Raw genomic sequence first — 60,948 nt, forward strand, 5'->3', positions numbered from 1 at the left:
GAATGGCCCTACGTACACAGCACTGCGGTCACGTTGGTCCTCTACGTAGACGACTTTGCTCTGACGTTGTCAACAGTATACCACGTGACATGGCAAAAATTATTTAACACAACATGTGTAGTTTATGTATTTATTGCTCTAAGAGATGAATAAAACTTGAAATAAATAATGCGACACAATAAAAAATTGTGCACGTTTTTCTTACATCTTTTTCCCGTGAAATGCTACGAGATGCGGGACTAATGTGCCAGCGTTTCACATGCGTTCGGGTTCCCGCGGTCAGCGCATTGAGCAGACGAATGCCGGGGAACGCTCCTATGCGTTCGCACACTCATGGTGCTCATCGACTCTACCGCGTCTAAGCCAGGGTTTCCGAAAAATTCCACAGAAACAGGCAGAAGACCACAAAATAACGCTGGTCAGCAAAGCAACGCCGCTCGCGTGCACGCGGGCTGGGCTTGTTCGGGCACGTCATGCGAACGTTACCTCTTGGTCGGATGCCGAAGAAAGTGGGGAAGAGGTTTGGCTTGCGAAGGCTACGCGGAGGAGCGGCAAGGGTTTCTAACCAACGCCGACTAAATTGTTCTAACTCGTATCCTCTCACCCTCGTTTCGCGTCGCTTCAACAAACCTGTTTTCTCCGCTTGTAATGAACCGATTCGAAAAATTTTTGTGGCAAAACGTTCCTCATCGAACACGCAACAACTTCCACTGTTTAACTAAAATTCGGTGTGGGGCCTGGTGAGTGGCCCTTTAAGGTGTGGGTCTGTTGATCCTCCCTAGTTGTCGTACTTAGCGACCAGGATGCGAAATGGGAGATGGCGGTACTTGGAGTGTTCACTAGATGGACGCACGGATGGACGCACGGACGGACAGACAGACTAGCAGACGGACGGACGGGTGGATGAACGCGCGGGGCGGGTACGTGCCACAGGGGATGCGAGATGCGAGATGGCGGTATTGGAGTGTTCACTAGATGGACGCAGGGACGGACGGACAGATGGATGGACGCGCGGACGCATGGATGGATGGACGCATGGACAGACGGACGGACGCAAGAATGGACGCACGGATGGTCGTGCGGACGGACGGAAGTAACAACGAACGAAAGGACTGAAACATGGACGGGCTCAGAGACGCTTCGCCCCACTCTTCATCGTTCACTCCGTGGATATGCTGTGAATTTTTTTTTTATGGTGAAACCACAAACAGGCGAAATCTTCCACCGGCTTTACCTTGGAGGTCAAGATCCAGGGCCTATTGATACGGGGTGGCCAGTGAACGGCTGTGCAGTGCGAGCAGTCGGTGTTTTCAATTTACTTATTTATTTATTTGATTTGCATACACAGATACACAAGGGCACAGAGGAAAGAGGGAGAGAGCAAGCTGGCCACTGCCACCTGGAGCGGCACAACGCCTGCTCACTCTTTCGGGAGGGCTGATGAAACAAATAAAACAAGCACTAGATGGGAGAAAGATGAAAGGAGATAAGGAAGGGAAAAAAATGACGAAGACTTTGCCGAGTATGGGCAAAAAAATAAAAACAAAAAATTGAAAACTCGCTAAAAGACGGTGTCCTGCGTCGACGTTGGGAGGCGACAGGGAAAAGAAACGTAGAAAACGACATCGACATAGAAGACGAGATCGACGTAGAAGACGAGATCGCATGCGCATGCGCAGTGGAGTGCGGACGCCACCAAATCAAGCTCAATCATAAATGACTTCGCATATAAAAAATTTTACTACACTACTGCATTTGGGAGATGCGGCAAGCCCGCTCGCGTCAGCCTTCCTTTCCAGCGACGAAACAGGAAGTCGCACGACGTCTCAGCGTATCTAGCAGATTGCCACGCATGCTTCTTTTTTTATATATATTCATGCAACTGACCTGTTACACACGAGACCTCCACCTTGAACGTGCTGCTTCGGAACATAAAACATTCTCTGTTTTTTTTATATATATTGATCTGATATGCTTTAGCGTAACATGCGAAGGAACAGTTCAGTTTATTCATGAACTAACCCGACCACCTGGGATAAAGGTGGATTATTTGATGCCAATTGTATAAATAACGACGCGCTTTACCCATGACTAAATCGCCACCGGCCGACGAATCTGATTGCCACTAACAGTGTACAACATGTACTTTTACTGGTAATTTCCATGCCACTAGTTCACCCAATAACGAGTTTTGTATTTAATAGCCGGGCTGTCATCTTCTTCGTTCAGATTACACGGAACTATGGTATTGTGAGTGAGACCTTCAGGAAAAACACGGTGCTTTAGTTGACAATGCGACTGTGCCTATTCGATCGACAGAAGGCTTCTCAGTGTGAATACTGAATGGGGACTTAAGGTGGAGCTATATGTGTGCCACGCATGTTCGGATAAGTGGCAAAATTTCTCGTACACCCGAGGAAGAAGCCACTTGTTGCGAGCGGCAGAGGAATCGCTTCGTGGTTTCGATATTTTTCACTGCGTTTAATTGTCTTGAATTTTCGGGTATTTTTTTCTGTATAACATTTATAAAAGTTTGCGAAGTGATAGGCAACGTTTGTGTTTTTGCAACTATTCACGTGTTAAGCTTCTTTAATTGCTCTGTTAGAAAATTATGTCACCGTACATTAAGGCGTGAGAATATTATTGAAATACTGCATGGACTTTTACGCTTATGCTGGCACAATGTCGTTAAGTATTCTTGGTACTAGATAAAATGCTGCGCGTTCACTCTCCATCTCTTAGTGTTTTCATTCGCTACTAAAACGAGCGCGTTTCACGTGCAAGTATTTTGCTGCACCTGCTAGTCCTACATCAATTTTTAGTGCATAAAAATATGTCTTGCATAAAAATATGTCTGATTTGGTGTAAAAGAGCATGCTGCAGTTTTTATCCTATGTAGCGTTTTTTCCAAGATAGAAAGAATGATAAGTTATCACTGGGTACTGCTTGTGCAGTGAAAAATATTGAATCAGTGACATAATTTAAACAAATGTGCTGTGAAAATATATTATAGGTAGCGCATACTTGTCCTGGTTGCCATACATTCAAAATTGGTAACAATAACAATATGTGAGATTTAGCACCCCCAAAAGACCATATAATTATGAGAAACACCGTACTCGAGGGCTCCAGAAAGTTTGACCACTTGGAGTTCTTTAGCATGAACCCGAATTTGAGCACACGAGCCTAGAGCACTTTCGTCTCCATCAACAATGCAGCCACCACTGCCGGGATTTGATTACGCGACTTGCGGGCTAGACGTTTAGAGCCTTTGTCACCAGACCATCGCGACGAGGCGTTCGATATTAAGGAACAGCACGGGTGTCAAACCAATAAAAAAATTACTAGTGAAGTGGTCTACTTTATTCGACTGACGTGTAGGAACGCTTATGTCAGCCAAACCGGCAGGTCAATAAATGACCGCCTCGGAGAACACCGAAATATTATGCACTATAGGGTACACAAGCATCTTGGCATATATCGCCGGGATTGTGGTTGCACCCCGCTCTTTGATCGGTGCTCTATAATGGCAAGGCATAGGAATCTGCTTACCCGCGAAATTATTGAAGCTAAAAAAGTGCACTTGCTAGGTGATAACTGCTTAAGCATCTAATCTGTCGCTTTATCACAGTTATAGCGTGATTACCTGGCTGGGTTTTGAGGCAATCGAGGACCTGTGACACGTGTTTTGATTCTGACGCATTTATTAGGCTTGTCTGTTATCTTCCTACTCTGTATCGTCCTTTTCGACGCATATATATTTTGCCACTCTGCGAAATAAAGTTGGTTCAGAGTCGGTGCTCTTTCTGTCTACTCTTTTTCTTTTTTTTAATGTTCGCAGGTGGAAAAAACTTGCAATAATAATTATGCGCAAATTACTTTGATGCTAAAACTCGCTGGTGGCGTCTCGTTTTTAGGAACTTTATTCTTCATGTTCCATTAGATAGGTGCAAACGCTGCCCTTTTCTGTACGACTTTAAAAGGCGCACAGTCATCTAAGTTACAAACTCGGATAAAAGAGAAAAAAACACAATGAAAAAGCTCGAGCCCTTGCGCTGCGAGCAACCCAGTCCATAAATAGTGCCGTGGCTGGTCCCCCACCCCCCTTCTCTCTCAGAACATCCGGTCAGAAACCCACGCAGTAGGAGTTCGGAAATCTGCGTGACCGACCAAGGTCACGCGCCCGCAAGCCGCTCAGTTTCGCATGCACACGCCAGGAGCATGCCACAGTGGGCAGCACGACATCGTTCCCTCAAAAAGCCGTATTGGGGTTCCTCATCGATCGCGGGCTTTGGAAACGGGTAAGTAAAAACAGATCGGAATAGTTGACGTAGGGTAGAGCGAGAGCGGTGCGTGCGTAGGTGCATGCGTTGGTGCTTAGTGCATGGAAAGCAGCGAGGAAAAAAGGGCGTGTGCATTCGAAGTGGTCTTTTCCCGGGTGGAGAGGCCGAGAGAGTTGAAATAGTTACAAAGAAAGTTAACGAAGTAGCGTGACGCAGAGTTTTCGTTCCGCCATCGACGCATTCCGGAAGTGGAAGGCTGTTTGAAACGCCTGCGCGTCCTCTCTTCGGGTTCATGGTAACAAAGGCATGGGCCCAAGTAGGAGGATCTTCGGGAACGACCGTAATCTAACACTTTTGCTAATAGCAAAGCAGTTCTGAACAACAGAAGTCTGCTTTTTTTTATTGTGGAGCATTTTTTTGGTCGCACGATGTCACGCTTTGGCGTCAGCGCCGTCCACACCCCCACAGCGCATGCTCGCGTCCCGTGCCGGTTAAGGAATACACCTGCGAAACTGTCGCTCCAGGAGCCGTTAAAGGATCAGACACCACCTGCCGTTCAGCAAGCCGAGCATGCGCAGTGGGACTACGGTCCTCTGCCCCGTGCTCCCCTCCCTCGAAAGCGGTTGGTGTGTATATAAGCGGCGGAGTGCACCTTCAGAATTCAGTCAAGGGCGACTTTACTTGACTTTCGCTTGACTTGATGCTCTGTTTGACTCGAGTAGATGCGATGGAAGTAAGATTATTTTCAATCAGTAGTTAGACACAACCCAACATCAGCGTCCCACCACTCTTTAGAGAAACGCTTTTCTTTTATTCGATATATAGGAATAATAAAAACTAAATAACAATTAGGCATTCTCAAACCATACCCAATTGTGAAATATTCACGTGATACCCCCATCACTCTGCAACGGATTTACCCGTGTTTCCCTCATTGGAAGATGCAGGCGGCTTTTCCCCATTATTTAAATTCATGCACAGTTTCCTTTTCCAAGAGTGTGCGTTTATCAAGAGACTGCGAGTGGTTTATGAAACCGAGTACCAAACCTGACACAATTATTATGTAAATCGCACACGGGCTCAGTTAAAGGGGCAGTCAGCGTCTACAGCCAAGCATCACCTTGCAAGAGCGAGTACAATCGGGAATGGTTGAGAGCCGCCGTCGTGTGTTCGTAACAACAAAATAAAATGAACAAAAACCAAGTAAACGCAAGAGTAACGAAATATTTTGCAGCAAGTGTAAAGGAAAAAGTAATACGGTCCCTTATGTAATAGCTTAGAAGACTGACTGACACTCGTCGGAGAGTTAACCTGCTTCTTTAGAAAAAGTAACGGATGCTTTTATTGTCTGACATGCGAGATCGAATAAAGATGTTGGCATGCGAAAACAACAACAAAATAGCCAATGTTTTGGTTCAAGGTGACCTCTCCTCCTTCTCACACACAGCTTGCGGTCGGAAATCCTGCTTTCTTCCATGTAGTGTGCCGCATCACTCCACTTTCCCAGCCAATCACCAGCGCTTCCTCTCTCTGAGGATGGGAAAGGAGGGAGAGAGAGAGAGAGGAATAACTTTATTGTGTTGAAAAAGAAGGGGTTTAGGAGCTAGATGGATGGGGCCCCATGTCCAAGGCTCCACTGGCTTGCGCCGCCTGCCGGACGTGGTCCAGGAGTGCTAGTTGCAACTCCGGGTCCGAGCTAGCGAGGAATGCCTCCCATTGCTCCAAAGAGTTTTCCATTCTATACATACGCTGTAAGCGATCAAGTTCATTTGGCTGTCTAGCACAACTCCACGAGATATGGTAAACGGTCGGTGGCGAGTCGCGACACCACGGACAGTCACGCTCATACAAAGTTGGATGAATTTTGTGCAGTCGTAATAAATTTGGATAAACTCCCGTTTGAATTTTACGGAGGTCTATGGCGTCTTCCCCTTTAAGAGATTTGTGGGGGGCGTCATATTTCTGCCGCGTGCATCGCTGGTGAGCAAAAAGCTCTCGCGGAGCCATCCGAGCCGGGTCGTTTTCCTCCTCCTCGCGAAAGCCGTCGTTGCTGGGTGGTGGTAACAGCGAGAAAGGCTGCTGCTCCACTCGGTTTGTGAGCGCTCGAGCTAGAGCGTCCACCCTCTCGTTACCCTCTAGGCCTGCATGTCCAGGGCACCAGACCAACCAATAGATGTTGCTCAATTCGCCGCCTAAAAATTTGCAAATGTTTAATGGGGGGCGGCCTTTCGTGAATAGCCGGCACGCATCTTGCGAATCTGAGAGTATGGCGATGTACGTGTGGCCGTCGCTGCGCTCTCGACTTTTAATCGTCAATGCGATGGCGAAACACTCGGCATTGGTGATCGATGTAGTGTACAGTGATGCCCTGGACGCTATGCTTCTCGTGTCACTGCTTACCATTGTGACGACGCAGCAGTTCCAGTTATACTTGGAAGCGTCAACGTATAGCACGTTCTCATTGCCTCTGACTAATTTTCTTATCCATTTCACACGCTCCTCTCGCCTTTCGTGATGCCGCTCCTTGGTCATGTTCCTGGAGATAGGGGCGATCGAAATATGTCGTCAGACTGGGTCTGGTACGTCCACCAGCTCCTCGTCCACGTTTTGGGGTTGCGGTGTTATACCCGCCCTCATCAGTGCCTCTCTTCCTGACTTCGTCTGGCTGACGCAGTCGCGCTGAGAGATCAATGTTGCTGCTTTCAGTTCAGCGCACGTGTTATGCAGGCCGATCTCGAGAAGCCTCTGTGTCGGAGTGCTTATCGGTAAGCCTAATGCTGCCTTGTAAGCACCTCTGATGATAGAATCTACTTGCTCTTCCTCGCTCTTGTTCAGCGTGTGGAAAGGCAAGCTGTATGTCAATTTGCTCATTACAAGCGCCTGCACTAAACGGACACTGACACTTTCTTTCATGCCTTATTTGTGGAAGGTGATCCTCTGAATCATCCTAGCCACTTGTTTAGTTGCCGATTTAAGAAGACCGATAGGGTGATTTGCCCTACCGTTGCTTTGAAGCCAAAAACCCAGAATCCGGGCGACGGTCACTTATTTATTTTCTGCTTTTCGATTTCAATTTCTATTCTTCCGTTACTTTTGTAGGGTTTGCTGTGTATTCTGATCACCTCCGAATTTTCGGGTGCGCAGCTGAGACCACTGGTACTGGCAAAGTTTTCGACAGCCAGTGCCGCCTCTTGCAGAGTCTGCTCTTTGCTGGCCAGAGACCCCCGTGTGGCCAACAGAGTAATGTCGTCCGCGTAGAGGGTATGACCTAGCTGTGGTACACAATCCAAGGCCCGAGTGAGTCGACGCATGGCGATATTAAACAACAGAGCAGATATTATGGCTCCTTGAGGCGTTCCCTTGTTTGGCATTCGGAATGGTTCAGACCTAATGCTTGAGATACGATTTTCGCCTCCCCATCGGTGAGAAAATCTTTTATATAGTTATATATCTTTTCCCCGCAACCAATTATATTTAGCTCTGAGAGTATAGCTTCATGAGAGATATTGTCAAAAGCTGCCTTTCAGTCTAGAGCAAGCAACCAATGCTCTCCACCTTTGGGAACGCCCTTGAGGACCTCTTCTTGTATCAGGAGGAAAGCGTCCTGTGATGAGAGACCACTGTGGAAGCCCAGCATGGTGGCCGGAAACAGCTTCCTGTCCTCTATGAAATTCTGAAGTCTGGTGTGAACGACCCGTTCGAAAAGCTTCCCCATACATGACGTAAGTGATATAGGTCTGAGCGCCTGCAGAGAGGGCTTTTTCCGGGTTTCGGAATGGTTATAATTTTGGCGATTTTCCATTCTGCAGGGACCTTCTCTTTGAGCCAATAGTGTTCATTGAATTGTTTTGTCATGCCTTCGATGGCTTTGTCGGTAAGGTTTCTTATCATCGCATTCGCAATTTGGTCTTCACCGGTGGCTGTGTTCCACTTGGCTGCCTGATCTGCCGCAAAGACCTCCTCCTTTGTTATCGGCTCGTCTAGTTTCTCATTTCTAGCTCCGCTGTAACTCATCTGATTAGCCGAATTACTTGGTGGACTATCGCCAATATATCTCTCCTTGAGGGCTTTCACGAGGTCGTCGTCCGTGCCCGGAAATGTTTCTGCAATTTTCTGCAGTGTTCTGCTTGTCGTGGATTTGGACTTGTCTGGATCAAGAATATTTCTTAGGATGGACCAAGTTTTCGTGGTGCTCAATATGTTCCGAAGCGAACTGCAGAACTTGACCCATCCCTCGGTAGCTAATTTGCTTGCATAGTGGTTTGCTTCCTCTGCAAGAGCAGCAATCCTACGCAGTAGTGTCCCATTCAGGCGTTGACGTTTCCAACGCTTTAGTAGGCTGCGCCTGCTCTTTCATAGGTGTAGCAGACGGCTGTCTACTGCTGGCGTCTCTACGATTCTGGCTATTTTCTTCGTAGTGATGGCGTGAACCGACTTTATGTACTCCGACCATGCCTCTATTGAGTTTGGTACACAGTCGGGTGGAGGATCTCGTTTCCTAAACTCAGTCCAATCTGTGATCGCCGCGTCGCCTATCAATGTGCGCATTTTGGGTGTCGATATAGAGACGCGTATAATGTAATGGTCGCTTCCTAGATTTTCCTCCAGGTTTGTCCAGGATGCGTCTTTGAGGTTGAAGGTGAAAGTGAGGTCCGGGAACGTGTCTCTACATACGCTGTTGCCCACTCTCGTGGGCGCGATTGGGAGAGTTATTAAACTCAGGCCCAGCATATACGCAGCATGTTCTAGACGCGTTCCCTTCGGTGAGTCTTTTGGGTAACCCCACGTGGTGATGGGTGCGTTAGAATCACCCAAAACCAATAGGCGGTCCTTGTTGCCTGTGATTTTAACCATCTCAGCAAGGAGCTCATTGAAGTCTTCGCCTTTGTTTTTTAGAGAACTGTATAGGTTCGCTATTATAATCTTCGCTTTGCCTCTCTTTTGGGGAGAATAAACTGATAATTCGGTGATTGATCTGTAGCGTTCTTATGTACTCATCGGTGGCCGCAATCATCTTGGTCACCAGCGTCGCTGAGTGGGGATAAGTTAGGTTCTGAAAAACATAATAACCCTGACGCTTCACTATGTTGGCACCAATTTTTTGCAAGCATATAACGTCGGGTTTAATTGGTGCCACATTGATATAACTCTGGAGCGCTGTGGCGCGTTTGTGAAAATTGCGGCAATTTCACTGCCAGATCTCTAATTGTTCCACACTTCTCAAGTTATTTTTGGCCATGATGCATGGGTGATTCCTCGTCGTCGCGATTCCCCTTAGATTGTTTGCTATTTCTAGCGGAGGTCGAGCAAGAGCGCTTGTTTATCGCCCTTTGCAAGCTGCTAACAGCGTCATTCACGTACTGCTTTGAGTTTTTAATTCCTCGCCGACGAAATATTTTATCTCATTCATGAAATCGACTAGCAGTTTATTAACGTTAGCTATACCTTCCCTGTTTTTGTTTAACTGCGCCTGTATTTGCTGCGTTATTTGGTCGTGGTTTTTTACTGTCGTGCTTGGGGTAGGGGCCGTTGTACCTGCGTACGCCATCCCTTCCTCAACTTCAGCCGACGCCGCGCTGCAACCCAAAAGTGTGGGTTTTATCAACTGTTGATATGTCGTTTTCTGACTACATCCTCTAGCTATTCCTGTCGGGTTTTGTGGTCGTAGTTTAGCCTCTAGCCGTCTCTCTAATGAAGATATTGCTGCCTCTAAGTTATTTCGCTCTTCGGCCATTTGTTTTTTTTTAGCTGTTTGACCTCGTGAGTCAATCTCTTATTTTTTTTTCAATATTTTCTTGTATTGTGGATTTTCTGTTATAGGAGCATTGGAAGACACTGGCCCCGCAAAGCTCAACTCATTTATGTTAGTCCGGCCGGTGGCTAGGGCATCTTGTGATTCCTCGCAGGAACCCATCTCGGCCGGAGGTCTGCGATGCTTTCGTTAGTTCTTTAAGCTGGATTTCCCAGGGGCCGGAGGTGCCGTGTTAGTGTGATGTTGTCTGTCCCACCTTGAACGAGATCTCGATCGCGATCTTGACTGGGATCTCGATCGGCATCGTGAACTTGACCTTAACTGGCGCTGTTCCATCTGGTCCAAGCTGAATCATTGAGGCATGTTTAGCATTAGTGGAGGGAATTTTTTGGGCGACTTGGCATCGCCGGTACATTCAGGTTAGCAAACCCAGTCTTTTGGCTGATCTGTCCTCAATTTCTTGAGAGGAGCGACATTCTTGAGTTTTTTTTTTTTGCACAGACTATCTCCAATGGGGTGTTCACCGTCGCAGATGACACACTTGGGGATGCAGTCGTGTCCTTGCCTTGGTTCCCTTGCCCCGCACTTGAGGCATACATTAACATTTGGAGTTGGACAGACGTGCGTACGGTGTCCAGTTTGGAGGCATATCTTGCACACCTGTACTGTTGGCTTGTATGGGTAGCATATTAACTCGGCACCCATTATGTATACGCTCCTCGGTAGCACATTGCCCGTGAATGTGATAATCGCCGTTTTAGACGAGCCCAACATTCTTGCTCTCTCAATGTTCACACCTTGAGTCCAAACACGTAGGTTCTCCATTAGTTCATCTTGCGAAGTCCCGGCCGGTATTCCGTGTACAATTCCCCACAAGACGCCTTCGGGGTCGGCCACGTATACATTGAAAGCGTGGATTTGTCCCCTGATCTTTAGTTGACTAATACCTCGCAGCCTACTCGCTACCTCCATGCTTGGCGTAGATAGGATTACAATGTTCGATCCTGGGTGAGCCCACAACCGAAAGTCATTGCCATTGAAACTTCGTTGGCAAGCATCTATCACAGCCCTGGAGAGTTCCAGTCCCAATATGTTTTTAACCCAGAGACCCTTATGCTGCCTCAGAATAATCTTGATGTCCTCTTTCGGTAGGGGACGTGGGCCGCGTCGCTTTCTCCGTCTGAAACACTGCGTGGCTTCACGTTTTTTGTTTTTCGGCGGGCGGATCGCTTTCAAATTTCTCGTTCGCTTTCACAGCCTTCTACATCTGGTATTGCTGCTTTTTTAACTGGTTTTTCTTTTGCCTACGCGATAAAACGGTGTGCCAGGCATCCTCAGTCCATCCATGGCGTTTCGAACAAGTCGCGTCGCCAGTCTTGTTTCCGAGAGTCGCCTCAACAGACGCTGGTTCGTCATCCTTTGCCTGCCGAGACGAGACGCCACTCGCGTCCGTGTCATCGGTGAGTGATTCCGGTGCCTGAGAAGGGCCGGGATAAGCTTCGTCAACTTCCATATGGCGAGAAAAGGCGATCAGCCCCGGCCAGGCATGCTTGGCAGAACAAAGGAAAAGTGACCACCGCTCCTGCCGAGTTAGTTGGAGCGCTTAGGCTGACAGAGCTTTCCCGCCGGCATTTTGTCGTGTCACAAAACAGATCGAGAAAGTGAGGTAAACATCGCTCACCTTCGATCTTTGTCTCGTGGCAGCAAAGAAAGTGTCCAAAGTTTACTATCTACTAGTCCGTGTTTTCACAAACACACAACACCGTCGTGTTCCACACGTCAGAGTGCCTTCCGGGACGCGTGACGCCGGCCATGGTCGTTAAGGTGAGCGTCTCCACAAGGTCATCCAATCTGCCTGTGATAGTTTCTTCTCGTAAAACTGATCCTGGCCCTTTGGAGCTTTTGGTATCCGTGGAATCAGGAGAACTTCACAAAGCAGACTATAAGATTGTTAGATGAGTTTGCGCAAAATTGCGCTTAGAAAAGCTTCGAGAAAGCGGAGCGCAGTGTGAACATGTCTTCACAGCTTTGCGCCTCCTGGCGGTCACGGGAAAGGAGGGTTAGCTAACACTGCGTGTGCCGTTTCTTTCAAGTTCAAGGCTTGTTCTGCCGCGGTGGTCTAGTGGATAATGTACTCGGCTGCTTACTCGCAGGTCACGGAATCGAATCCTGGCTGTGGCGGCTGCATTTTCAACGAAGGCGAAAATGCTGTTAGCCCGTATGCTCAGATTCGGCTGCACGTGAAAGAACCACTGGTGGTCGAAATTTCTGGAGTCCACCACTACGGCGTCTCTTTCATGGTTCTTTTGGGACGTTATACCCCACATATAAATGAAACGAAGTTCAAGGCCAGTGCGGCCGGCAGAAGAATAACATCTTTCAACGACATAGGCAGTGAAGCACATGCGGCAATTTTTTTTCTTGGAGTGTGGCTCACTCACCGTCAATATATCTCCGACATACTGTGCCACTGCTTATCATGTTAAATTTACAAATCATTCGTGCGATGGTTCTTTTTATAGGCTTTCATTTCGTCGTGCCCGTTTCATACTTGCCGCAACGCTAACGAGCGTTAAGTCTTCGTTGTAAAACTTTGCGCCAGCATATGAAGCTCAAAACAAGAGCGAAAAATCTGAATTTATTAGGGTGTAACCGAGAGGGCCTGCTTTCTCTTTTCTTTTAATGCGGAAGTAGGCCATGTTGAAAACTTCCCTTAAACAAGTAAAGGTCAAGTTCCCAACGCACACATCCTCATGGCACTATTTTAGAACTAAAGTTTCTATTGCTTTCATCATGGCTTTACACTTGCTAAAAAAATTATGTTAGAGCTTGATTTATTTTACAGCTTTCAATCTTATTACTAACCAGCTTGGGAAACCTTAAACAACATAGAATATGTTGTCTTCTCTTTGTGCTACCAAGCATAGGAAGAAAAGCAGATAATAAAATACCATAATACACACACTAGAGCACACTTTGCAGCAAGACTGAAAAGAAAGAATATTGAACACGCGCTTGCCAGGAGACGTACAAAAAAGAAAAAATAAAGCTGTCTAGAGAGAATCATATCAAGAGGAATCAAATTTGTGTCCTTTGGGAACACCATTATTTTGACAAGGCGAAAAGTGGGGAAAACAGGGAGGGAGGTTTAACAACATTTCTATGTATGGACGCTAACTGCGTTTCGCCAAAATACATTTTGAAAGCCCACCACGGAGTGCTGACATCTTTTCAAAATAAGAACAATATAAATAAGGCTGCAGAAACAAGGAAAAAACAAAAGACATGGGTGTTGCAGAAACAATAGAATAAATGTCACGTTTGACTTGTCAACAGAAAGCAGTGTGTACGAATGAGAAATTGAATATAAAAGGCCTAGCTGCCGGAGAAGTACGCGAGAAACAGAAACAGGATTGAATCAGAATTCACCATTTCTAACTCTGATGCCGAGGAATTCAAAGCACGTACAAATGCAAGCATGTTCAGTGCTGTACGATAGGGCACAGTGCGGTATAGAGGAGACAAGACCTCTCGTTTTTCGCCTACAGCAGCAACATTGTTTTTCTCGGTGCCTTTACGGTCCTATCGCTGAATTTCCGCTAAGGGCATCAACACCGCCCGGAAGCTCAGAAGTAAACCTTGATCCGTCGTCGGAGAGCGGAGCGATGATACAGTTACAAACGACCATATCAACCAGAAAGCTACACGTACAGCACCTGCTCTGCTTTAGAGGAAGTGAGGGAGATTGAAAAGTCATACACTCACCAGTCTTCAGTATGACAAACGCGTCTTCAAGATGCCATGGGCTCAGGAGAGGCCCTTTTACAGAGCCTGGTTTCAGAAAGCCCAAAAAATGCACGTTCCAAGATTTTATCGGCATCCGTGTGTTTACGTCACCCAGCTGAGATGCCAGCTGTACCTTAGGATCGTATGTAGGTCAACCCGAAACAGAGAAAGAGGAAGAGACAATGAAGAAGTGCGCATTCGCTTCGAGCCACCCTGTGAAGTGTCTGTGAATAAGGTGAATTTGCCCGATACTTTCTGCATTGCTTCGTTCCTGAAAAGCATGAGCCATTTATTTGTGATTTGAAGTACCAATCGCGAATTTTAAGGGACAAAGGGGGGAAAACAAAAGTAGTGAGACCGCAATTTAACAAGAAAATCGTTTAGTCGCAGTGATGTATTCCTGAACGGCGAATAACACATCCCTGTGGCTGTACCCACTGTAGACGCTCCAAGTAAAAGAAGAGCAGGTTCTGATAATTTCAAGCCCAGTTTTTGAAGAGGTGGTGCTAGTATGCTTTTCCTGAATAAATAGAAATGGCGACAACATAATAAAAAATTACTAATTATTTTCTCTTGAGTACAGTAAATGCACATAGGGGAGTTCAATAAACCGTATCTACTTGCATAGGTTCCTTGTACATTCACATTCTGGTAGCCCTGGCTTCTTCGCCGTCGTTCATTTCGAAGGGCCATCTGAAGGGTGAAAAACGACTGTTGTGTGGCGCGTATATGCCATCTGGATGTGTAATATGCATGGGCCATATTGATGGCGCATACTCTCAAAAAACAAGACTGACCGGTCCATCATAGGAACAGGTATAACACGAAAGTTAAATGTGTATTCATAGAAGTAGTGGTTATTGCGTTGTGACAAATGACAGCTTGCACAGTTTTGATTGATGTTTTGTAGCTATATCACCGTTTGACATGGACACGGCCACGTTGACGTGTAGGGACACTTCTCCATGGGAAGCACTATATAACCCATGATCATGATTTTAAATAGGATGGAGCTGAAAATATGTAATATATATCATCTAACCATATGGTGTAGTAGCGCAATTTTCACGGGGACGAAGAGGACAAGAACACACGACACTTGCTACACTCGCAACTAATTTTATTTCAGAAGCAGCACATCATATATAACCCATAACCCTAGCGACACAGAAAAGAACTACGAACATTGAATCATTGCCAACAGAAGCTTTTGCGCAGACTCAAGCGATAGTACACGGCAGTTACGCTTGCACTTTAAGATGACATAACTAAAAACAGCCCTGGGTAACATCAAATAAAAAAACAAATCATTTTGCGGGAATTCACAAGTGTTTGAAACAACATTTTTGAAACGACAAAAAGGAGAGTATGACACATGCAAACACTGATCTCAATTAAGTCCTTCGAGGTAGCTGGCTTCTCGGTCACTTAACGAAACCGATGACTGACTAATGCATCCTTCTTTTCTTTTTTTAATGTGGAAGGCTTCGACAATTTCTCTGGTTAGTTGGTTTCCATGACGGAAGACTACGGTCGTGTCACTGAACAGTGGTGAGCAGCCACACTGGGAACAGTGTCTCTTTATGTGAGAATGAATGTCAGTTCTTAATGATCGCTTGTGTGCTAAAAGTCGGGTGTTCAAACATTGACCCGTCTGGCCGATGTATACCTTTCCACACGTTAGCGGCAAGCAATACACGACTGATAGGCAACACTTACCAAACTTTGTTGTGTGATTTACCGTACAACTACCAGCATTAGTGTTTACTGCTATGGAAACTTTACGGTCTAGTTTGGAACATATTTTACTAAGCTTGTTGGGTGCCGAAAAAACTAGTTCTAGGCCATAGCGATTACCTACGTTTTTTAAGTTATGGGCAATCTTGTGCGCATATGGAACTGACACTATGTTCTTCCTGTTTTCATTACTTGTCATTTTTTTATGAAAGTTGTTGCGTATGTGACTAATCAGCTTGTTAGCCGATCTACACAACACGTGTTTTTCGTACCCAGCATTTTTTAGCCTGATAATTTGTTGGTTGAAGCTTTCGCTAATCTTTTCTGGACATGACTTTGTTAAGGCTGCTCTCAAACATGAAAAGGCTATGCCACTCTTTACAACTTTAGAATGTGCCGATTGGTAGCTAAGTAAGGGTTTTTCCGTTCGCGGATTGTATGACCAGCATACATGTTCTGCTGTGGCATCTAACTCAATATCCAAAAACTGCAGTTTGTGATTGACTGGTAATTCATGAGTAAATTCAAGCCCTCTACTTTTTTTTTGAAGACTTTCAAAACTTCTGCGACCTTTTTATCCCGACCATCCGATTCAATAAAAACCAAAAAGTCATCTACAAACCGAAGCACTTTGAGTGCAAGCCCTTTAAGGTTTAAATCTATTGCCTTGTCCATTTTTGCTAAATAAATTGTGCTTAAAACCGGGGCTATTTTCGAGCCTATTGTGATACCGAATTTTTGTCGGTACATAGCCTTGTTCCACATAATAAATGTCGACCTAAGGTAAAAGGTTAACAATTCAAGAAAGGCATCCACCGATACACCACACTTATTCACAAACTCTAACTCATCGTTTTCTTCTGTTATACATTGCTTTACACTTGACAATAGCGGACCATGCGGGATGTTGTAATACATATCTTGTATGTCTACGCGGAAGAAATAGCATTTTCCTGGGTTATGTGTGCTTAAATACGAAACTAACGCCTCAGAGTTTGGCAGACTGATATCCGATACATTCAATGTCTTAAGGTGGCACTGAAGATATGAAGACAAGCATAGTTGCCACGAGTCCCTTTCGGATACAATGGCTCTGAATGGAACATCAATTTTATGAGTCTTTGCCGCAAAAAACAACTCAAGATGTAAGCTACCTGCGCTTTTTACTGTTGATGCAAGCCGTTCCAAATTACTGTTCTCTAGTAAAGTGAGAGCCATTTGCTTAACCTTGTTTGCCTTTACGTCTACACGGAGAGAGAGAGAGAGAGGAAACTTTATTAGAACTTGGCCAGCAGCTTGGTCTTGGTGGCCTCAGATGGCGGCGCTGAGTCCCTGAACTCGGGCGGCATCTTCAGCCTGCCGGACAGCCCAGAGCTGGTCGTTGAGCTCCGAGCTTCTGAGCGCCGCCTCCCAGCGGCGGCTTCGCCGACGGAGAAGGTCCCCCGCGGCTCCCGCAGACGGGACGGCGGCGGGAACGAGTGAGCTCGAGGCTTCCTGTTGCCTGGTATTGGCAGCCGCCATAGGCGCATCGCGAACGGCGGCCGTTTCTCGACCATTGTTATCGGCGCATTCCCAGAGCATGTGGCGCAGCGTTGCTCTGTGCCCGCATGCTTTACATAGATCGGTAATGTGTAAGTGCGGGTAGCAGTGGCGTAAGACGACCGGGCTGGGGTAAGAGTGGGTTTGTAGTAAGCGATAGCTTACGGCATCGTGTCTGTTTAATTTGTCATGCGGTGGCGGGAACTTTCGCCTTTCCAGTCTGTAGTGTTGCGTAATATCTCGGAACGTGATGAGACGATCACCCCACGACCATTGTGGTCTGTGTTGTCGCTGCGTGTCTGTCAAAGTGTCTCGATCCGGCAGATCAGAAGCCCCGTTCTCGGGAGCGGAGGCGGCGGCCACGGAATGTGCCGCGGCTCGGCGAGTGAGACCTTGAGCCGCGGCGTGGGCCGCCTCGTTGCCCGGAAGCGGGACATCGGTGTGTGCCGGGGTCCAAAGGAGGAAGACTGTTAAATTTTGTTGTGGCGATCGCGACGCTGAGTCACCATCACCGCACCTCTTAAGGATGCGGGCCGCTTCCCGCGAGACGCGGCCGCGCGCGAAGCAGCGGATTGCTGCTTGCGAGTCGCTGATTACGATTGTAGCGTTCGGCACCGTGGCGATTGCTAGGGCTATCGCGGCTTCTTCGGCCGCCTCCGTATGTCCCGTGGTCACCGTGGCGCTCGCGAGGCATTTGCCCGCACGGTCAACGACCGCAGCGGCGTGTGCGTGTCTCCCGTCCCCATATCTCGCGGCATCTACGTACACAACTTCGTCGCTAGTGCCGTTGTCACAGAACGAGCGCTAAAAAAGGGCGCGACGCCAAATTCTTGCGATAACGGGCGGGAAAAACGCCGCGAAGTCAAAAGAAAGAAAAAAAGGAAAGAAAAAGAAAACAAACGACCAAGGCTCCCCGGGCGCGCGCTCTCCCCGCAGAAGCGTGGCTTCATCGACGAACCTCCTCACCCCACAACGGCGGCCCAGCAAGCCCGCGATTTTTCTAGAACGAAGAAGGCGTGGCGACGCCGAGATGAGTCATCCGACGCGGAGGGCAGTCGAACCGTCTCGCACCTCTCCCCAACTTTCGCTGCGCATCGCGCCGACGAAATGAGGAGAACTTTCTGGAAGATGGCGCGGAACGTATTTAATCGAGCAGCCGAGACGAGAAAGCAGGAGGAGACGGAAGTTAACGCCAGAGCGCGTAGGGATTCCGCCGTGTAGTCGGCGAAGGTTTTGGTCCGTAGGGACGAGGCCGGAGATGAAGAGGATTTCCACCTGAGGGGTGACGACTCGAGCTACCGGCAAGAGTGTGTGTTTACCGCTATCGAGCGAAGACGCGGGGCAACAGCTGCGGGTGTGAAGCCGACGTGTTCCGGCGAAGAAGTTGAAGTTTGAAGAGTGGCCAATTGAAGACGGGAGGTTTCCTGGAAGAGAAACTTCGAGGGCTGCGGAACGACAACAACGCTGGACTTTGAGTGAGTGATTCTCGGAAGAGTATCATCTCGACTTTGGTTCCAAGAAGTTTGGACTGAATAGGTTTTCTATCTCTTTAGTCTTTAAGTGTCTTGGTTGTTCAATGCATGCGACTGCATTGTAGCTCGTATTGTTGTCCGAGTCCGTTCTTTCAAGTGTGGCTGATTGTATTGTGTAGTACGTTGATTGATTGGTTTGATTGGTGACATATTGTATGCAACTATTGTGGAGTGTGCATTTTTGTGTATTGTTTCTGATCTGCCATTATTGAGAATACAATTTTGTTTGTTTATCAACTCTCGGCTCTGACTTGTTCTTTGGGCCACAGCCGGCGTCTGCTGGCGCGCCAATAAGGACCACTCCTAAATTGTCCACGCTTTCGTGGTGCGGTTCGGAGGGCCGATACTTCGGCTCTTAGAATTAGCCCGGCGATCGCCTCCCTAATTAACGGGACGGGTGTGACAGCCGTACTTCTTTTGAAGGTCACTAGCTCGCTGGTTACGGCGCCCGACGTGGTGCGTCGGGTGCATATTCTTAGGAAGCGGCGGAACAATTAGGCGGTCGCGAACCGAGGCAGGAACATCCGCTTTTTCTCCCTGCTGAGTGTGGTACCGGATGCCAAGTGACTCGAGGATGTGTCGACCTTTCTTAGACCCCGACAAGCGTTCGTTTTGCGAAACGACATGGGCCTCAATTAACTCGTCGAGTGAGTTGTGCAGTCCAAGTTCTAGTAACTTTTCAGTGCTCGCATTCAGTGGAACTCCAATTGCTCTCTTGAAAGCCTTTCGTATTATACATTCGATCTTGTTTTTTCTTGTCCACACGGACAAAATTTTTTTCTACGGCTGCCAACGCCTTATCTTCAAAGAGGCCTTCCGGTATGACAACCAAACAACCTTCCTTATCTGACGTAAGAAAACGCAAGCTGTTTTCTACACCAAAGTTCACTAAATTCCTTACGTGATGTTGTTTTCTGTCGCTGGTTATTGTCCTGCAAAGCACATCGACGCACTCGGTGATGAATCTTGGACGATCCTTCTCCGACACACGACGCGCCATGGTCTTGACCAGTGTCACTTTTTCCGGTGGAGAGAGCGATGGTTCGAAACAGAACTTCGGACCCAGTCCAAGAATCTTTTTGTACTATTCGGGAACTGAAACGTCCCCCAGAACGATCACTTTTCCTTCTGAAGGTTGTGTCTTTTTTGGTTTTGGCAAGTGCGGTCTCGTGTTGTCCCATAACCATTCCGCCAAATTGTTGGACGTCCTGCGCCATTCCTTGAAGAGTCTGTTAGGCTCCCTGTCGTAACGTACGGCACAAGCTATCCTCAGAGTTTCCTTGAAATGTCTTGCCTGTCTCCATAATTCGGATTTTACAATCCGGCATATTCTTCTTGAGTGTGTCGAGGAAGGTTGAAGAAAACCACACATAATTACGAGTTCCTTGGGGCACACGTTGTACCTGGCATTTCAGGACGCCACCCTTGCCTTGCAAACACAAATAGCCAAGACTGTGGCCAGGGAGATGGGTTCATATAGGATGAAGTTGTTAGAACAAAAAAAAGGGCCCGTTGTAATAGAAATGAAGTTCAGCAGGGTTGAGAGCAGGGCTAGTTGGTGAGACATCATTTAACCATATGGTGTAGTAGCGCAATTTTTACGGGGACGAAGAGGACAAGAACACACGACACTCGCTACACTCGCAACTAATTTTATTTCAGAAGCAGCACATCATATATAACCCATAACCCTAGCGACACAGAAAAGAACTACGAACATTGAATCATTGCCAACAAAAGCTTTTGCGCAGACTCAAGCGATAGTACACGGCAGTTACGCTTACACTTTAAGATGACATAACTAAAAACAGCCCTGGGCAACATCAAATAAAAAAAAACAAAAAATTTTGCGGGAATTCACACGTGTTTAAAACAAAATTTTTGAAACGACAAAAAGGAGAGTATGACACATGCAAACACTGATCTCAATTAAGTCCTTCGAGGTAGCTAGCTTCTCAGTCACTTAACAAAACCGATGACTGACTAATGCATCCTTCTTTTCTTTTTTTAATGTGGAAGGCTTCGACAATTTCTCTGGTTAGTTGGTGTTTACTGCTATGGAAAGTTTCCATAGCAGTAAACACTAATGCTGGTAGTTGTACGGTAAATCACACAACAAAGTTTGTTAAGTGTTGCCTATCAGTCGTGTATTGCTTGCCGCTAACGTGTGGAAAGGTATACATCGGCCAGACGGGTCAATGTTTGAACACCCGACTTTTAGAACACAAGCGATCATTAAGAACTGACATTTATTCTCACATAAAGAGACACTGTTCCCAGTGTGGCTGCTCACCACTGTTCAGTGACACGACCGTAGTCTTCCGTCATGGAAACCAACTAACCAGAGAAATTGTCGAAGCCTTCCACATTAAAAAAAGAAAAGAAGGATGCATTAGTCAGTCATCGGTTTCGTTAAGTGACCGAGAAGCCAGCTACCTCGAAGGACTTAATTGAGATCAGTGTTTGCATGTGTCATACTCTCCTTTTTGTCGTTTCAAAAATGTTGTTTCAAACACTTGTGAATTCCCGCAAAATGATTTGTTTTTTTATTTGATGTTACCCAGGGCTGTTTTTAGTTATGTCATCTTAAAGTGCAAGCGTAACTGCCGTGTACTATCGCTTGAGTCTGCGCAAAAGCTTCTGTTGGCAATGATTCAATGTTCGTAGTTCTTTTCTGTGTCGCTAGGGTTATGGGTTATATATGATGTGCTGCTTCTGAAATAAAATTAGTTGCGAGTGTGGCGAGTGTCGTGTGTTCTTGTCCTCTTCGTCCCCGTGAAAATTGCGCTACTACACCATATGGTTAAATGATGTCTCACCAACTAGCCCAGCTCTCAACCCTAATGTAATATATATGTTTATTGCACTACTTACAATTGGGCGTCAATTCGGAAACGTTCCTTTAGCTATAAGTTATGTGTTACATAAACATTGTTGGTGCTTGTGGAAGCTGCATGACTTCAACAATTAGCTGTCACGTGCTAAATTGAAGAGAAAGGCAAGGAACAGAAGTTCACCGGTGACTCTCGGATGCTTGCTCGGTCAGGGTTTTTCGCCGCTATCGAGAAGCTTTATCCATGGCCTCCAAGACCACGAACCGGCGCAGTCTCGGACGTTATACTTTAACTGCGTCGTGCTGAATTACTTCTCTTAAGCACTCACAGACAGCGGCACCATCCCCGCTTCCCTAACAGAGCACGGAGCGAGAGATCATGTGTGATAGATATAAGGCGCGTTCGTGAAAGCCTAGTACTTGTTTGAATCTCTCAGTAGTAGGTTCCTTTTTAGTTTATCAATGAGTCAGAGCTTCGACACCACACAGGGTAACTGTTTTTTATCGCTTTTTCTTTTTCATTCGGTAACGTTAATTTTAACACGTCATAACCGTGACAGACATACGTCACTGAAGTCTCGGTGTACTGCGTTGTGAAACACTTTCGTGTTGAAAAACGGTCCTCTCTTTAAGGGATTTCTCATTCAATAAATTTTCATTACTCATGACCTATGCTTTTATTTCATCCAACTACACCTATATTAAAATTAGGCTCTGATATCATACGTCTATTGTACTACCCTCAACTTGCATGATTCAGACGTTTATATTGAGGCTCCATTTTTTTATTGTGATTTCGTACAACTTAAACCAACTATCACGCCCCGGTTCGCTTGGGACAAGTTCCATTGCGCTCATTTAGAAGCAAAGTGTGCAACCGGGCTAGTTGTTATTCCATAGTGGTAAAACTGAAGCGGAAAAGATATACGGTTGACAAGAAAACGATGAGGACCGGTTTTAACAATATATCAATAGAAACATGTCACTACCTTCAAAATTGTTGCTGTATTTTTTGAAACATTGTAACCTACCCTAGAAGCTTCGGTAGTTGCAGTAGAATCGAAAGCGTAGAAGCAACACAAAGCTTGAAGTACCCGAGCCGTTAGAATTCATGATTCGATTTAGCTGTAGTACAACTACCGAATCACGTGAGAATTCCGACATCAAGTATGTAATACTTTTACACCTATTACACTATTTCGTATGGTTCATCTATATTTCCCTTAGGCTGCATTGACATAAAGAGCACACATTTTTCACTGGTGACGAATCACAGGCGAATGCTCTTTGATGTTCCCGTGTGGCCCCACGCGAGTAACATTCAATTATGAGGCATCATGATGTAAGTTACTGTGGACAACCACTACATTTGATTTCCTATTGATGTCATAATTATTATACTGCGGATAAAACATAAGATAATAGTATTCCTTTTTATGCATTTCCTGATTTGACTTTCGGAGCTGATACTTAGGTGATGTCCATCAAAAAAGTTGTTCTCTCGTACAATTAGACCCGCCATGACAATATGCCTATCTGCTATCATTGCCGAGAATGGGCCTCTAAGATATTTTACCATTCAACGCAATCCTGAACTTTCTGTGGTCACGTCATCCCAAAAAAACTTCCTAACCTCCTCCACCAATACTTAGCCCACCTATGCAGGACATCTGGCTCGTAATCCAAATAACCGCCAGTCATTATTTGCAACAGGCTGCATTCTAAGAGAAGTCAAGTGCGTGAGGAGAAGACCTAAAGTTCACTGGGAAAAAATATAAATTACATTAGACGTGAAAAAATCTAAGTACAGTTTTACCTGTGCTCAAGGAACCCTTTGTGCAGTTTATCGCTATGAAGAGTTATTTATATCAGATAAACCAAACGGAACAAAGTTTTACTCAACATTTCATCAGTATTTCGCCTGCAGATGTTCAAGCTTGTAGTATGAGAAGTATTCTTGCGAAGGGCTCTACATATTCAAATATTTTACTGGTAATCATGCCAGTGAAATCTGTCAAGTTATGTCTGTGGAACTCCTAAAAATTCTCACTCATCTTACTAATTCCTTACTGAAATAGTTTTAACGAAATCGGGTACTGAATTCAATGGAAAGCCATTCCTATGTAGCGCATTTTCTAAAGGTTCTAGTAAACGAAAAAAAAACTACGCTGGTTTCTATGTAGCCCCATATAAAATAAGGCGATTTTGTAAACATTAGAGCTCGTGATTTTGTTCACGTAATACTATTTACTCGCAAGTACTGTGGTATAAAATCTGCGGCAAGCTCAGGTAAATACACGCCCACAGAAAACATTATATCTGCAAGAGCGGTAATCTCGTTCGGGAATTATGATTCCACTGCTTTACGACGAGAAATTCTTGATGCACCGTATGGAAGTCAAGCAACCTCAGTGACTTCATCCGCCTTCACTGCTGGCGATTCCGGGTTTTTCAGCATACAACAGGACATGAAAGTTCCTTCTCTGTGGGAACTATTATTTTGTTTGCTTTTAGTAGACGGATTTTTGTTTTGCTTTTTATTGTTTGATATGTGGTCTTACGAACACTGGACCCCAGTACATATAATAAGGCATACGATGTTAGGGCGGCCAACCGCAGTAGAGATATCACGAAGAAAAAAAAAACTTACGCGATATGAAACTTACCAAATCATGCAAAGGCCTAGAACTTTCAGCGTTAGTTGGTACGCTATGTACTACCCGGAGTTATCTGATCTCAAGTTTCTTTCATCATAAAACTCTTCTTTCGTTTGGTATCTTTTAGTATCTACTTTCTTACCAGGAAGTCTAGAAAATATCCTAGATTTGAGTACTGTCAACTTTGGAGCAAAGATTTTGGTAGGCTGTCACTTGATCATGGTTAGTGTTTGGGTTCAGGACCTCGATCTACCCTTGCGGCTTCCTATTTCCGCGCTAAACATGCAAATGTCACTAATGTTGAGATCATTCATAATTAGTGTCGTGTGTGTTGCTACTGCACATATTGTGGCGGATGGTGTTGGTAGTATTTGCTTATGCAGCAATGAACTTCACTCATTTGTATGCAACATGTATCATCATCATCACCATCCCCATCTTTATCAGCCTGGCTACGCCCACTGCAGGGCAAAGGCCTCTCCCATATGATGTGTCAATCAACCCTGTTCTGTGCTTTCCGTTGCCACGCTATACCTGCGATCTTTTTCATCTCATCATGCAACATGCATACTACTCCCCAGATGGGAGCGGATGATGTGATGCGAAACAGCGTCGAGAATTTCGAGGCCACTAGATTGGGAGAACACTGTATTATTACCACCGGTTTGTGTATAAGACCAGTTAGTAAGCTATTTTGTTAGCGGATATAATAGCATAGGAGAAAGAACTGGAATAAAAGTACACAGGTTAACCAGAAAAATAATACATTTAAAATACCTAATCAAAGGATGGAGTGATTATCGCCGATTCATAATAAGAGTATTGGGCACAGAAATACATGGTTTCTGATTGTAAATTTAATATAGGAATGACGCAAGGGAAATGAATACATGCAGTATTTTTCCTTATCCCTAAAACCTAAATATTCGGTGTTTATTGCCTGAAAACAAGATATGATTACGAGAGGTGTCGCAGAAACGTGCTTCAAACATTTCGACCATCTACGGCTTTTTTTTTAATGTTCACCTAAGCACATTACCCTCAAGCATTTACACCTCCATTGATAACGCAACCGCCACGGCATCATTAGAAACTTTGAAGGCCGGTTATCGCACATAGAGACTAAACAAATTAGCCGAAGTTATTCTCGATTTCAGGAGCCAGATAAAAATAAAGAACAATGTAATTGCCTTTTTCATTGTCTGTTCCATTGTTTTCATGCGATCAGTGCTACTACGTCTCATCGGTTATGGCCTGATCTCGGTGAGCCTATCTGCAGCTCATAATGTCATGCTTTCATCATGAAACAATATTTTTGCCATCTGCTGCAGAGCTGAGGTTTTAATGGAATGGCTATTGTAGAATCCTACACGTTAAAAAAGAAAACGTGGGTGATCCCAATTTTTAGGAATCGGTATAACACGAAAATTAAACGTGTATTGATAGAGGTAGTTGAACGTTTATTCTGCATTTGCTTCGCCACAAGGGCGAAGGCATCACTGATACAGCAACAAATTGGAATGTCACGCCGATAACGGCAAAACTTGCCGCGCGCACCTCAAAGGGAAGGCACGCATGAAAGGAGCATACACAGGACGACCCTGGACCATCATCACAGCTCGACATTCAAAGCGCGCTGTTCAGACAGTAAGAAATACGCACGATATGAACGCACACGTATACACAAGATGACCGCGAGCTACTGTCCCTCTTCTTCGTGTGTGAGCAGCGTGTCCCTTTCATAAACGCGGCCGTGGCAGCGAGAAAAGTTAACTTCGTGCTTTCTTCGACAACTGTAACTTCAAAGCCAATTTGTGGTCGAAGTGCCTAGATGCTAAGTGCAGGATTCTCGAGATAAGCGCGCGCCTAGTGAGCGGCCAGGCTTTCGCGCGAGCGGATCCCGGCTGCGGCGGCTGCGTTTCCGATGGAGGCGGAAATGTTGTAGGCCCGTGTGCTCAGAATTGGGTGCGCGTTAAAGAACCCGAGGTGTTCTGAATTTCCGGAGCCCTCCACTACGGCGTCTCCCATAACCATATGGTGGTTTTGGGACGTTAAACCCCATATATCAATCAATCAATCAGCGGCCACGCTGCAGAGCGTCTATCATGTACGCACTTTGACCATGCCATGATTGGGCGCGCGCATAGCAGTGAGCGGGACTACAGTGTCTAGAAATATACTACCTAGTGTGCTGAGTGCGCGCATTCCGTACGAGAGTGGGTGGCCGCGTATGTGATGACTGCAATCAGATGCCACAAGCGGCGCTGCGTGTCGAGAGGATGCACAAACGCGCGAAATTTCTCTCGTCTTGTTCCTGCCGGGGCCTGGCCTCGTTTAAAACCAGTGGGTGACAACTGCCATCTCATTTACTGTGAAGTTCGACAGCGCCATATGTACACTGCAACACTCTGAAATTTTAAAAGCTAAGCGGCAATGCAAAGAAAGGATGTGTATTGTGCCGCTGTGTCAAAGAAGTTATCGGTCGAACAAGAAAAAGTTGTCTTGTTCCCCGCACTAACGGATCCAGCATGGTTTCCTGAATGAAAAAGAAGGATCAAGAGGGCAGACAGAAGGCTGAATCCGAAGGCTGTCGGGTGAGAAAAGCATTCTGAGAGTGACTCCACCAAACTATCTTTTCGGACTAGGGTGAATGGTGTCGGGAATGAAATCGCCGTTTAGGCAAAATTTCAAATAATAATATTTATCTAAATAATCGAAAATACCCTTCCGAATTTCATTCACACAGTTTTTCTCCCATATCAACGTCAGACTCCCTTTCCAACAACGTTTTGAGTATCACATGCGGCGCGTGTCAGATTGGCATGTTATCATTCCTTGTCTTCACTCGAATCCTAATGGAATGCAGGCTAAGAGATAAAGGTTTTAAAGTCTTCTGTGATAATTCTTGCTCTCAAGAACAAAGCACATTTTAAAAAATAACTCTGATGGTTATACTCTCAATGGTTTTTTAAATTACTTTCTTTGCGTACTGCAACCACTTTGAGAATCTATCTATCTATCTATCTATCTATCTATCTATCTATCTATCTATCTATCTATCTATCTACTATCTATCCATCAATCTATCTATTTATCTATCCGTATATCTATCTGTTCGACCGTCCATCCGTCTGTCCATACATCCATCCGTCCGTCCGTCTGTCTAACCGTGCGTCCATCCATCCGTCCGTCTGTCCATTCGTCTGTCCGTCCGTCCGTCTGTCTGCCCGTCTATCCGTCCATCCATCTGTGTGTCCATCCGTCTGTCTCTCTGTCCGTCCGTCCATCCGTCCGTCCGTCCATCTGTCTGTCTGTCTGTCCATCTATCTGTCTGCCTATCTATTTATTTATCTATCTATATATCTATCTATCTATCTATCTATCCATCTAGTTATCTATCGAATCACCTACGTCTGGGTGCCCTCACGATCACCCCCTTAACTTAGGGTCTTCGAAATACTTTGCAAGGAGAACAAAATGTTCGTGAAACGCCATTGCTGGTTCCAGTGTTGACTATCCAATTTCTTGCATATATTTACCGCCACTCCATAATGGTTCAACTAATAAAAATTACAACAGAGTCACCTTGCATAGCATTGATTTCCAAGTATTCGTGGGATCGGCGTCTTTTTTTTTTTTTTTTGCGGGCAGTAGCGGATGGCGAAATGTACACCACGAAATGACCTTCATTTGGTATTGCAAATTACCATTACTGTGACAGCAATCGAGTATTCTTGTGCAATAAAGCAATATGTAAAGAGACACTCCAAAAATGCAGGAAAGTAATAGCTGGCCTCGCGTGGCTCGGCCTCCTGCAGGTTTCGCAGCGCTTGCGGAGTGCAAGGATTGAACGCAAATGCACCCACTCGCACAGCAGCGCACCATGCGGGCTCTGCCGGCAGTCATCAGCTACTGGGCTATCTCCTGGCGCGCGCTCAGCATACTAGGCAGTATATTTTTAGACACTGTAGCTGGACGACAACCTTTTGAGAAAGTGCGCCCAACGCGCGCTTCTCGCGCCATCTGGCTACTGACGACGAAAACACGCTATTTATGAGCTCTGAGGAGCGCAAATGTCCATAGTGAATATAGACGGCTGCCCATTAGCGACCTTGACATCGTGTCCTCCGTAGTCAAATGGTTAGTGCCGCACGCTGCGGACTGACAGGTCACTGATTCGACGCACCGCGACACAAGCGTTTCTTCTCGTTTTAGGGGGGAAGCTAATAAACCGTGGGTTTGTACATCCTTGCCCCTCTTGGTACGTGATCGCCGAGTTCTATGACTCCCTCAGCAGGTGCGTACAAATGGACATCCAGACAGACGGATGGACAGATGAACGAACGAGCGGACGGAGGATTCGCAGTTTACCAATAAAACTATCCGAAGCTTCACCCCCCTCATCATCATTCACTTGTTGGATATGCTCCGATTTTTTTTTCTTTGCAATGTATTAGGATTTGTTTTACAACTCATATCCGTCACGGAAGAAAGCCAGACGAGCCATGGTGGACCCCGGCACGAAACACGATCGTGTTAAAGAAGCAGTTATTTTGGGAGTATCTCGTCCCCGCAAAACCAAAATGCGGATCTCACTTCCTCGCGTTTTCATTTTTTGAAAACTCGGTGCTGAAGAGGTACTGCAGTGATAAAGCAAGCAATGTAACCGAGGTAGATTACGGTTATAGCTTTGCGGCAGAAATACCCTCAACATGACGATTTGTTCTTCTAGCACAGCGCAGTTAGGCTTAGCGTTATCACGCTGCCTTTCACTTGCACCTTTCACCAGTTCAAACATATTTTGACTATACAGTTATGGGAGAGTGTGTGCTTTAGGTCAGCGTCACCGTAGCTCTATAATCCTGCTCTGGCTGATGCAATGACACCGCGTGTGTATACCGAGTGCCAGGCATGACTGGAAAACAAGCAGCGTGGTGCGATAAATTTACGAGTGGCCCAGATTCACCTATTGACAGTCAATGCATGTCGGAGTTATATACTGTGCCGAACGCCCACGCTTGCCGCTGTTCGCGTTTCTTCACGCCGCGAGAATGGATGCTGAAACTGGTTAGTTAATGCGAGATGTCCCCTCCGGCGCAATAATAATTTTTACGCCTGAAAGAGGTGCAAATGCGATCATGCTGTTGTTAAATAGACAGTTTCAATTTAACGAAAAAGGCGCTACTTGAGAAGCCACGTTTAGCGGTGTTTTTTTTTTTGTTAATGTGTGAAGGTTTGCGTGATACGCTCTGTCATGAGGCTTGTGTGTTTTATTGACATGGATTTGCTACGAGCTATGTCCATCGTTTTGCCAAATAAAGCGTACCAAAATGACAATATTTTTGCACTGCTTTAATTTTAACGGAATTGAAGGCTACTGTCATTGTGATATGCGTTTGTGCGGAATACTTTAAACACCTTATTGAAACTTTTGAAGCACATTATTGAAAAAAAACTTTTCTGTACACATTGCGTTGCATGATATATTAGTGTTAACCTGCAACTACTGCGCCCGAAAGCTGGCAATCGTTATTTTCTCATTTAAATTTTCGTACGCCAATAAATAAACAACACATCACTTGTCAATCACCAATGCTCGTTCAGAAAACAAGTCCGCCTTCGTGATGAAGATTGCGCCAACTAACCACACCGCCATGACTACTAACCTTTAGACCAAAAGGATCTAGCAGTGTTCTTAACTTAGGTTCTATCGCCTCCTATACCAGTTATCGCTGTCGTCTTTCCCTTGCAGCCACGTGGGAACAGTGCAAGGTGTATAGCCAATATAGATAGATTGATATGTGGGGTTTAGCGTCTCAAAACCACCATAAGATTATGAGAAACGCCGTAGTGGAGGGCTCCGGAAATTTCGACCACCTGGGGCTCTTTAACGTGCACCCGAATCTGAGCACAAGGGCCTACAATATTTCCGCCCCCATCGGAAATGCAGCCGCCGCAGCCGGGATGTGAACAAGCGACCTGCGGCTCAGCAGCCGAGTACCTTAGCCACTAGACCACCATGGCGGGGCGTATAGCCATTCTAGAATGAGCAGTGTCTATAAGGCGAGATTTATAAATGTACGTTAACGAAACTATACAGGGCTCACCATGGAGTTTACTGTGACGTGTACATGCCTCTCCTGGTTATCTATTTTTAATCTCAGCCCAACACTTTCATGGGCACACATTTAACAGCCGGTAACTGTTCCACGCGATTCATTATTTATGAAAAGCCTCTTTTTGCCCCCTATCCTTGTCTATCCTCCCATAGTTAGCTGCTTTCTCGGACTCGCACTTTCTCGGAAGTGCTTCAAACGGTCACGTCCGGGATGTTCTCGGCTGCCCTTTTCACAAATTATGTATAGAGCCACCTGCAACTTGTACGAGGAGCAGATCGTTTGTAGCGATCGCTGTGGCCCTATAGACGCGCACGGCATTTTCACGCACGGTCTGGCGCTCTCTAGTCTTCTTGCTCGCCTTCAAAATTTAACGATGCGCAGTCGTTACCACGTAGAGTATCGTACACCCGGTACAAAGGACGTGGCTAAAAGTCCTTTTCTGAACATCGCTCCGCGTACTTTGTTTGGGTGATCTTTTCAATAGGAAGCTCACATCTTGAATGAAAGTTCAAAAAGTCCAGTGTTTCACTTGCCAGAACAATTATGAGGGTGCCTCGAAGTGGATTTTTTCGAATAAAATTTTGAGCCTCTGGATTTTCTTTAGTAAGCCTTTGTCAAAAACCTGTGCGTGTGTGTTTGTTTGTGTGTCCTTTCCAATCACATTCTTTTCGTTTAAATGCGAAGCATTTCTTCGCGAACTTCGGCGGCTTTGAGCGTTTCTATTTCTCTATCTATCTATCTATCTATCTATCTATCTATCTATCTATCTATCTATCTATCTATCTATCCAGTTGCTTACGACATTTAGCTCTCCATGCCGTTTCAATATTGGTATCGATGCCAATCTTGGTAAGCGGAACCATGACTGTATGACGAGCATAAGTGACTTGTCAAAACTTAAAAATCATCAAGTTATTGTCATGAATGTCATGATTTACATTTCAAGTTCTTGCTATTCTTGCGTTGGTTCCGTTCACATGACATGTTGCAATACTGGCATGGTATGACATCACTGCATAGCGAACATAAGTGGCATACCCTAATGTGGAAATCATGACATGCATGTAATGATTTTCATGTTATGACTAGCCATGACTACAAGCCACGCTCATGGTGCTCTCGTGGTCGTTTCGCTAGCTTCACATATACCAAGTTTGGTATTACGGGATGTGAATTAATGACGAAAGTACATGACTGGTGCAAACATGATAATCATCAGATGTGTGTCATGTAAAACATGACTACCAGCCACGCTCATGATGCGCTGGCAGCTGTTTCGCTAGCTTGAGATATACCAAATTTGGTATTGCGGGACGTGAATGGATGACGAAGGTACATGACTGGTGCAAAAATGATAATCATGAGATGAGTGTTATGTAAAAACATGACTACATGCCACGCTCATGATGTGCTCACGGCCGAATCGCTAGCTTAACATATGCTAAATTTGGTATTACGTGATGTCAATGCATGACGAAGGTATGTGACTGGTGCAAGCATGATGACATGCGTATCATGTAAGAACATGGCAACATACCACGCTCATGATGCACTCGCGGCCGTTTCACTAGCCCCACATATACCAAACTTGATATCACGCGATGTGAATAGACGACGAAGGTAAACGACACGTCCAAACATGATAATTTTGATATGCGTGTCACAGGAACCATGACTACATTCTACGCCCATAGCATGCTCACTTCCGTTTCACTAGCTTCACATGCACCAAATTTGGTATTATGTCTCGTGAATGGACGACGAATGTAAATGACAGGTTCAAACATGATAATCATGATATGCGTGTCTTCTAAGAACATGACAACATACCATTCCCATGATGCGCTCGCGGCCGTTTCACTGGCTCTACATATACCAAACTACATATACCAAGCGTCATGTGTATAGACGACGAAGGTAAATGACACGTCCAAATATGATAATTATGATATGCGTATCACGCAAACCATGACTATATGCTACGCTCATAGCATGTTCGCGGCCTTTCACTCGCTCCGCATGCGCCAAATTTGGTATTATGTGACGTGAATGGACGACGAATGTAAATGACAGGTCCTAACATGATAAACATAATATGCGTGACATGTAAAACATGACAACATGCCATTCTTATGATGCGCTCGCGGCCGTTTCACTGGCTCCACATATACCAAACCAAGGATCACGTGATGTGAATAGACGACGAAGGTAAATGACACGTCCAAATATGATAATTATGATAATCGTGTCACGCAAACCATGACTACATGCACGCTCATAGCGTGTTCGCGGTCGTTTCACTAGCTCCACATGCACCAAATTTGGTATTATGTGACGTGAATGGACGACAAATGTAAATGACAGGTCCTAACATGATAAAAACGGTATGCGTGACATGTAAAACATGACTACATGCTACGATGTTAGCGCGCTCGCGGCCGTTTCGCTAGCTCCACATATACCAAGTTTGATATCAAGTGACATGAATAGATGACGAATGTAAATGACAGGTGCAAATATGATATTTATGAGATGGAAGTCATGTACGGCATAATTTACATCCGCCTCAAAACGTTGTGCTGATTTTAAAGTGACATATCAACCTTCCTCATTCGTGCTTTGCACATCATCGGTTCCCACTGTACGTGGGATCTGCCTTTTTTTATATATAAAGCATCTGTCGCTATAAACTTCACATTGTGTCTGAGAGCAGATATTTTTTTTCTATGCAGCTAAGGCCAGTGAGCTTAGTAAATGCTGTGGAAACGTAGAATCAGAGCATCTTCTCTGGTGCGTGCTTACTTTCAAATAGTTCTGTTCAGAATGAAATCAACTTAATCGCAAACCACGCACCAACATGGTGGTGACGTCTCTTTGAGTAGCAATACAGTAAAATAATGGCACTCAGCTACCTGCCACGTAACCCGTAGTTCATCAGTGGCATCGCCTATACTGCCAGTGTCAGCAGAATACTTTATTATACGAAGGATTGGACTGTCCTCCCGCGGTGCTTGAAATAAGGACTAAAATATTTTCTTTTATTTTGGTACATGTGCCCCTTGTTTTGCGATTTTTCTTTGTGCGGCTAATGCTGACCGAACGGAAACGTACACCAGTTGAGCGCTTAGTACAGCTCTCCAAAGTAATACATAAATGTTACAGAAAAATAGTTCCGAAAATTTTAAACTATGAGGCGGAAGGGGTCATCCGAATAATCTCACGCATTTCCAGCAGTCGGGGTGGTCTTCGAGAGCACAACCTCCTCAGACTATTACATGCATTCTTGATGAGCCGCATGAGCTATGTCGCATCTATGCACAGGTGGCAACTCCATGAAATAAATAAATTGAACACGCTCATAAGGAAAAGCATCAAGAAAGTTCTTGGCATTCCTATGCGCACAAGCACTGAGAACCTTATGAAACTTGGAGTCCACAACACGCTTGAAGAAGTTATCGACGCTCAACAAACGGCACAGGTTGCCAGGATTTTGATCACACCAGCGGGGAGAAAGATTCTGGTTGACACTGGAGTCAACCCCCTGACGCTCGAAGTGCAAAATACGCCACTCGATGATTATATACGCTCTCGCATCGAAGTGTGCCCCCTTCCACGAAATATGCATCTACAGTGCAACGTGGGCAGGCGTGTCGCTCGAGCCTCCTCTCTTTTAGCTCAAGCTCACAAACACTCGTCTGTTTCATGCTTTGTTGATGCCGCCTAGTACGGCGTTTCCGCTCGCTTCGCGGTAGTATCCGTGGATACTAAGGGTCAGATTTTATCCCCGGCGTCGGTTCGAACCACTTCTTACAAAGCAGAACAGATGGTCATTGCACTAGCAATACTTGATCCACAAAGAACTGATATTTACACCGACTCTAAATCCGCTGCTAGGGCCTTCGCTTCTGGTTCCGTGCGCAAGGAAGTTTTGAGAACTCTCGCTCACAAGGAACTCGCCCACCACACAATTATTTGGTTCCCTGCTCACCTTGGCTTGAGGATCGGAGGCCTTCCCAATGTCAATGAGCTAGCCCACTCCAAGGCGCGAGGCTTCACTTACCGTGCCGGGACTTGTGCTTCTCAGACAGAGGAGTCAGCCCCCAGCCTTCATTTTAGAGACATTTTGACTACCTTCAACGAGATCACGAAGCATTATCAATTAGGCCGTAAGTCCTTTCGATTTCCACACGAAACGTTGTCTAGGCCACAGGCAATCTCTCTTCGCATTCTTCAGGCGGGAATATACCCTAGCCTCGTAACCTATAGCCATTACTTCGATATTTCAGAACTTTGTCCGGACTGCCAGAATCGCAGTGATTTTAACCACATGCTCTGGAGGTGCCCCTCTTTACAAAGAAAAAAAAAGAAGAATTTTCTGAGAACTCCTTTCATCTAATGCTCACGAGTCCGGTTCTCATACAACAACTCAAGGCTGTCCAGAAGGCCCACGATGCGGCGGTGAGGCTGGGCCTCCCCGTCCCAACGTGGGAGCGGCCCGCGATCCTACCCCTATAAAACGGGGGTGGAATCCTTCAGGACCCCAATAAAAGTTTTTCATCCATCCATCTACTCACAGCAACAAAACATTCCGGCAGGCTAATTTATTATAAAGCGCGATGTCATTTCTTTCATTTTCTTTTCTCGCGTTTCGTGTGTGCGTGTGTTTGAAGTTGCAACTTAAATTTAATACGGCGTTTATTTCATACAAGTGGTGAAACTTTCGATTTTCCTTGCTGCTCCTTCAGTCCTCGCTACTTCGTCCCTAGCGCAACGCGAAAGTTAGCTGGTGCCTGCTGCTAAGTAAGCAAAATATTCAAATGTCAGGTTGTACGGATGGTCAGGGTGGTTTCGCAATGCCGCAGTACTAGCGCCACTCGCGTTACACCGAAGACAGCAATGCTGACGTAGCGGTTGTTTCTGCAGTTTTGTGCTGTGCTGGCTATTCTCGAAGACTCTTCGTTTATCGCATCAGCGAAGTTGCGACGGGAATAACGAAGATAGCCTGCGTTTCACTTTTCTCTTTGTGTATTTTCGCGCAAGCAAGAATCAAACTCGTAATCAATCTCAATATATGCAATCACCACCGAAAAAAAAATGCAGTGTGTAAGCACGGCTATGCCAGGATATATGCAGCGTAAGGTACAAACGGACCGACGGAAAAAATGAATGGATGTCTAGATAGATGGACATATAGGCAATGAACAGATAGACGGATGAACAACCTAGCGTGCGTGCTCACACGAGTCAAGCGCAAGGTTGCTAGTGGCATGGGACTACAGAAGATTCCAGGCCTAATCCGGCACGCAGGCTATTATTATTATTATTATTATTATTATTATTATTATTATTATTATTATTATTATTATTATTATTATTATTATTTAGCACATAACTAAGTGAAGGTCACTTGTTTGGTTCTGAATGAACTGGTTAATCTCACCGAGCGGATACGCCATTAACTCTTTGGTGCCTTAAATTTTCATACAAACGAATTTGTAAAAATGGCACAACTATGAACGCTAAACTTTGAGCAATAATGGTGGGCGCTACGGGTGGGGTTGACCGTTTGGTGCCGTTTGAAGTATCGTTATGGGTAGACGAACAGACAAATGTACAGACAGACAGACCTTTTTTTTTTTTTTGTCGAAGGCCTGCAAGAAAGATCGTCTTTAAAATGCTTACGTAGCTTAGGGGTATTTTAATAATTGTTTTATAGACGTGGAGAAAGTGCAATGCACGAAAAAAAATATTAAAGTGTATCTTCGTCCTCTTCACTTTCCTCACATATATCAAAATTTTTACTATACAGTTAAAACAGTACAATTAACGTGCGTGACACATTCCTTGGCTCCATTATGAACTGCTTCTGAATAACATGGCACCAAACAAGAAAAACAGCCCTAAAAATTCGTTCCATTATTCAGTAACAATAACAGTCACTCTATCATAAAGAAGTGGTAGATGTTTCTCGACGAAAAAAAATTCATCGGTGTCAACCATTGCGTTTTAGAATTTAGTAATTATTTATTTAAAATATTTTTAACTGTGGTTTCTCCTTGTAGCAACACTGCTGCACGATCACAAGATTTTGCGAAATATGGCATGCAGTTGTTTTACGGTGATAGAAGAAGAAGAATCCTAACAGAAGTCTTCCCTGCTAAGATTTTACGCGACTATTGAAGCGTTATATTTCTTACTACGTAAGTATTCCCGCTGATGTTTATTCTCTAGATCGTTTTGATTCCGCATATTAAAAATGGCTGATTAGCGTTTCTTCGCAGTTACGTCGATGCGAGAATGTTGCTCATTACTACAGTGTGGCCCACTCTGACATATGCATGACATAATGAAGATGTGTCTGAAAAGAAAAAATAATGAAGGCGGCCCTAAATCTTTGATAAGCTGTCTATTTGTGGCCCTTGCACCAGGGCATTCGTGTGCCCCGGTGTATTCCTTTGGTTGACAATGTGTTTCATCACACTACCGAGGCTATCACAGAGGTCTAGTAGTAGCTAATAATTACGTGGGTCACATCTGCTCCTCCAATACCAGTTCTACGGGATACCATATACCAGATAAAAGCGGCTACCACATAAAAGCGTCTGTTCTTTCAAAGTACTAATTGAAGTTACTTTATTAAAGTTTTTTGCAGTTAATACGCCCAATGTCTGCGTACCTTATTATGTCCAAGCCCTGCCCACCGCCAGCAGTATATGGTCTATATCGATAGCTCGTCGTTATTAAGCTGAAAGATACGCTCCTTACAGAGCAATAAAAATTGCCCGCAGCTTCCCTCGGGGGAACACTGAGGAGGATGCGGAGCATATAATTGGTTAACGGGGTGTTAAAGTGCGACTTACTTGGGTCGATGGCTAAATTGGTTAACGTGGTTGTGAAATGGGGTGTTAAATTGCGACTTACTTGGGTCGATGGCTAAATTGGTTAACGTGGTTGTAGGAGGGGGTGTTAAATGAGTGAACACGTACACACGTATGCGAAAGGGCGGCGCTGGTCGAAGGGACGTCGATCATTGTGTTTGTGGATTCGTTGGAATTCATTTCACCGCGACCTTGGACGTCGACGCGCCGTACAAACCAACCGACGAGCGGCAACTGAGCGAGCGAGCGCCGACCTTGAGTATATATACAGCGCGACGGCGCATGCACTGTCAGCTGTTGAATGTTCTCGAAGCGCGACGCCACATGCGCGTCCACTGGAGAATCAGGAGAATTGTAGATGTCGAACGCGGTGTGTAGAGGAGGAAGGGTGCACAGATGGTGGAGGAGTGAAGCGCGCGCGGTGTGTAGAGGAGGAAGGGATGCACAGATGGTGGAAGAGTGGGCGACGGCGCGACGGCGCATGCGCGCGCGTCAGCTGTCGAATGTTCGAGAAGCGGTGCGGACGGCGCACTACAAGCCGCGAGTATAAGATGCTCCGCATCTAAAACACCGCCCACTGCGATGCGACGAGTCGCATATTTGTACTCATGATACTGAAAACATCTTCCTGATCATTTTTTCGTGAAATGTGTGTGGGTGTGTTCAAACACCTGAGAATGTTCATATTGTAGTGAAGTCAAGGAGTTTATTAGCCGGCAACCAGCGAGCATACACAATGGCGACAGTCACGGCCAAGCACGGACTCTCAGCGCGAGTGGCGTCCTTCTTGGGTAGCCCCATTAGGAGGTATTCAAGAGTTCTAGCCACTTCAGAGTTCGGAGGCTTCGCTACAATATAATTGATATCGCAATAAAAACTAAATAAGCTGCGTATTCAGCATTGAAAAAATACGAAATAATGCGTTTTTTGGAGACACAATCACACAAGTAACAAAACTGGAGCTCCCGATACAGTCTTCGAATTTGGGACCTTCTTACGTGTACAGAACAAATGTAACATTATTGTATTGTTATCACCGAAAATTCTGAAATTCTCAAAAGATACTATTGATCTATTGTCATATAAGCATAATTTCTTTTAACAATCGCACAGGGTTCTTACAGATATTTTAGGTACTTATTACTAACTTAATAAATTAACAAATAACTTTCCTCATTGCGTCTGATATAAACATGGCAGAGCACTGCATGTTTGTTTGTTTTTTTTTTTCGGAGAAAACTAAAGCTTATCTCAGTCACCTCGCTATTCACACAGCACTCATTCTCCTAGAGTTTCTCGGTTCACTTTCGTTTCTGTCTTGGCGGAGCTTCCAACAATAACAAAATGCGTAGTCACCGCTTACATCCATTCACATACTGCAGGCTGGTAGTGGTGATGCGCAAAGTAGAGGCGTGCCGCACAAGCTACTAAGATGGGTGAACTCTCGGTGATGCCATCCATGGTGGTGAGGACTTCAATGCCTTCCGGCCTGTCCAGACTCAACATGGATAATGATGATGCTGACAAACGGTAAGCATAGTACCCTTTATTTAGGTGTATTGCGACAGTCATGATATGAACACTCGAAGCGCACTTTAGCCGTCACCGTGATGTTCCATATAAAGCCTTAATAGATATATCATCACTCCATGCATGGTATTGCCTATGTTGCGAGCGAAAGCTTGCGAAGGCGGCAGATGGTGTGGCTCAAGCAGAAATGAAAGGGTTGTTGCGCAATGGTGGCCGAGGCAGTAGGAAAAGCACCGGTATCCATGTCGATATTCTTGGGAACCACCAATGGACCATTGCAAGATTCACGTCACGTCATTTATACACGTGACCAGGTGTCTGCGAAGCATGTGCCATCGCAAAACACTTGCAATCTTCTTTCATCTTATACCATTGTCGGCGTAGCTTATAATTACTCATGGAGGTAGAGAAAGTCGCGTATAGCCTGTAATAGTAGCATTTATGTAGTAGCACCTAGTACACCCACCTTCTATGCACTAGTCTAAACCCTAATTAGAAGCAATAAAACCTATAGTGCACTCTGATACCATGTGGTAAGATTGTGAATATGTCTTAATTACGTGCTTTGTAACTAGGCTATGATATCCATTATGTGTTTTATTATGCGCAAAATATGATGTATATTTCGGCAGTGGTGCTCTCTTTTCTTATTTTTCACTAACTTCTCTGTTTAAACTATATGCTTAGCCATTATGATATATTTGTTGTATGTACTCTGAAATGATATGTTCCAGTAGTGAAGGTTCTTTTTCTTATGTTTCTCTTATGCACGTTTCTGTTTTATATGAGTCAACTCCACTCCTGTGATAAGCCCGCAAAGGGCTGACAGTGTCAATAAATGAAATGAAATGAAACAATCCACCTTTTGACCCACCTCAACTTTACCTCTCTTCAGTGCTCCACATTTTATTACACTTTCAAGCCACTCTGACTCCAAATAGCGTTGATGTAGTAGCATCGCACCTCTTTTGGAGATCTCCTGGAGTGTAGCTTCACCACATGCTCGTTACGAGACACCGCTGTAACTCTAAAACTAACGAGCAAAATAGCTTAGTTTCTGTACATGTTATTCAAGGACAACCCTCTAAATTTGATTTTACTTGAAACTCCTTGAAACTCTTTTGAAGCTCGGCTGGTGTAAGGAGATATAGCGTTTTCATAACACATCCAATTCATTTAGGCTGGTGTACTGCAGTGAAGCTTCAAAAAGTGCTAAATGGGAAATGTGCAAGATTTCTGGACATGTATCAAAGCGGTAGCACGGAATTGGACTCGAGGACATACCGTGGCGCCACCTACAAGATGACGTCACTCATAGGATTCCGGGTTGTGTTGTCTGCGCTAGAACACCGCATTTCCTGCGCTTTTGCTGAGGACACCGTGTGTGCTTCGCTTTGTTTTGAAGCTCAGCGCTTAAAGAAGCTATAATACCTGATAATATGGGCAAGCAAACTACGAATCGATGCCCGCGGTGGCACTCTCGTGTCTAATTCGCATAGTCAAATTGCGACTAAGAACCGGTGCAGCCATAGGGGCCGATGCAAGTGCAGCCATGTGGGACGCTGCAAGCAAGGCGAGCGCACGTATCTATCTGTGACGTCGAAACGATCACAGCGCTGGCATCTCTAGTGTAGGCCCACGCGGCCTATACGTACAGCGTGCATAGAGAGAAACGTAATCACGCTGTATCTACGTTGTTTTTTGTTTCATATTTATTGCTAAGTGGTTGTAGCCTGGGTGACAAGAATAAACACCAGGCTTGCGCAGAAAGCGCAGCACAGTCGTAGCGAAAGCTAAAAGAGCGGACTTTCAGAACCTTTTCGAAACACTCTGGGTAACTACTGCAAGCACACTTGCTTGATACCCGCTAGGGCATTAATGATAAACTTTTGGGTAGTAGGCCGGCATTCACTGTGTTATTTTTTGTCATACTTCTGAGAAGTGTGGTATCCACTAAACACTTGCAAAGAATTTCGTGCTAATTGTTCATGCAGTGGCTGACGACGATGAGGAATTATGGCCGAAGTGGCTCTGCGCCCCAGTTAATAGGGGAACAAGAACAAGCTTTTGTAATGGGTTGGAGCATTGGACGACCCACTCGTTACGCCATTCGCATTGTGCGACGACTGGGTTTTCTTTCGCTGGTTTAAAACGCTTTATAAGTCATATTAACGCGATTGCTTTCCCGACATCAAGCTTGCCTAAGGCATGTTTGCCCACAAGTCACAAGCACCTGCGTAGCTCAGTGGTAGAATAGTGGACCCTGCTGTGTATTTGGTGCTAGGTTTTTTTTTTTTTTTCGCGCGATTTGGTTACGGACACCGATGGCGGCATCGGCGGCGGCGGCGGACAACTGCGCGTGACCCTGGTTGTAATCTCATAAAAACTTTTGCTGTAAAACAGAGTTATGCCTGTATACAAGATGGTGATGATGATATGTGGTGTTTAACGTCCTAAAACCACCATATGATTATGAGAGACGCCGTAGTGGAGGGCTCCGGAAATTTCGACCACCTGGGTTTCTTTAACGTGCACCCAAATCTCAGCACGCGGACCTACAGCATTTTCGCCTCCATCGAAAATGCAGTCGACGCAGCCGGGATTCGATCCCGTGATCAGCGGGTCAGCAACCGAGTATTTTAGCCACTAGACTATCACGGCGGCGCGTACCTGTAACACAGACGATACATCTTTTTGTTCCCACCACGCTCAGAGCCCGGTGAAAGCAGCGCGCCGCTGTGTTGGTGTAACTTTTTAGCCCCCCCTACCTGTACCATAAAAGCCGGCGAGGAGCACTAATACAACAGAATCAAAAGTTGGGCTAGTTGTATATGCCTGGTAGAACTGTCAGTTCAAGCGCACGAACAAACAGAAAGGAAGAGAGGACAAGCACTAATACAAGTTACTCCCATGAAAACATGAATTCGCGAGCTTCCCACAATGCGCGGATCTTCAGTGCCAGCTTCCTGTAGTCTACTAGCGCAGCGTCGCCATGCGGCAGCGTCGAGCTGAGCGCGCGCTTGACGACCTGAAGAGAGCCTTCACCCAGGCATTTAAAAAATTATAAAAGGTGCTGGTCCTTGTCATCGAGCTAAGCAGCGCAATTTCTTACTACACTCAGTCTTAAATTAGTAACAATATTCAAGGAATGCAATTCATTTTCACGCTTATCGCTTCCGTGCACGTCAATACTCTGCCACAGTTATCACGTAGGCATGAAGGTGGTGCGTGACGGGTAATTTTAAAGCAATGTATTCGATGAATAAAAACTTTGCCAGCCAACTGATTTTTTTCTGGCAGCAGCTCTTTGGCATCTGATTGCCTCATCTTTTCAGGGAGCATAACTTGACAGCCATGCAGTACTGCAGCCTGTGCGTGGTCACATTGATAATCATCGCTGTGTTCGCATACGCATTCTTCCTGGCTTTCATAAAGAATAGAGGTGAGTTGCTTCAAACATTCAATACGGGTGGTCGTATTAGTCACCACACCAACATACAAAGCATTTCTCATTTCTCTCTTTTTTTTCTTATAGTCGTCGAAACAGAATGACACATGACCTCTTCTCCAACAAGGTTCATATCATGTGAGGTGCCACGGGCTCCGCAGCTGTTTTTTTTTTTTTGGTTATCGTATACGACAGCTAAACAAACAATGCAAGGCTCTAGCTGGGAACATTTGTTGAGTACTATTGCCAGCCACGTATTTTCATCTACCTTGAATACCCTGTAATATTATTGTTTTCTCCTTTAAAGCAGACCTCTCCTATGATTAAAAAGTATTTTTATACTCGGTAACGTTTCTCGACGGCACTGTGGAAGCTACAGAGTCAAACAGCATACCTGCGACCACGCCGAAAAAGAACACTTAGCTTTCCTGATAATTATCATTTGCCACAGATGACGTAGCTGTAATGCAGTTATCGCTCACTTTCCCACAATGCCTTCCTTTTCTTTCCGATACTTAAGCAGCACCACCTTTGATGCAAACCCGTTCGCCAGAATAAACATGACGTCCATGACGTAGTGGGTCAGCATGTGGCTGCCAGGGCACTGCCTGTTTCTTTCTCCAAGAAAAACATCCTCATAACATGATATCAAAATGTACACTGAACCATCTGAATAACCGGTTTTTTCATTCACAATTTCACGTGAATATTTCGGAAACGCCTTTCTGATGCGAGCGAGCAGAACCGAAATCAGCCGCGAGCTTCCGTAGTGCACTTGCGAAGCAACACGAGTGTGTCGAAGCCCCGGCTTCGTATATCTTTCACTCCAATGCCAAAATCAATTTTCGCCATAAGACTTCGTCTATAAGGTTCTTCGTGGACTCATGCTCCTGTTGAGGTACGAAGAAGTTCCTGGCACAAACAATACAACTTGTCTGAAGCCGCATACTACCTCGTTTCCACTCTCCTTAAAAGCATACATGTACACAGATGTCTTATTGTTTCCATAACTTGAACATCTGGATGCTTCATATGTGGTTTGTTCTTGACTACCAGTATTACAATATCTGGGAAGCATACCACGTGATTCCTTGGGATGAATCTTGATATACTCATAGCTTCAAGTATGCTTCGCCTCGTTGTTTTCAATTCGTGCTGAAAAAAAGTTTTTTATTTTCTTCATCTACCAATGGGAAGAGGTAGCTATTACCAAATTAAGCTACTCAACAAAGTTAACATTCATTTTTTGTAGTAGTTGTGCTATGTAGTACTGCACCAAACTCACTGCATTCATATATTTACTAAAGGTCCTCTTGCAGGACTGGTGAATTTGGTTAGAGCAGGTGAAAATTGTCCGAGTTGCCTCTTGTAGTATTTAGTTACTTCAGCATTTCACACAACTTCAAATAATATTTCCTTTTTTCCATAGGCAGCCTTCCATTTATGGGGCATTGATTTTGCGATGGCCCTTAGTTCAATAGCATCAGCCAAGATAGGCCAATCAGTGCGTAATTGACAAGGTTGTTAGTCCAGTGCTCTGTTCTCGTCTCTTCTATCCCCTCCTGTCGTTTGCGCTGTTAAGCACTTTCTTCGTCTTTCAGTGTGTAATTGATTGATTGACTCAGTTATTTACGAAATTCTAAAAACATGTTCAACTGCTAAAAAATTTCAAAAATAGGCGTTTATATATTGGATTTTGCACGCCTCTCTGTCGACATTTATTCGGCTTTGCTCTCGGAATGTGCAATATGTATTTATAATAGCACCCCGGCGCACGTGTCGATGCCAAAGACGACAATGTGAAGGAACCGCCTTTGCAAAACATAGCAGCTGAGCGTAAGAGGATCTTTGAAAATGTCTCTTTATGAAGGTCAGATGAAGAAAAAGAACATTACTGACCAGTCATCTCTAGTAACTGTTGCACTTTTTTCCTTTCAGATCCAGCCAACGTCCACGGTAGTAGAGTTCTCCATTTCTTATCATTTATACGCACCCGTAACAGTTTCATTATTATGCGGCATGATAGTGACACAAAATATGCTTTCTTTTCTCTATCCTCAGCTATTACCACCAGCACAGTTTCTCCCAAGGAATGTATGTAGGCCTTTCGTGACATATTTTCTCGCGTTATTGGAGCCGTGCAAAAGTGAACCTTATTGTCAAGTTATTGGGCGTTCAGTACTCTTGCCTGGACCTGAGTACCTTAACCACTAGACCACTGTGGTGGGGCTGTGTGTGTGTGTGGTTTGTGTTAGGGGGAGGGGGAAGCGGCAGTCATATTTCCCAAATATTTGTAATGAATTACAAATATTACTGACTGAATTCAGTTCAAGAGTGTCCCTAAATGAAATCTATAGATTGCATCTGTCCTTCACTGATGAATTGTACATCTGCGTATGGCCATTGTTTCTTTTTCTCACTAATATAGGTAACAGGCCACCCTGGGTGGGTGAGTAAATGTACATTTGCAATTTGTTGTCTTTACCTGCGTACCACGATGCGCTTTCAGATGAGCATCACTGTTATATCTGTACCTGTGCTCAACATCACTTTATCCTCACTCTTAACAAAATATTCTTCAGCTGCTGCTAAATAACTAGACATAAGTCTTCAAAACATGAAAAAGTGCACTCGAATGACTTCTGAGGAGTATGGATCAATTATTGAAAAAACTTTATTTTTGGAATGAAAAAACTTTATTTGGGAATAGTGATATCAATCAAAATTATACAGGTAACAAAACCAGGTCTACTTAACTACCGATGTGCATCTGAACGAAATATCAGCAGCCGCTAGTTCATGCGGAGTCATTTCAGAGTTGACGCTGTCAGATATGACTTCGTTACAAGTCGGTTGCTACGTGACAATTTCGCTCCAGAAATTAAATGGGGAAGTGACATACTGTGTCCATCGCTTATATAGAAACCAACACGCACATACCTTTCGCATAGCTAAATCAATCACCATTTTCAGCTAATCATTAGCAGGCTAGTCTTTTTCTCTCAATTGCAATATAAAATATGGGGACACTAGAGGCTAATTTTTGCCGTCGCCGTCATGTTATCTATAAGGTTCAAATAAATAATATCTCCTGTCGTGTCACATGTTGTATGGGCGTACGAAGCTTGTGAAAGCCGCACACGGGCATTTGTACACCAGATATTAGAAACACCGGCTGGTTCCGTCAGGCGAAGGAACATGAATGAATGAATGAATGAATGAATGAATGAATGAATGAATGAATGAATGAATGAATGAATGAATGAATGAATTACCTTTTTCGTTCACAAGCCAAAAAAATGAAAAACGTGACGAGACCACCCCAAAATTTTCTGCTCAATTTGTTGACCTTTTTTGTGACATGAGACGGCACCATTCTTTAATTCGATGAAGCTTTTTATTTCGCTAATCACGTAGAGAAATATAAGTCCAAGGTAGCTTTATCGCAAGAAAGTACAGTAAAAATGCTTACAAAATGAGAGCCGAAACACTAATGTTCTAACATGACCAAGTTTGGTCAGAAAGCTTAACTATGACAAGTATTGCCTTCATTGGTTCCGTGCGAGACTAATTTTGTGGGAAAATTTCAATGCGATTGCATCCGTCAGCGCTTGCGAAAGAATTAAGAAGTTTTTGTTGCATACGCCGGTTGATAATCATCTCTTCGCGGGAATTCACATGCTTCTATCGCCACCTGGCCCCAAGTAATGATCCGCAGCTGATCATCAAAGGCGAGAATTGACAGGAGGGCCGGTAGAGGGCTGCATTGCACGGGCAGAAACTGCGCACTTTTACCGAAAAGGCGCGGTCACGCTCTAGCCCACGCTATCTCGGCTGAAAGTGGTCATTCACTTATCAACACGTAGCAACACTCTTGTACAGGCCCTTCGGTTCCTAACTTTGTACCTACCCTGCACTTTCCATGGTCGATATCCTTGGGCGTGTTGTGCTTTCATCACTTACATCACGATGGAGCAACAGGCAGCACAAAAACCGCTTCAGTCCCGGCAGTGGCCTTACTGCTTACGCCAGCATTACGTGAGGTTACGCCAAAATGAATCCTAGTGCTTCAAGCTTATATACATTCTATTTGTTGCTTTTGAATTCATTGCTTTACCCTTGCTACAAATTTTGCCCGTAAAAAACAGCTTTTGAGGATTTCCAGTGAGGCTTAGAGTACCAGATTGTGTTTTTAGCCACCACGCCTTGTAGCCGCTGGTCAGTGTTTAGGCTCGCCATCGTTCATGAGATGAAATTCCAGCCAAAAATGGCTGTAGTATTGTCTCTCCAACAATTCTAGCGTAAGTGTTTTCACCGATATTGACTCTAAATCATGCTCAATGCGTGACGCGTGGTACTTCTGCAGCCGCCAAAGAGGATCCTCCTTTGATGTGTTCGCTGGATGGACAACACGTGTACCAGTATCCTGTAGATATGTGCTCCTACATCATCTTCCTTTCGGCCGTAATTGACCCCTTCAAGGGCGACGTCAACCCACTTAAGGGAAGTGAGTTTTCCTCCACCAATCATTTCATTACGAAAACAAAAAGGTATTGGCGGCAACCCTACTCCTTCCTTAATTTCCCCGCAGTGGCGCCGACACGTTGGAATTAAAGGAAGCTATTTCATAAGCGTTCTATCTAGAACAGATGGGAGATAGAACAAACGCATGAGAGAGAACGAACAGCCAACAGGCGAACTGATCAAGTTCAAAATCGTTTTCAACGCATGAACAAACATGCAATGAAGGCAACTCAACATAACTCACAGGCACTTTATTTAAAAGCATGAGATTCCAGAGCGGAAATGACATAACCAATTTATTTTTGTAAAATGTCTGAAGAGTACGCTAGGTAGCATCGGAATTTAGTGACTCGTTCTGTGGTGATCTTTTTGCGTAGGATCGGGATAAACCACGCTTAAAACAGGCTATTTCGATTCTTCGGGCTCAATCACGTACGTTTCAATTTAGTCCACGTCATCTCGAGACCGTTTTGTATCCATTTTATTGATATAATGGGCCTCCACTTGTTCTGTACACATTTCGTGACTATTCGCGTGTCTTGACCGCCAGTATAGCCGTGACCATTCCTACGTGGCTCCCTCTCGTTCTTTTGTTCGATCCCTCTGCCATTCTTGATAGAACGCTCCCAAAATAGCATTCCATGTGTCGTGTGTATTTCTTGGGTTAACATCGCGTTTAGTCCCACCTCCTATACGAACCTTAAGAGCCATGCACATGTTTGGTCACACTTCGGAAGCGGATCTCAGAGCTCATGTATCGTGACACGCAAGGTTCACATCTGCTCCATCAGATGTCACAGTGATTCTTGCTGTTCATAATAAAATTATTGGCTCTTTTCACTAACTCATCAAGTCAATTTTAATAACTACCAGGACAATCAATTGGTTCTTATTTTAAGTAAGCCAGTTTTTCGATATCCTATGTATGCACCATGACTCTTAATTTGAACCAGGACCATCAATGTCATGCAAGTTTTATTCAAAAAAAAACGGAAGTGCTTGTCTGGAAGTGCTCGTGAGAAAAACAGTAGTTCTGTCGTTGCTCTTACAACCAGATAAACACGGGGGAAGTAAAACGTGGCTCAGCCATATTTATTTGTTCAGAAAGTATTCCCTATTGAAAATAGTGTTGAATATTTGGTTCAAATCACTGCTGGCGCTGCACGACTTGATTTCAATAGAGGATCAAAAATGTATATATGCCTCATATTGTAAGATATTTAGTGCAACCTTCACTCATGCAAACACTCACACAAGAACTCACACCTCCATCCGAGTAACACACACGCCACAAGCGCTGAGCCTCGTGTGTCTTACTGGGGTGGTTGTGTGAGTGTTAGTGTGAGTTTTAGTGTGATATCTCACAATATGATGAATAATCAACTAGCCCAACAACAAGCTTTATTGAGTTATATGTGCTTTTTCTTGGTTTTTCGATAATTTTATCGTAATCCTCGTGCGTTCAAGATATGTACCGCAGGTGAACGAGACCTTCCAAACGAGACAGACGTCCGTCCGAAGACAGAGGCTTGATGTGATGTACATTTGTTTAGTAGGTAATGTCGCTGTTGCTGATGGTAATGTTTCGGCAAGCGTAGTTGTCATATTTATGCAGAAGGACGAGAAAGGCGAGTCCACTTGCCCCAACGTTGGCGCTAGCGACATTACCTCTTTAACGATATTTTACCGCTCAACAATACTTATGTTACAAGAAAAAGGTCCGGTTTTTCATTCTTTTAAAAGTGAACATGACAGCCACCACTCTCAATAGAACAAAATATTCCAATGACAGTTGGGCTATGGAAAAGCACTGCAGATATTATTTCTTGCCTTCAACTGCAGCGTAGTAACAGGCATAAATTAGGACGAATTATCGTGCACGAAGAAGGTTAAATGCGGGTGGCGGGATCCAAATTCAAGACTCCCTAACTACTCGCATTCTCCTCGGAATAAGCTATGACTGATGGCGTTTACACGTCAAATCGGTAAAGTAATTCTTTGTGTGATATACCAGGTAGTGCTAGGCAGCGCTGTTCGTGGCAGAGACACCGAGTGGCTTGCCTTTTGAACTTATTCGGTTGTCCTTAACAAAGACTCAACCCCCTCAAAAAAGTTATTGTTCCTTTTTCTCAGCGGAAGAGCAGTACGACGCATTCACTAAGGCTTCCAAGAGAGGCGCCCTGAAGAAGCTGCTTTCGTTCCGCTACGATGACGTAAATTCCATGACCACTGACGACATCAGCACCAGCTTCGTCAAGGTGCGCTCGGATGTGTTCCATGGCGTCGACATTCGCTACACGCAGAGCAATCCCACCTGGCTCAAGCTCCTCACGGTATGAAGAATGAGATGTCACTTGAGTGAAGCCATTTAACGGATCGTTTACAGTATGTTTCTCTAAATTGGGCGACCTGTCTACATCCTAAAACACAAACTGGTGTACCGCATGGATCTATACTAGGCCTGGTAATATTTAACATATACATTAATGACCTCCCAAGCATTTCACCTACATCGAATATAGTTATGTATGCGGATGACACTAATCTTTTATTTTCAAGTACATCCCTAAAACAGATTGAAAAAGAAATCAATGATTATTTATATCTATTGTCTGAAGGCTGAACTTAAACAAACTTAAAATAAATGTTACGAAAACTAAATATATATTATTTAAGCCAATAAATGAACCAATGCCTCATAATATTACTGTTTTATTCAAAGGAAAACAGAGAGAATGAGTTGCAACGCAAAACCTTTTGGCTGTATGGTTTCAAGAAAACTTCTCTTAGGACAATCATGTAAATAAGCTCAGCAGTGACCTTAGCAAAGTAGCACGCTCTATATATAAAATTAGTAGTCTTATACCACTACCACTAAAAAAAAGCAATGTACTATGCCCTTTTTTTTACTCAAAACTTAGTTATTGTGCATTGGTCAGGGAACCACAAATGGAAAAAAAAATTACGACAAAATATTTTAACTGCAAAAAAAAGGTAATAAGTTTCGAAAACTATCATGGTAGGCCGCGAGACTTACCCACACACAATCTTTTTAATAAACATTTACTCATAAAAGCAAGTCAAATTTACTATTATAGATTACTTGTGCTCATAAAAAAAGCTGAGACTCCATATTAGTAGTATACTGATTTCATCTCCACGGCATCAGTTACGCCACCTAACAACAATGCCACCACTCACGCGAACAAACTACGGACGCCAGAACCTGCAATATCAAATACCCCGGCTAATAAACATTGTGAGGAACGACCTAGAGTTTTACGCACCCCGTTTTGAACGATATGCAAAGAACTTTCTCTTACATTCTACGATAACTTTTCAATGACAAATTTCTACTTCATTTATACATGTCTTTTTCACTGTTTTTATTATTCCAGTTTCAATCTTCATCATTGCATTGGGGTACATATTCTTGAATTGTTTGAATGATGTGTGTTTTTTTCATGAAGTGTTTTGCAAGATATGTTTTGTTTCGTGAAGTGTTGGCATGATTTTTTTATTTTACATAAAGTGTTTTATTGTATGTTTCATAAAGTGTTTTTAAACTTTTTTGTTGTCTAGAGGTATTTTGTATCATGTGAAACTGTATTTTCTCTATTTGCATGTGATGTCTTGTTATTTTACATGCATCAAAACCATTTGTATGCATGCCGAATCCAAAGGAGTAAGAGCCCCTGTCAGGCCACATGGCCTTTAGCTCTTGCTCCTCTTTCTGCAAAACGAAAGAAAGAAAGAAAGAAATGAAGAAAGAGAGAAAGAATAAAAGAAAGAAAGAAAGAAATGAAGAAAAAGAGAAAAAAAAGAAAGATATGAAGAAAAAAAGAAAGAAAGAAAGAAAAAAGAAAGAAAGAAAGAAAGAAAGAAAGAAAGAAAGAAAGAAAGAAAGAAAGAAAGAAAGAAAGAAAGAAAGAAAGAAAGAAAGAAAGAAAGAAAGAAAGAAAGAAAGAAAGACAAAGAATGATAAAGTCTACAATAACCTGTTTTGAAAGCTCACGGCAGCTGACCAAAGAATCCATGCCATCCAACTTAGCAGAGCCACACATTGCATTAGTTGGGCAAATCTAGCGTGTCTTTAAGCAATATAGAGCCTCTCGTTAATCACCTGTGACTAAAACTGCAACGGCAGTTATTCAGATGTTACTTGTGTGAGCTGTCCAAAAACCAGATAATTAAACAAACCTTCATAGAAGCCCAGCTCTTATTGTCATATAAGAAATTTCTGAATATCTCTGAATCAACAACTTGTTTTCATGGCAGACAACAAAAATGAATTACGTTCACTGATGGTATGAATATATTTAGAGCACTAGTTGTTTTACACACCACGAGACATTTTTATAGCAGGATAAATGACTTTAAAAGGTGAAAAACCCTTTAAAAAACATTGTCGCTGGAGCCAATGCGTCTACAATTGGTCTTGTATTCTTCAGACCAGCGGCATGCCGCCTTGAAGCTGGCTTGTCCAAAGCAGCAGACAAGTGCACCCGTTGAAACTTTGGCTCCAGCGACGCTTCCTGTTCAAAGCTTTACATGTAGGACTCTTACTAGACCTTGCAACTTTCTTGTTATAGGACCTTCGAGTACTCGCTGACAAGAACGGCTACCTTATACACGTAGTCTTTGACGAGCCCACCAGTGACCAGATAAGGTACGTTAGCGTTTTAGGCATAGCATGTTCAAAGCTTCCGTTATTTACAAGACTAGAATAACCTTGAACCAAACGCTGCGCTCGTTATTGTTCCACCAAAACTGAGTGACCCGGGTACTCAAACGAGAAGAACTGGGCGCCTTTGCGACAATTAAACGACCCATCCGTGTTACCATGCAAAACTTCAGGAAATGTAGCTCTGACCCGCAACCGTTCTTGCAGAGCCAGTTTCTCATGTTTTTTTTTTATTCCATCAAAAATCTATTCTGAAAATTTGTCGATGTGCTCGAAAGAAGGTTCACTAATTCATCGTTTCAGTGAACTGCTCTAAGCTGCACTCTCAGACGATTCTTCTAGGCAGTGAAGCGAAGACTATACCGAGCCAACTTCTGCGAACGTGATATGGCTAATCAACGCCGTCCCACGTTTGCGTCCATGTTTCCTCTGTGGCATTTGCAATGAAGCCATCATTTTGCACATATAGCTCATTGACACAACGCGCAGCACACGCGAATGAGATAGTCATGCGTACTTTAGTTTGTACGTTGTCATTTAACACATTTGCATGCGTGAGAGAGTCATGCCTTTTTCGTGTTGCCTTCGTCACCGCCAGCCTTTGCCACCCACGTACCACTGTTGCTATCTTTTATACTAAGGGCATATTACCGACTAAAACACTAGCACTTGCTGAACCCATGGAAAGGACCGTACAATTTTTGCATTCTGCACATAAGGTGAGTACCACTTGAAAGCGGCCGATGACGATGCCACTTAGCTTTTTTTTCTACTCCAGAAACAACTCTGTTTAAAGAGTTCCTGAATTCTCCCTATGAAAATCTTTTCCTCAATCAGCCAAGCTCACATGGCTTCCCTCCGAGTCTATAAGCCACTTTCACAAGGTCCCTACCAGGCATCACCAATTCAATCCAAACGGGACATTGTAAGTTTGTCTCCTTCCCTCCTTGAAACAAATATGTCTCTACAACGTCTGTTTACTAAACGTAACAACCAACTGCGAGTTAAACAAGCATAATGTGTCTCTGTATCCATGAAAACTGAATCTATTTAGTGTTTTTTCAATTTATTTCAGCAATATAACCTTAAAAATGGAAGTGACAGGTAATTGTGAGCCAACACGGAAAGCTTGAGGTTCCATGTTTAAGTTTTTTTTTCACCCCACTGTCGGTTGTCCACTTCTGGGACAAAGTGTCGGAGATATAAAACAGTTACATTTTGTTGTTCTTTGCGTTTATGCATTCTGTGACTTCTATAGACGAATAGCGTGATAGCTGTCACATTACGGTCGCAGCAACGTATGTTAACTTTTTATTTCACATTTTTTTTTTCAAATGAACTCCTCGTGACAGTTGATGCCACAAATTTGCGTTACAGACATTGTTTACGTTACAGACAGGCAAAACATTGGAGGCCCGTGTACTGTGTGATATCAGTGTATGGTAAAATAATATTTTATGAATAGTAAAAAAAAATTTAAAGAAATCATGGTCGAAATTATCGAGAGCTCTCCACCATGGTGTCTCTCACAGCTTCGGTCACTTTGGCGACGTCCGACCACTCAAACCAAGCAAGCAACCAGTGAATCTTTCTCCATTTTCTTACAGTGACATCACTGCATTTACTTCGTTTATACAGGAGGCAGCCGTGAGCAAGTACTCTAAGGCGATCACTTCCGTCGGCAGCAACAAACTGGCAATGAGTGCATGGCACTGTATTGACCTGAGTCTGGCTGCCGTGGCCTTCCAAAGCAGCAGCGACCTTGGCGATGATGCTGTAGGAGTGAGGAGGCTCAGCTACTGTGATGTATGAAACCAAGGAACCTTACATGGCTCGTTATTGCGAACACTGCACTATCATTGTTACACAGGTAGCCTAAACCACAGTTAACGCCCATGTTATGTGGTACGCAAAAGCACGGCTATACTGCTTATTTTAGCTGTGGGAAACTGAGCTCCGCCACATCTGTTTGGCGGTTAACCGGGAAAATTGGGTTGTTAATGAGTGCAAGCCGGTGCGGCGTTCTCCCATGGTTGCACGACCATGCTGACAGTCTTACAGAACATGAGCAATATCGGTATTCTAATTTCACTCCCGCGAATAGCCATGCAGTCTGTTGAAATAAGTGAATAAATAAATAAATAAATAAATAAATAAATAAATAAATAAATAAATAAACGGTGCCGCCACACCGCTAGTGTCTAGGAGGCTCGGGCTAGTGTTCAGGAATGCCAGGCAATCGTGACATTGTGTTTGCATGACGTACTTAAGCATATGAGTCATGTGATCCTCCGTTTGTGTCTTGAAGAGTGTGGGGAAGGAATATGGCTTGCTAAGGCTACACAGTGTGAACTGTAAAGATTTCATGCTCGTCTCCTCGCATCATGGTTTCGCACCGCCGCAGATTATTAGTTTTGCCACATATAAATAAAGTTCCTTGTGTAACCTTGTGAAGGGCCTTTCAAGGGCGTAACCGCTCTTTCAATGCGCCTCTTTCGATGTTTCTGTCCCTAGCATTAGGTTTATTCTCTTGGTGGTGCCAAAACAAATCTGGGGTACTGTAAAATAATTCTCGTTTTACGGATTTACTGAAAGATTGACAAATTGCATAGTGCTCCGGACAAAGCCATCACTGGTGTATGTGTCGGTCTGCGCTTAACTAAAACAGTCCCTCTGCGAAACCTAAACTCGTGAAAAGCTTGCCCGGCCTCCGACTGATTGACTCGGCAATTGGAGGCCAGAAAACAAAAACTATTGGACTTCAAAGATTCAGGACAATAATATACCAAGCACGTCTATGATGTTTGTTACCATGTCCCAATCTTCGCAATGTTGCAACATACAAAAATTCGAGGTGGCCTTAATCTATGACTTTGTTGCCTGACAGATTCAATCGAACGTCGAAGTTTGTGTGTTGTAGTGTGTACCTTGGTTTTACGGTGTTTGGTGGCGCCGTTTTGTGGAGCCATATATGAAGAAATGCGTAGTCTTCCAGGCTAGATATATGCCGTAAAGATCATCAGTGCTTCTAAAACAAGCGCCTGCCTCTATTATTAAGCTCATTAGGTTAACTTTCGCTTATAGTTCTGGCAGTTCACTGACCCTTACTTTAAGTACAATCATGCTATAAACTTGTGTTTTCAACATATATTGCAAGTTAAAGCAAAACAATTAGCTTCCTGCCAGTTGTATATTGAAAAGACAACACTGAACATTCGGCCAGCCGGAAGTAAGTGGTTTACTGCAAGTGCTTGGAAAGAAAAGCAGTGTGCTGCTTGTTAACTGAGCCACTGATACAGAACGTGATCGTAAGGTACCACCGTGTAGTGTCAGAATAACACCAAAGCACTTGGTTTTCTTTTTTTTTTCTTACTGTGTGTGTTCATATAAACTGCATGAATTGTGTGTGTTATTGTGCGCAACTATTGGGTGTCTTTGATTTCGCAGTTCGATCGCAACGACAGCAAGAAGGTTACTGGAGACCCATCGTATTTCACCAGAATGTACACGAACGACTTGGTTGTTTTCGAGAGGGACAAAGAGTTCAGTGAAAAAGTGAGTGTTACCAAAAAAAAAATGCAGTGATGTGCATAATCAGTTTCCTTTGATGCTATTATTTTCACATTCCCACCTCATTGGTGGGCTACTTCTCACTTTGTGATATAACTTAAAAACGGTAAAAAAGAGCATTGCAGAGCCAAGAAAAGTACGAATGAATACTGCATGCTGTTAAATAACACCGCAGCACCGTACGTGTCTAAATAGTGCATAAGGATCTAGACAGAATAGTGCGGCAACCGGACAAAGCCCTGCATCTACGTCCCAGCACGTGACCTGGAATTTACCACAAATTTTAAAATAAGCTGGAATTCGTTTCCTCTCCTCTCAAATAATCTTTTTGAATGAAGTGAAATCATCACGCCTTAAACTCAGGGTTCACGGCCATTGGTCGATTTTAGTATCGTTTATGCCGCCCCATTCCCGCACGCACGCACGAACGCTATCACACGGAAAAGTGCACGTTCGAAGAAAAACAAAACGAAAGAAAATGTTCAAGGTTAGGAAACGTACTGGCAGAAGACGGCCTCTTCTTCCTGACTTGTAATCCCGGCATACTTTTCAGTGGCCTCGCTAGGGCAAAATCAGCGAGAAAGCCCTTGAAACCTGCGAGAAATCTCTGTTACACCGCTTATACTTCCCGGACTATAATTTGTGGTAGTTGATTCGTGCGATACTAAGTTCACGCAGTGAATATTTTCAGCGATTACTTCAAAAGATGAGGCAGAGTCTTTTTAAATTGCAATCTAAGAAAGATACAAACCATTGAAACATTCATTAAGGCTGCGTTGATTATAATATCTTCTATAGCTCAAAAACATTGCTATATAAAAGAGCTCGTCACTTTCGATGTTTGGCTTTGCCCAAATAAATAAAAGAAACACATTTCTACACATTGGAGGCCAGTTACGGCTTTGCTGCCTTTTTACGTTTGCGTCTGACGCCATCGAATATAATGACCGTCATCGTGAGTTGGTTACGATGCACAGTAGACCAGCTTACACCCTTGAAGAGTTTTACCTTGTATATAAGTAACACCCTTACTTCCTAGAAAAGAGGTGTTTTCACGTATTTAAACACCCATACGAAAGATGTTTCCAATGAACTAAACATCCTTATCTGTGAAAAAACGTTAAAAATAAAATTTACCAGTCAAGAAACATGCATTTACAGATGACATCTGCATAGAATAGGTATGCACACGCCAAACTGCGTACACAATGATGATAAGATATGTAAGGTTTAGCATCCCAAAACAAACATATGATTACGATAGACGCCGTAGTGGAGGGCTCCAGAAATTTCGCAAACTGCGTACACATACCAGCGTAGTCTAATATACCGCATGGACGGAGCAGTCTCGCTACATAGCTTTAGGGTGATATTCTGGTATATATAGCCATAGTATCTTCAGCTTCTGTTCAGTGCCGATGAAAACATATCTGTTTTTATATATGAACACTGTACTATAAGATAATAGGCCTCAATAACGGCGTCACTGTAGATAGCCCTGAAAAAAAAACGCAATTTTTATCTGAACTCACCGTAAGATACAATGAAATCCTAATCAGTGAGTACCATCTGTCATTTTCCTCATTATTGCATGGGTCATGGGTGTTTCGATGACCCGAAACGCTCTTAACTCCTAAAAAGTGTTTTGGCTAGAACAACACACCTTAAAGACAGTTCGCCAATGCAAATTATCTTTTGCATTCACAAACTGGTTGCATCTGGGTCAACAAAATGGTGTTTTGCTTGCTTGAAACTCTCTTAAGGGTGCAAAGTGGTTCAGAGCGTAAGGAACTTGAGACATTACCTTTATGTTCTCACTGCAGTATGGCAAATATAATGTTACACGGCATAGGGAACACGAAGCCACAAGACAGACAATGAAGACAACGAACGCGAACGCACTCGTGTTGTTGCTGTCCCGCCATCTTGGTTGCAGCTGCCTCTATTTCTTCCTATATTTTTTGTAAATATGTTTATTTTATTCATACTGTCATTATTGAGACAATAACATAAATGAAAAAGAAGTAAGGTGTATGAAAAATCAATTTTCTACTGGTAGGAACGAAGCCTGCAACCTTTGAATGATGCGTCCTATGCTCAAACAAGGGCGCTACAAGAACGATCTATTGCTCATCTACTTTATCAGGGGCTCTATCTTTCTGTGATCCTGGGAGTGTTAGCCAGCGCCGTTCGCAGCCGGCGAGCGTGGAGCACTCTTTCTTTTGCCAGCTCGCGTCACGAAGCTTATTCCGAGTTGAAAACTGACCTATAAGCCCCCAAATACTACTTAATACATCAAGTCAGCCTGAATCAGATCCTCGCTATGAAATAATAAATTAAAAAGGATTGATCGAGGGCTAACTTATTTTGTTAAAAACATCGTAATGAAAGCAACAGGTGACGAACCTAAGGCAAGAATAGGGGCAATTACTTGTTTCAACTGCTCTGTGCTCGTTGAAACATAAACATAAAGGAACCAGCGGGGACGAAAATCACCTCGAACTTGTTAGTGCGCAATTAGTGCACTTGTAACACGTCCTTACTCCTTCCATCTTCTGTTTACAAGGTACAGTTGTTCATTTTATCGCTTCTCAGTACCTGTGTACAGCTAACACAATTCTGTTTTGTTTTGTCTCACGATATCGTCGAACATCAGCTGAAGGAGGTCACCAAGCTGGCCAAGTCGTGCGTTCTCTTAGACGACGTGTTCTACGACTACCACAAGTGCGAGTGTGACAAGCCAAACTTCAAGCTTTTGCGAGCCGCACGTCGCGTCCTCTGGGGCGGTTCCGCCAAGATTTCCTGAGGACGAAGCCGGCGAATCGGCGCTGATCCACTCGCGGAAAGATGCGCTCAGCGCGCATACTGTTTTCTCCGATGTCAGAGAAAATAATTTTTTGCGAATGTTGTACCTTTAAAAACGTTAGTTCCCACACACGTCAGTACGAAAGGAGCTCGATCATTTTGCATATTTATAATGTTGCTGCTTCATCGCAGTTTTGTTTTAAGACTGACATTGCTCAAAAATATTCTTCATATCCTCCTGATCTCTGAATATTGGAGTAAAGAGTATTATTTCTCTACCAGGTAGGCGTTGTGTTAAAGCACCCCCCCCCCCCCATCTTTCACTGACTTTTTTATTTGCAAGTGAATATATATATATATATATATATATATATATATATATATATATATATATATATATATATATATATATATATATATATATATATATATATATATATATATACTTTGAAGTGAGTCTCGACTGGAAGCTAAAATTTATATTTTAGCTACGCTACCATTACGCATTATTGGATGCTGATTTGTATTATCTCGAATTGTTGAAAACAGCATCTCAAGATCTCTGTCTACTACACTAAAATTTACAAGGCAGATACGTTAAAATAAAACAGACGTAGATGAAAAAGATCTTCTTTTATAGCTGGAAAACATGCCGTTTGTCATTTTTAGTACAGTGCTGTAATGGTCACGGCACAGTCCAAACATGTTTATATACTTATTTGAATAAAGAAGTCTTCGGAGCCACTTCAACTAAAGGGTCAGAGAATGCTTTCACACTACTTTCACTGCTAGAACCGCGGACTTTCTGTTCACGCCACATGATTTTCAATGAGATGCGGTACTACCGACATTGCCCCTCTTTACTTGATTACGACTGCCTTTTTAGATGCGGAGCATCTTATACTCGCGCCTTGTAGTGCGCCGTCCGCACCGCTTCTCGAACATTCGACAGCTGACGCGCGCGCATGCGCCGACGCGCCGTCGCCCACTCTTCCACCATCTGTGCATCCCTTCCTCCTCTACACACCGCGCGCGCTTCACTCCTCCACCATCTGTGCACCCTTCCTCCTCTACACACCGCGTTCGACATCTACAATTCTCTTGATTCTCCAGTGGACGCGCATGTGGCGTCGCGCTTCGAGAACATTCAACAGCTGACAGTGCATTGGCCGTCGTGCTGTATATATACTCAAGGTCGGCGCTCGCTCGCTCAGTTGCCGCTCGTCGGTTGGTTTGTACGGCGCGTCGACGTCCAAGGTCGCGGTGAAATGAATTCCAACGAATCCACAAACACAATGATCGACGTCCCTTCGACCAGCGCCGCCCTTTCGCATACGTGTGTACGTGTTCACTCATTTAACACCCCCTCCTACAACCACGTTAACCAATTTAGCCATCGACCCAAGTAAGTCGCAATTTAACACCCCATTTCACAACCACGTTAACCAATTTAGCCATCGACCCAAGTAAGTCGCACTTTAACACCCCGTTAACCAATTATATGGTCCGCATCCTCCTCAGTGTTCCCCCGAGGGAAGCTGCGGGCAATTTTTTTCACGAGTTGCCATTTTGCGACACCACGTCATTATTGTCGCAGCTGCCACAGAGAACATACCTCACGGTATTTAATGCACTTGTATCGCGAATGGCACGTAAGGGCGTCGAACCAGAATTAGTGTATGTCCGACGGGATTAAAAAGGCACATTTATAATATTCAGCTAAGGTGTAGTAATTGTGCCAGTTGAATGTAGAGCATACGGACCCGTATCCTATACAGTAAATAAATAAAGAACATTTTATTGTAGTTTAGTCACTTGCATTGCCCGAAGCAGATAAAGATCGTTTGAAGCGTGATGGTTAGGTGACGTGGGTAACGTCATGAAAAAAAAACCAACCTTGAAAAACAAACCATTTGAAGCTAGGTAAGTCTCTAATTCTGCCTAAATGCATGAGTAAAAACTGAGTGAGGAATACCCTAGGACATATTACGTATAATAATAAATAGATAAGAAGTGTTCGCGCAGACGGTTACAGACTGCGTGATGCGTCTGCCGTAATGGCAAAATGAGCAAAAGAGACGTGGTTACTTTTTAGAATAGATACATTCACTCACACATTGGGTACCAAAAAACAATGAAAACCTAATCTCCGAGGGAAAAAAATCAGAGGCATTTCTGACAATTAAGGTATCCGGCAGTGCAATGGAATATTGCGTAAAAACTATAACGTATATAGCAAACTATTTCTGGCGATGGACGCACACACGGCGTTGCTGTAATCTCGTCACAAATAGCATAAGAGACGGTGTGTGAGCAGTTCAGGGGTTCGGGAGGTTGAGGACCGCCAATGGAAGGGTCGCAGACTTTGTTTTTGTGAAAATAAAAAATATTAGGATGCAACACAGGGCGGCGAGCAAGAACACAGCCGAGTATGGTTTCTGTGTGATATGCCGTGGAATATTCGCGAGATAAGTTGTAGCTCTCGTACAACCCAAATTGTAGTGCTCACCCATTGTCACTGAGGATCCTTGAAGACTTTCGCGGAACTGGAAATTTTTGTGTTAACACTCTGCAGAGCCACGCACGCCCCGATTTAGTCATCTTCGTCTAATGCATAGTTGACCTGATTCACCGGGCATACTGTAATTTCCGTTCACTGCACACTAAATTCAATGTCTTATCTTTGCCTTATTCATAGTGGCACACTAACTCAGTGAGACAACCGAGTATGATCCAACATATAATATCGCTCAGCAGGTCGCAAGGGGAGCGCAGGCAAGTCCTAACACAAATCTTCCCGAGCTTCGCACGATTCATAATACACTAAGTAAGGAATAAAAAGGAAAAATCAAGAAAAGATGAGTTCTGTATAGTTCAATTATTTTTTATTTGTAAAACCTCGTGGAAGACAATAGGTGCGAACATCCACGTTAACTTCACTTTATTAAAATATCAAATAGATCTTAGATTGCCGGGCAACCGCTGCGAGCTCACGTGTTCCCTGGAACCGAAACTCGCGCTTAGTTTCTGAGGCGTGACATCATCGCGTAATGATAATTCATTGCACGACTCGCACTGAAGCCATTGACGCGGGACCCCAAGGGTGAATTTTCTCCTTTTATGAGACACCTAAGGCTCTCACCTTGCTAAATGAAGGTGAAATCTGTCGAAACATGGCAGGTTCTCCTACATATGTTCTCTGCATGCATCTGGAACTTCCTCCTCAAAATGTTACAGCTGCAACAGATACAAGGACTGCAATAGCCCCCAA

The 60,948-nt window shown here is 44.1% G+C and overlaps 1 protein-coding gene across 1 annotated transcript; it reads left to right on the top strand.

The window, feature by feature from the left end:
- The first annotated feature begins 38,504 nt into the window (after nt 1–38,504).
- Nucleotides 38,505–57,778, top strand: LOC142793161 (uncharacterized). Its single transcript, XM_075885754.1, has 9 exons — nt 38,505–38,646; nt 41,982–42,088; nt 46,461–46,601; nt 48,752–48,951; nt 51,211–51,287; nt 52,140–52,227; nt 52,941–53,108; nt 54,750–54,857; nt 57,529–57,778. The coding sequence occupies exons 1-9, from the start codon at nt 38,549–38,551 to the stop codon at nt 57,676–57,678; spliced, it is 1,137 nt and encodes a 378-aa protein (XP_075741869.1). The 5' UTR covers nt 38,505–38,548; the 3' UTR covers nt 57,679–57,778.
- The last annotated feature ends 3,170 nt before the right edge of the window (nt 57,779–60,948 follow it).

The sequence above is a fragment of the Rhipicephalus microplus genome, chromosome 2 (genome assembly GCF_043290135.1).
Source record: "Rhipicephalus microplus isolate Deutch F79 chromosome 2, USDA_Rmic, whole genome shotgun sequence".
NCBI lineage: Eukaryota > Metazoa > Arthropoda > Arachnida > Ixodida > Ixodidae > Rhipicephalus > Rhipicephalus microplus.

Excerpts from the sequence above, each read along its gene's own strand:
- LOC142793161 (XM_075885754.1), top strand. The coding sequence starts at position 38,549 with ATGGGTGAACTCTCGGTGATGCCATCCATGGTGGTGAGGACTTCAATG. Across the intron at positions 38,647-41,981 it reads AATGATGATGCTGACAAACG|GGAGCATAACTTGACAGCCA; the intron begins GTAAGCATAGTA and ends TCATCTTTTCAG. Across the intron at positions 42,089-46,460 it reads GGCTTTCATAAAGAATAGAG|CCGCCAAAGAGGATCCTCCT; the intron begins GTGAGTTGCTTC and ends GTACTTCTGCAG.